General features: G+C 43.8%; 2 protein-coding genes across 4 annotated transcripts; one reads left to right on the plus strand and one right to left on the minus strand.

Annotated features, from left to right (window-relative positions):
• Window positions 1-205: 205 nt before the first annotated feature.
• Window positions 206-22,483, plus strand: FAM234B (family with sequence similarity 234 member B). Of its 2 annotated transcripts, XM_066183534.1 has the most exons (13): window positions 206-242; window positions 6,389-6,781; window positions 7,732-7,830; window positions 10,105-10,293; window positions 12,166-12,296; window positions 12,963-13,110; window positions 13,451-13,592; window positions 14,217-14,360; window positions 17,709-17,790; window positions 18,011-18,166; window positions 18,744-18,861; window positions 20,007-20,233; window positions 20,659-22,483. In XM_066183534.1, the coding sequence occupies exons 1-13, from the start codon at window positions 206-208 to the stop codon at window positions 20,662-20,664; spliced, it is 1,872 nt and encodes a 623-aa protein (XP_066039631.1). In that variant the 3' UTR covers window positions 20,665-22,483. The 2 variants fall into 2 exon arrangements, with proteins under 2 accessions (XP_066039631.1, XP_066039630.1); XM_066183533.1 differs by lacking the exon at window positions 20,659-22,483 and having other exon boundaries at window positions 20,007-20,257.
• An 83-nt stretch (window positions 22,484-22,566) lies between these two features.
• Window positions 22,567-57,924, minus strand: GSG1 (germ cell associated 1). 2 transcript variants are annotated; one of them, XM_066183535.1, is made up of 7 exons: window positions 36,612-36,916; window positions 34,705-34,771; window positions 30,051-30,369; window positions 27,361-27,408; window positions 25,169-25,321; window positions 24,938-25,049; window positions 22,567-23,730 (listed from the first exon to the last, which is right to left on the minus strand). In XM_066183535.1, the coding sequence occupies exons 3-7, from the start codon at window positions 30,367-30,369 to the stop codon at window positions 23,418-23,420; spliced, it is 945 nt and encodes a 314-aa protein (XP_066039632.1). In that variant the 5' UTR covers window positions 34,705-34,771; window positions 36,612-36,916; the 3' UTR covers window positions 22,567-23,417. The 2 variants fall into 2 exon arrangements, with proteins under 2 accessions (XP_066039632.1, XP_066039634.1); XM_066183537.1 differs by lacking the exons at window positions 34,705-34,771; window positions 36,612-36,916 and adding an exon at window positions 57,862-57,924.
• Between the last annotated feature and the right edge of the window lie 2,269 nt (window positions 57,925-60,193).

Here is a 60,193-nt window from a genome sequence, read left to right on the forward strand (position 1 = left end):
GGTCGTGCAGGTTGCCAAGATCTGGGCTGCCCTCGGTCACGGCTCGCTGCCACCGGCCCGCGGCTCCCTGCGGGTCTTTGCCCCTCGAGATCCTCAGGGACACGAAGGGCCTCGACTCCTCTCACGCCCGGGAACTACAATTCCCAGCAGGCCGCGGGGAGGCGCGGGGCGGGGGGCGGTGCGCGAGCGCGCTGTCGTGTCCAGCATGGCTACGGTGCTGTCCCGGGCGCTGAAGCTGCCGGGTAAGGGCTGCGCGCCCGCGGGACGAGCCGAGCGCCGGCCGGGCCGGGCCGGGCCGGGCCGGGCAGGGGCGGCTGCGCCCAGGGCAGCTCTGATCGCGGGAGACGCGAGTGCCGCTGCCTGAGGGCTGCGGGGCGCGTTGCCATAGTGATGTGGTTCTGTGGGCTGAGGCCCGGAGGTGCGGGCGGTGGGGGGCCCGCGGCCGTGGGAGGGACGCGGGGGCCGGGGCAGCGTCTCGGGGCCCGGAGGGCGTCGTGTGTGGCCGAGAGGGGCCTGGGCCGCGGCCCTGTGAGGGGATTGCGCGGGAGAAAAGGAGGCGCAGACCTCTCAGATCCGCTCCTGCCGGGTTTTACCCACAGAAGCCAGGCAAGGAGTTTGGTAAGTGCCAATGCAATTACCCAGGTAAATGTTTAAAACCTGCCTGCCGCCTCTGCATCTTCCAGCAGGAGACCTTCAGCGAGATGAAAGGATATTCGAGCATAAAGGGCTATTGTGTGCAGTGAGCAGCGGTCCAACAGCCGTTCTCTTCAGTAAGGAGATTAAAAGGGAATTAAAATACTTTGCCAAACCAGATCTCGGGAGCATCCTAGTTGCTGTTGGTTGTACTATAGACAGTGCCAATGCACCTGGCTGCATTAATTTCAATGGGAAAGTGCCTCATTTCTCTTCTTAACCGTGTCTTGCCTTTGGGACAGCCCTGGGACTGAGACAGGGCCCAGCTGTGTGCCGCTGGAGAGGGCTCCTCCTTGGCACTACACACCACAGTGGTCCTGCGTGGCCCCAGCCTGTGAGGCTGCACTCAGTGGACTGATCATACTTTCTTCCTCCATCAGTCCATGAAGGTCACAGTAATGTCTTCAAGGTCCTTCCTGCCATCTTTTCATAACCCTTACCAGGAGTCATTACTTTTAGTTTATGTGGTGCCTGTTGAGTCTCATTCAAAGAAATTTCGTTTGCAAGTTGGTATGTTCCTGGTTTTATATATGTTTATATGCATACACACATATACACACACACACATATATATATATGTACACACACACATATTTACACATGTCTGTTGAAATGGGAAGGAATACATTACAATGAAGTCTGTTTAGGAAGAGTGCAAACTGGTAGGTGTAGTTATGTGCATTAGGGTATGACCCCTGGAGAACTGTGCAGTAAGAAGTACAGATCTCTTCTGGGACCTCTGGAACCAGCATGATCTATTTAATATCCGCTGTTGGAAAACACCTATTTGGAAAAGATCATAACAGGCCTTGCAGCTGCACTTAAGAGAACAGTTCTTGCATGAAACCTTAGGTTAAATTGCAGAAATCACACCTTTCTTGTGTGTTTGATTATTGAAACATGCAGCTTCCAACAGTAATGAGAAAGCAGAAAGCTTACTGCTATATCTGTTTTTATTTTAAATAAAATTTAATTAATTCAAAATCAGTATGTGGCAACTTATCTTCTCATGGGCTTAGAGATATGTCTGCAGTACCCAGTACCAGACTGGTGCCTGCCAACTGCCAGAAAAATAACAGAACATGAAATTAGTACAACAGGTACTGGAACCAGCGTGCCATCAACTAATAATGCACTGAAAACTGCACTCTTTTAAAGTCCAAAATCTGCTCTTTTCACTCCAAAGTGACTGCAAAGAAGAAGCTTCCCAGTCAGTCAAAATCAGGAAAAATAAGATTACTATTAATATCTTTGATGCTATCAGCACAAGAAATGAAAATTTTATTATGACTGGGACCTCATTTCAACACATATCGACTAATGGGTGCCTTCTTTCCAGATCGTGATCACACGATGATCATCTGTTCTTCACTGAGAGGTCACATTCTTCTACTGCAATAATTGCCTGTGGAGAAATAGCATTTGGCAAAAAAATGGGGGATTTTCAAAGTCATAAAGGGTGATTTAGAGACCTGCTGCCCTTGAAAGCCAATAAGTTGGGGCATTTTCCCTCTGTTCTGTCTTTGAAAGCCTCCATGATCAGGATTTGCTTTTTCTTCCAGTGGCTGCAAAAAAAAGAATATCTAGGGTGATGTGAGCAGTAACTTGCTCTGATTGTAACCACAGGTTGAATGAGAACCTCTGTTTTATCACTGATGCCATGGAAAGAATGTAATACGATTTAGAGCAGGTCAGAACAGAAGATGCTTTTTTGACTCTACCTGTAGGAGGGAGGGAGCACAGAGCAGTAGGGAAACTGACTTTGCTGATACTAACTCCATACCTGTGAAGTGCATGCAAGTTTTATATTCACTTAGAGTCTCTTTGGAAGACAGATAACAAAGTGTGACTTACACAGACCTGGTTCCTACATAAGGCCACAGAACTGCAGCTTGCTTTAGCACAGAGACTAATTTCTCATGAAGGCTACACAGTGGTTATCATTTCACAACATACGGTGAGAGTTTGACCAAGAGGCCAGCTCAGACCTTAACATTTCTACTTCCACGATGGAAAACTGAAAACTATTCCCTGACAGCTGATTGCTTGCAACAGAGGCAATTTTAGCTTTCTATTGATGAACAAACTGTTTTCCTCCAGCCTGAGCCTTGTTGTTGACCTGAAAAGAAAGAATTTGACTTCTGGAGCACTTAAAAATAAATCACCATTCTCTAAATGGCCTGAGACTGCCACTGTTTTCACACTTTCTTTACTGGTTTGTTATGTTTTTCTGCTTTTCTGCTGAAAAATCATCTGGGAGTGATTAGTGAAAGCCAGATATATTATCTCTCCTTCCCACAGCAAGTGACCTAAAACTTGGATGAAGAGTCATGTTCCTTCTGCTCTCTCTCCATCCTGGTGAATTATGAGTTACATGTTCTCTGCACCACAGAACAGCCTTGGGAGGCTGAGCTGAGCAGATGCTTGCCAGCATTCCAAATGCATTCCCAAAACACCTGCAGATTCGTTAAGGTTCTCTCTGAACAGTGGGAGATAAGTGAATCCTCTGAGATGAGATATACAGTTGGGTTTTACATGTACTAGATGAGTGCTCCAACAGCCCTTCTTAAAGGGCAGTATCTCCCCTCCTTTTGGCTTATAAAACCCCTGCAGGGCACATTATGCCTGAGTTTACTGAGGGGCTGTGCCTTGTGGGTGTGCCAGATAACCTTTTGAGGAAAAAAAGGGTGAAGGAGTGCCAGTTTCTGATTCCTGCTCTGGCTCAGACATGAATTAAGACTGAGCAGCTCTCTGCTTTATAATTCTCCTATAATTCTCCAGATTCTTAACTGTGTAGGTCATCAAAAGCTTCATTGCTGTTGTAGCTGTTTTCTTCCTACTGATGAGTGGTTTTCAGTAGGACAGGTGTTCCTGTTACAGATTGTGGTTGACACCACTGTCAATGTTGCCAGCATCTCAATCGCTGCCAGTTCAAGGAGTGGGTGAGGCGTATTTTCAAGGTCCTTTCTGTCTCCAGAAAGGGATCCAGAACAAAACTGTTCCAGAGAAATTTAACTGATACCAATGCTTTCAGTTACATCAAGGATTAACAGCAGGTTCCAGTTTTTTTGTTGACTGTTTGGAATTAAAATAATAAACAAAACATAGTATGTGTGAAGCATAAGTATGCTTTGAGTTGTTTTACTCAAAGGTCACCAGTTTCCAAAATCTGGAGAAGTCTAATTAACGTAACTGTCTGACTTTGACTTCCCAGGCTTAATACCATTTACACTTGGGGCAGCTACGTTTGTTTTTCATGCCATTCTGACCTGGCTTGAACTGGCACACCTGGATCTGTTGTGAGAAGCTGCAAGTACCATGGCAGCAAGACTTCTCTGGAATGTTTTGTTTCAACTGAGTAGTCTTTCAGTCACTTTTTAGCACAACCTACAGGATTAGACACTTGTGAAATTTACACTGCAGCCTCTGAGCAGAGCTGTGTGCCACCAGGGGTGGTGGCCTTCTGTGCACTTATGGCATGGAGCCAAGGTTATCAGGACTTCTAGAAAAGCCCACACTTTGAGCACATGTTTAGAGCAGACCTATGTGAACCAATGCGGTGTGTCACAGGGATACACCAGACTGACCCATAGGAATGCAGTATCTCTTGGCTGGGCGCTCTGCCTCCACAAGGAACTGCTTTTTGGAGTGTATATGTGTACCTGATTTTTCAGTCTTTTGTAGGAGCCCTTAATTCAAAGACGAAGAGACTGTCTTAGATGTGTGAACGTGTTGGATATTTTTATTTCCTTCTGTTTGATGTAGGTGAGTTGTTCTGGCTGTTCCACCTAGTGTGGGGCATTTGGTTTTTAGTAGGATTGAAAGTTTTTCTTAAATCCTAAAAATGAAGCTGAATACCACTTATAAGTGGTAGACGAAGGGAAAGCGAAGGTCCTTTTGTGGGGTGAGAAATGAGGAAGAAATAAGATACACGTGCTGCAAAATACACTCTAGATGATGCAAAGTAGGTGTTTTACACTGACTACATACTACAGTACATCTGTAACTTGAGTGTCTTTAACAGTGTAGTAGTTTGAAGGCAAAACAAATGAGAGGCTCCAAGTCAGAGATACAATTTAATAGGAAAAAAAAGAAAGAAAGTAAAATAAAATAGATGCAATAATACAAAAGACCACTGACAGAGTCAGAATACAACCTGAGCGTAGTGATGGAAGCAGTCCAGATGAGGTGGTCTTCCTGAAGCAGTGATCCTGTAGAAAGGTCTGGTAGCTCGGGTCCTCTGGGAATCCAGTGGGTAAGCGCCCCTCTGGTGTTCAGAGTCTCAGCTTATATCCAGGCTGGAATGCTTGGTTTCTCCCTCTGGGCGGAGCATCTCACAATGGGATGGTGAGTCATGTGATAAGGCCTGATGGGCCCATTAACAGGAGGTAGTCCAGGAGGGAGTTATCTGTGAGCTGTGTAGCAAAGGTGCTGATGGGCCCATTAACAGAAGATAAGCCAGAGTGGAGGAGGCAGGGAGCACTGCCTCACCTGGTTTCAACAGTTCATGAAGATGGTGATAGAATATACTTCAACCCAGGACAAACAGGAAAGCCAAAAGTAAGGTATACTATCTTGGTCAGGAGGAATAATCATGAAAGCCCTAAAATCTCTGCTTTGTAAAGCCTTCCCATCATCTTAGTGTCTGAGAGGGGTTACAGCTTGCATATTTTTGCTTATTAGTTGTGCCTTTCACGTATCACTTCAGGAATCTTCAGGCACAAGCTAGTTCCTGTTTCAGATCAGCTTTAAACAAAAGGAAATGAGACATATACCTGAGGTAGCAAAGTCCCACCTTGGAACTGGAGAGAGAGAACCAGACTGAGACTCCGCAGTCATCGGAGCACTGGCCATGGCTCCATGCCCAGCCTTGTGGCACAGGGCAGCTCCCTGAGACATGACCCTCCACTCGTAGTTCAGGGCAGTGAGTCTGCGTGATCTTTCCTGTCCCCGTAAACAGATGGCGTTGGGCTTACGCCAGGGTGTGTGAGCGGCCTCTACACCTGCCCTCACCACACTCCCTGCAGCTGTCTAGGGCTTGGGGGAGAAGTTGTCTGTGTGCCGGGCACCTGTGCAGGAGTCAGCTAAAGCTAAGCTACTTTCTTGCACCACCAGCTGAAGGGATCAGTACCAAGTTATCTGGCCTGGCCAGGCTAAGCACAGACTGTTTGCTCTGGTGGGAGCAGGAACAGAGCAGCTGCACTGTGGTTGCCTTGGGCAGGGGTTAAAGTGTTCCCTCTTGCAGAACTGAGCCATGCAGAGAAGGTAATGTCTTGGAGGAACAGCCTGATTCCTCCAGACAGCAGCATGTTACTGGCCCAAAGGGGCAAAATTACTTTCCCCTCATCTTCAGGGAGACTTCATGTTTCATTTTCAATTAAGAAAGTGTTAGAATTAAATCAGCTATGAATTCCATATAGACGTATGCATACACATACATACATTTATACACACATGCACACACATTGCTCTTTATCTGAGGAAAATAAACTTGTCAGCATCTTTTCTCCCACAGATACTACTGTGAAACATGGAGAGAGAGACCCTGTCATTTCTCTCACACTTCTCACTTGGATCAATGCAAAATGCAGACTACTCTGTCATCCCTTCTGTATCACTCTCCACTGCAGCCTTTTCTCCACAGAGATCCTGCAAAAGCTCATGCTTTATTGTCTCTCTCCATCTTTTTTCTCAGGAAAGAAGAGCCCAGACCTTGGGGAATATGATCCCCTTACTCAGGCTGACAGTGATGAAAGTGAAGATGACCTTGTACTCAACATCCAGAAGAATGGAGGGGTCAAGAATGGGAAGAGCCCTCCTGAAGAGATACAGGACCCGGATTCTGATGTGGAGGTTGGGATGACGAAGCAGCACACGTCAGAGAGCGCGCCTGAGGGTTATCCTGCAGAGACGGCTGGCAGTTTGGAGCAGAAGGCTGCTCCCTCCCTCATGCCGTACCTGCGCACTGCCATCTTCTTGCTCACTGTGGTGATCTCGATGATTCTTGTGCTGGTGTGCGCATTTCTAATTCCCTGTCCCCCTAGAGACTTGCATAACACCTGGAACCGCAACCTAGGTCAGGGAGCAGGTGAGAAAGCCCCAGGAACAGCATCTGGCATGGGGGAGGTGATGGCTCCCAAGCTGGGCATTGGTGGGAGAGACCTATCTGGGAGAGCCAGGTCAGAGCAGAGACCCTTCCTCACCACTACAGATGCTCCAAAATAATAGACAGGTGGCTGTGTCCTGCTCACTCTTGAAGCTGAGGCATGTGAAATTTGGCATCTGCAGATAACAGTGCCAGAAAATTTTGTTTCTGCCAACATCAAAAATTATTTTGACTCTTCATCCATCCTGCCTTTTTGTCTGGATGTTGTGCTCTGTTCCAGATGGAGATGGCCCAGCCCACTTTAAAATACAGTGCCTCCCTTTCTGCAGCCTGGACTTTACCAGTACCTCCATGCTGAAGTATGTGGTTCTGTTTGAGAGGAGAGGGATAGAAGTTCTTGTGTCTTCTAACTAGCTTAACTAACCTTATTCCATTGTCTTTTAGTCCTGCTTGAATCCATAAATCAGCATTTGTGATCTTTTGTTACCCTGTATGGGTCACTAGTAACATTTCTAAAGTATCTCCCATTCTGGCTTCTGCAATAAAGTAACACTGTTTTGTGAAATAATTTCTACGAGGTCAAGATATGTCTCTCCCTCCTTGCTTTCTGCCCCTGGCTTCCAAACCTAAGCTTTCCATAAGATACATGGCTCCACATCACTTCAGAAATTGAAGTGGGAAGCATGAATCTTTTTCTGTTAGCTCCTTCATTTTTCCTTTTCCTTTCTCTGACCCATATGCTACATTTCTGCCTTTCCATGCAATGAAAGATCTTACCATGGTGTGAGCTGCCTGCCCTTGGTGGCTCCTTAGCAGACTTTGTGAGGCTTGTCTACCCACAAGTATTATTTCTGGGCCAGCCCTCCTCTCCCAGTGTGAAAAATGAGCTGGGTGGCCTTTTTGACATGAAGTGACTCTCTGTAATGTTGCAGGTGGTGTGTTATCCCCACTGGAACTGTGTGATGTAAACGGTGATGACCTCCCTGACATCCTCATTGTTTTCACTGCCTTGATGAATGCCAGTGTCATGGGTAAGCACTGCAGCTCCTTTCCATTCTTCTTAATGTGTCAGTATGGACCTTTGTATGTTTGTCTTAACACACACAGAGTTCCTGCCACTGCAAATCCACTGTGTTGCTCTTTTCAGAGTTCCTTAAAACTGCTGGTGTACTGCACCTGTGGTTGGTCATGCTTATGCATGCTTTCATTACAAGTGCTCCTTTTCATTAATTTCAGAAAATTATAATTACTGTGCTCCTATATCGTTTGGGCAGCATTCTCTGCCCTTAGCTCATCTTGGGGCCACTCTATCTCTTTGTCCTGCATTTGTGCACACTTCACTTTGTTTTTAGAAACACCCTCACTTGCTGCCTTTTTCTCCAGGTCACTCCATATACTTGCCAGGCTCCAAATCACTGTTAATTCACAAATAATGGACTGATAATGGGGAAGCTACTGTGCCTGGCTGTTTAGCAGATATTACCCTGCTTCCTCCTCCTGGCTGCTTTGCTTTCTTTGTTAGTCCTCACACCCTTCAGGTAACATAGCAGAGCCTGCTGATAGTGGCCACCGTTGCACAGGAGCTGCCAAATCCAGTGGCATCCTATTGGACTGGGCTTCTGAAGTCCTGGAGGTTCCCAGCTGCCTGCTGCACAGCGTCTGCCTACCCTGGCATCGCCTGGTACCAGGTGGATCTGTTCCATCTCAGAGACGTATTCAGGGAGCAAGCATACCTTGCAAAACCTGATTTTGGAGCAAAATGCCTTGACTCTTCAAAGAGGTAATAAAAATACTGTTAGAGGATAGGGAAGATGCCTTTCTCCAAGCAAGGCCCTTGGTATTTCACGGCAAGTCCTGTAAAAAGAAACCTATGAACATAGAGAAGACTGTAAAGTGACTTAAAAAATAAATGAGGGAGGAAGATACGGTTGACATAAAGGCTGTATTCAGTTTATATAAGTTGTTCTTTGCACTCTATATTTTTGCCATTGCATTGCTTTTATTTTTTTATCCCAGATATACATATAGTCAGAATGTTCTGAATGAAACTAGTCATACTTAGTCGCATCCTGGGCTGTAACTGTGCTGGAAGACAAAAGCCAGACACTAAAACAGGTGTAAGCAGATCACAGATAACACTGGATATCAGCCCACCAGTAGCTTGTGCTTGGAGCATTCACACAGTGCCAAGTAGAGATAAGCTTGGAACAGGCACCCAGCTGAGTAATCTGCAACTTGTTAACTGTTTCTCTAGCTTTTACACACAATAGCTGTGAGCTGCATTCAGGAGTTAGTTGTTCTTCGTCCCTATCAATGTAACAAAGATAACTTGATCTGGGGCAGCCCCTTAGGATAAGCCGCATGACTTTTGGTTTAAGAAAGTGAGTTTGATTTAGAGACTGGACTCAGCCTTGTATTTAGTCAATGGCCCATGTATATCCTTTGTGTCATCAGGTCACATGTTGTATGTGTTCCTAGGAAGACAAAAGTTGACTGGGTCTTCTGTTATTTTGAAATGTGTGGGAATTCATGTTAGATTGTGAAATGACCACACTAGGTGGAGATTAATTACAATAACCACACATACATCTGAGGGTAGGCTGGGCTAAAAGTTGATCACATTTGGAATTAGAGCCAGCAGTCAATTGAAACAGAATAGACTCCTTTCTTTTACAATTATTTTGTGCTAACTGGTGAATTGGAAAAAGACCGCTGAGTTCCACCAGTTGGTTGCATTTAGTCTGTTTTTCACAATAATGAAACTCCTTTGGAAAACAAAGGGAAAAGTTCTCAGACCACTAATCACTTTCTGTTGCTCCAGAATTACAAACAAGCCAGCACTTTCATATGAGGTGACATCTCCCTTGGGAGTCACTTAAGGTTTCCCCTTGGTGCTAGCTGTTTTGTTCAGGGAGAGGGGATCAGAAGAATCAGTCTGATTTGACAGCACTAAATTTCACAGGAGGAAGTCACCACAATTGAGCACATTGTCCTCATGAACTTGGTTCTCGCTGCCCAGCTGACCACATTTCTTGCTATGAGCTCAGGTCCAACCTCCATGATTTTCTGGACTGTTAATTTTCGGCCCAACTTGTTTGGAGATCACTGCTAGGCTCTACAGCAGAGAAATTCAGCCATGAGGTGACATTTGACCTTTGCTTTCAGGCAGTGTGGATTTGTCTGTCTTGAGCCACTCAGCTCCAGGAGCTAGAGCTGCATCTCCAGCATAAGGACCCAAGGCAACGTGGTCATAGTAATCCCTCTGACACCAAGGGATTACATTCTCTCTTTCCTGCCTCTTCTAGGTGTCTCTAGACCCTCTGTAACTGTGGTGGCACTTTCTGGAATGAATGGCAGCACCTTGTGGTCCATCCAGCTTCCAGAGGAGACACGAAGTGTGCAGTGCAATGGGCTGTCACTGGGGGCAGCTGCAGGGCCTGTCTGCCTTGTTACAGGAACATCAAAATTCCTCAGCCTTCTCAGTGCCTCCACAGGTAAAGTCAACTACCAGAATATTAGAAATATGCTACTGCTTCTTTGTTTTCATTAAAGGACTGCTAAGCATGAATAATTTGGTTCTGGCACATCACGGTGGCTATTGCTTCGTGACACACAGGAGTCAAAACACAACTGAGTTTCTAGTTACACAGGATAAGAGAATCCAAAACATTTCATCTCTGTGGCAGCATCTTCGCCTTACATCTCAGCATATTTCAAAGTGTTAATCTTATCCTGTAGCATCCCCATGTCATAAAGAATATGTAAAGTCTGTTCTCATTAGCACTGAGCTGCTGGTACAACTCAGGACCTATCTAACAGCACTGCAAAGCTGAACAGCATTCTCAGAAAAGTTACATAAGAATATACACGACCGACATCCAGGAAACATTGCAGAGAAATTAGGCCCATAGTTGAATTGATTAGATGTGAATGAATGTTGCATTTTTAATCACATGATTGTGTGCACCTTCATTCTCTGAATGCTGTTTGTTCTACCACATTAATTCATTGGCAGAAATAGATATAGGTAGGTATAGGGTTTTTGGAATCAACCTAAAGGTACCTTGAAGGCAGGTAACTTTGGGATGGAGGTGCGTGTTAATATTACAGTTAGGTTTTAATGAACCCAGTTCATCCAGGGACAATGATTTCACCACAGTTGCTGGCTCAGCAACAAGACACCTTCTCCTGTCTACCCTGGCTGATAGGTGCTATGCCATTCATCAGCTGCAAAGTACCATCAAGTTCCCCTCTCTGCAAGGATTTCTACAGTCTGGCGTTGGTATTCCCACTCCACTCCACCCTTTGTTCCATCCCCCTTAGCAGGTGCTGTGGTTGCAGATTGTGGGTGTGGGGAGTCATGGTGAAATAGGTTTCAGGCATGCCAATCACATTAAATCCAGGGACCAGTGACTGTATTTTACCCTATAATTTCCATACTGTTAGAACTTTTGTTAGGATGTGAATATAACATCTCAAGTTTCCTCTAATTTTACCCCTAGGTATCTTCCCACAGTTTTCAAATGCTTTTAGGGACTAGGTTACTTGCACAATGTTTGTATGGTCAGGACCATGATCTGCCTCCTTTACCAGCAGTAGTAATGTACAAGTTTGGCCCTTGGTTTACTTTGTCATTCAGGGGCAAAACTTACTCTACAGAGCAGCAGCAGCAGAAAAACATTTTTAAAGATTGAAAAGGCAGAAGTGTTGGCAAGAGAATGACGAAAAAGTAAAAGCATCAAATTTAATTGTTGCCTTTGTTTTTCACGTTTATTTGCAATTTTGCAAGTCTGGTTTTACTGTGTTTCCAGCTGGGTCCATGCTGGACTGCTGAACCATTTGACATCATGTCTGTTGACATGCTTTCACCCTGAGGTGGAGTGAGCATGTCATGCTGGAGTGGTAATTTGCTGCTGGGAATTTAACTGAGACACAGATTTGCACTCTGAATATCAGAACTATCCATCTGTTTCCTTTCCTCACATCTACCTAGCCTTTACTGCTGGCTGAGGCAAACAACTGCTGTCCCGTGGAGCAGCACTCATTTAGGTTCTCCTTCATAAAATGAACCTTAAAAATTCTCTGCTATTTCAGAAATTGTTTAGGACTCAGGTCTTTTAAAGAGATGCTAAGAAGGAAGCACAGCAGGGCTTTAGGCCTGACTCAAGCAGTCTGAAGAAATGCTGAGAGAATTTTGCTTCCCACTGCGGTTTGTCTCAGTTTGTAGATGTCTTTCCCCTTCACACAGAATGGGAGAAATAATCTCCCTTGCTCCCTTTTCATAAGGTTTTGTGGAACCCTCTAGGGATGCCCTCTCATTCCCCAAATACAGGTCTCTTTTATCCTGTTTCTTTATCTTTCCACAGGCAAGACCATATGGACACTGAACTCTATTCACCTTTCAAGTGGGATCCTGGCTGCACCAGCTGCAACTCTTCCAGATGTAGATGGAGATGGGATTAGGGATATTGTTGTTCTGGCTCTCAAAGAGACACAGGTACAGCATATCCCTACTCAGGCTTTGGAAGGACCTGTACCATTTGTGTAAAGGAAAAATAGACTGATGTGGAAGGATTGTAACTGGAGCTGCAGGAGCCCCTAATTTTCATTCCCTTGGATTTTACTGAAAAGCACTCCTTTTCTTCCAGTAGGTCAGAGCAGTGAGATCAAACAATAATGACACTACCTGCATTCTTGACAACGGGAATGAACAGAAGAGTCATTATTTGCACCTGACTGAGACTTGAGAATTATCTGTTTCTGTTCAGTGAATGTGTGGTTTGAAGTGAGTGTTTAGCAGAAGTGTAGGGATGGATCTCTGGCGAAAGGAGCATTTAATTTGTCCAAAAGAAATACTTGTGTGATTAATTCAGATGCAGATTTCCTTTATGTTCATCCCTCCCCACAATTCAAAACATCTATGTTGTTAGAAAAGCTCAGATTTTTGAAGTCCCTTTCATACTTGATGCATTTGTGTCAAGAGAAAAACATGAATGCAAGCTGCCCAGGAAGCCAGACTGAGCAAGGAGAAAGCAAACACTATCTAGACCTTGCTGAGGGGGAAATGATCAATGCAGCTTCATGCTATGGGGCTGGGAGAAGATTCTGAGTGCAGAGGTGCTTGAAAGCACTGATAAAAATCTCTACATCTCTCTCCTTGCAGCCTGATGTGTTTTTCGTCTTGGTATCAGGAAAGACCGGAACTGCTTTGGGTGGCCCTGTCAAGTACAGCACCAATGGAGAAGGGAAAGTGATTGGCCCCCAAGTCCACATCACCAGCCGGGGAGCCATCTACATCCTCTTTGGTTTTGGTAAGATGCACCTTGCCTCTGCAGCACTTCACCTTCCTGAGAAAACATTTGTTTTACCTTAAACAGTCCAGAGTGTCCCTGGGATACTTCTGCCATGCCTTCTGCTGTAAAAGCTAGGAGGGCAAAAGCACAACTCTCACTGCCATAGTGTGGAAAAGTACAGGAGCACCAATACCTGCTAGTCTCAAATACTTTGGAGTTTCCCAAAGGCGTATCATGCCAGGGAAGTTCCAGCTTTGAGCATTTCATTGCCTTTTACCACAACTGCAGGGGTCCCAATCACCCTCTTTTCCACTGGGTTTTTGCAGTCAGAATTCTTCATCTTTACTTTTCCTGGCAGGTAATGTTCAAGCAGTTGCCCTGAGGGATATCTTTACCCAAGCCAGAAACCGGGACAACTTTCCTGCAATGCTGCAACAGGAGGAGCCAGAGTGGGAAAAGCGCAGATCTGTCAACCTGTCAGAGCTCATTGACATTTACAGGTAGAAGATGGACTTGTCATCTTTCTCCTTCCAGGAGAGGAAGGGAAGGGTAGGCACTTATTAGTGCTCCTGGAGGTGGTTGCTTCTCCTTCAATACTGTCCTTCTCTTCATTGTCCAGTTGATAACTGGGGAATACTGTGGGGAACCCATCATTTCCTCTCTGTTCACTGGTTGTCCTAGCCAAAGAAGTGCAGAGTATGATAAAAGGGAGTCCTTAGCTTCTTCTGCTCCTTGTGCCTTTCTTGAGCCCCTTATGCACTGCTGAAGGGAAATAAAGAGGTGTTTCCAGATAATGTAGTCTCTTTGGGAAGCTCAGTCTGTGTGGGCCTGGATTTCTCAGCTCATTCTTTACTACCAAACCTAGGGGCAGGCCTTGATAGGAATAAAGGGAGGGAGCAAATGTGAACTCGCAAACTTCATGCTTTTTATAGTAACTCGTGATATTCAGAAGACCCCACGTCTGAATTTAGCTCACTTATCCGAGGAACCCACATCACTGGGGAAAAGATGGACTTCACCAAGCATAGTTTACATCTTTTGTAGGAATTGCCATGTGGACAGTCAGCTAGTGCTGAGATGTGCAAATACAGGCCTTGATCTCCTCTGTTTTCCATTTGTCCCAGTGGGGGTGTTGACTTTCTGCAGACAGTGAAGACACCTGACACAAACTGCAGCAACCTGCTCATCACAACCAAAGAGAGCTTGATTCTGCTGAGGGGACAGGACCTGGAGCGCCGCTGGACCCTGGAGCTGCAGAATATCAGCAGGTTACTTGCTGGGAACATTTTTCTGTCCTATTTCTTCCTGTACCATTTCCCAACTTTCAGGTCTAAGCACATGTGTTCTTAGAATGCAACTGACAGTAATTCTCCAAGTCTGAAGAGGAATCTAAGAACTGGAGGTCTGTCTTGTTGAGCCAGGTGAGGAGGGCAGAGGGAGCCAGGAACAGAAGACTGAAAACTCAAGCTGTGTGCTTGTGAGTGATCACAAATAAGTGGCTTGATTCAGGTACCCAACACTGAAGTCATGGGAATGATGTGGCATTGGTGTTTAGTGGATTACTGATGTGTGATTCAACCCACCTGACATCCAGGGCTTCAGTGGGGAGGATCAGTTACATTAATGATGTTAAGAATTTAGATCAGGTGAATGAGTATGGCCCAGAGATCTTAATGTTCCTTGAAAGTTGAAAATGATCATTCTGATGACAGTCAGTACATCATCTATACTAAATGTAAACCTTAAAATAATACTGCTCATTCTCTAATTTCACACATGGAAATTAAGTAATTTTCCAGATCTTGTGGGTTGGTAATAACCAGCAATTTCAGCTTGCCCAATATTAAATATTTGCAAAGGGAAGTTGGGCACAATTGAGGGAAATTACATGGGAAACAATTGCTTACTCTAGTATTGAGAATAAAGAAAACAGTTCTCAGGTCTGTGTTACCAAACTGTCAAGAGCATAAAGGGGAAGAAGGCACTGGAAAAAAAACCAAAACCAAAAACAACAACAAAAAAAAACAGTGTTCAACTGTCTTTGATATTCAGGTAATGTCCACATTCTTGAGGGCTGATGGGTGACCTAAGCCACAACTTTAGGAATGGGTTAGGGCTAGTTGATCATGCTATGGGGAAAGGAAATGGACTAGAAGTATTTTGGGCCCAGAATCTGCAGACTTCTGAATGTGCCTGGCATTGAGTTTAAAGGGTAAGTATGCACTGACTAAGCAAAGCCACTTCACAGGTGCTGTAGAATCAGTTATACACAAGAAATTTCTAAATGGATGTAGTAATAAATTGGAATATACAAATCAAGAAGGGTTGAAAACTTCTTTACCAGTATGGCTGAGGTTGGAAGGCACCTCTGGAGATTTCCTAATCCCACCTGCCTGCTCAAGCAAACTCTAGACAAGCTAGAGCAAATTACTCAGGGCTGTGTGCTGTCAGGTTTTAAATATCTCCGAGGATGGAGACTTCACAACATCTCTGGGCAGCTAGTATTCAAGGTTGCTGCTTTTTCCTGTTCCCTGACCTCCCAAGGGACAAAGTACAATGCATGTAGAAGAGCTCTCAAATAATCATTGAAAAGTAATGAAAGCAATTCTTCTTCTAGGCCACTGTGCTAAAGTCCTGGATTACCTATTTTCTCAGAATTAAGAAAGGAAAAATTTACTACACTGAATATATTGTGGGCAAACATTTAATTAAGCGGTTTGTTTGGATTTTTTTAGAACTTAAGTTCTACTTAAGCATCACAGGGTGAGGGACAAATTCAGGTCAGGGATGTTACTAGAGTCAAACAGACTGAATTCCTTGTTAGACAAACTTCACAAAGCCAGCTGTGAGCACCTCTTTTCCTGAGTAAACCTGCCCCAAGCACACCACTTCATCCAGGCAGACTGAGCCCAGACCTGTGGGAATCATTTCTGAGAAAACCAGCATGGCTACTGCAGATGTGCTGCATTTCCAGATAGCTTTTTACAAGATCCCTGGAAAACCATAAAGGAGAATCAGTAGTCATAAAACAAGGGCGAAGTTCAGAGACCATGAAATTGAGTAAGCAGTTGCAAATTGTGTTGTAAATGGATGTTTCAGATGAGAGAGGATTAATAGCAGGTTGCTGGGGGGATTACTGTTGGGAAGAATAATTACTAGCCTTCTGGTTCATTTGAGGAAGTGCCCTGGGGATTTTTCACTTGATTGGTAGCATCCGATGTACTTACATTTGTGTGCATTCAGTTTGTGACTGTAACCCATAAGGGACATGAGGAGAGCCACCTTAGGAGATGTTTTGAGTTTGTGGTCATAGGATAGAATTGCCTGCTACTTCCTTTTGCTACTGGAGAGCTTTCAAGCTGTAGAAATGTCTCATGATAATGCTTTGAAAGCAATACCTGGCTGTCAAATCTGTCTAAAGCAAATGACATTATTTGATGTTGTAAATATAAAGTCAAGCCACTGTGGTACTGTGGTATTACTGTTCAGGAACCATTCTGTCATGCATCTTTTAAAAGGGAAGATGGAAAAAAACTGGGAAAAGGTCTGGAAGAAATGCTTTAGCATGGAAGATTTAAATTACTGAGTTTATAGGATCAAAGAGATGCCTGAGAGGTGAGTTCATGAGCGTGTGTAAGAAGTAGAAGCTAACTGGCATAGCAAGAACAAGTGCCTTGAAGCAAAAGCCATTCATGTTCAAGAAAATGAAGATGCACAAATGTTTGTTTGGGTGAAATTAATCATTAGAACTGACTGTCATGAGAAGTGATGAATTCATCTCATCAAAGATGAGGCAAAGCCAGCCTACTGATACTTGGTTGATTGGGTGAAATACAGAAATCTGTCATAAATTAGAGGAGAGAGGATGTACTCTGATGATCTTGCCTTGCTATAAAATCTCTAGTTCTGTGAATTTTGTGGACTCAGCTGTGCTTATTTAGAATTGTGCATCTAGCTTTGGTGAATGGCAAGGCTCAGAAAGCCAAAAGCAAGCAAGATGGTTAAAAAACAGCTATAATGAAAGAAATTAATGTGTTATGTCACCCAGAAGTGAGAGGATGAGAAGGGACTTCCTATAACCTTCTTAAGGTCATAAAAAGGCTTGTAAACCTGCTAGCAGTAAGAATACAAGGAATCATGGGTTGACATTAATGTTGAATTTATTAAGATCCATTTCACACAGCTAAGGCAGCCTGGGAAATCCACTTTCTGCAGGTGACCAAATGTGCCAATGCATTTTGGAGGGGCTGGGTAATTTTATATAATTATAGCAACAACAGTACAGGTTCTCATGCAAAGGAAAGAATGATAGAATAGTGTACAGGGACATAAACAGATGTCTACACAGCCCATCAAGGGATGCCCCCCACACAGACAACTCTGAAGAGTGGCTGACAAGCACCATGAGCTGCTTCACCATTTTTCACTTTTCTGATCCAGCAACAAATGATTCCTGACAATCAAAATAGTTCTGAGTAGATGAAAGAGCTTATCTAGCATGACAAATCCTGCCATTTTAAGAGGCAGAATGGAGGATGAAGGCAACTATTCTGCCTCCATCTGATATTACTTTTTTTCTACCATGGGGCTGAGTGTTTCTTTTTCCAAATTTACAGCCAGCCTGTACCAGGTTACTTTGGTGCTGACCAAACTCTGGACTTCATGCTGCAAGCACAGACTGGAGATGGGAACAAAAAGGTAAAACAGGTGAAGGCAAGGAGGCCAGTGACAGCACAGGAGTGGGGGAGGTTGGGTAAAAAGAGACATTCTGTGGCCCTTGCTTTTCCCATTTCTTTGACTGGCACTCATTACTCTGTGGCCACAGGCATGAAAGGGAACAGCACAGGCCATGCCTCTGCAAGGGGGTTTTGCATACCCATGCCTTGACACCCATTAATGCTTCTCTCCCTGCCTTGAGGTAATGGTGATAGATGGCAAATCTGGCCTCCCTGTTTGGAACCAGGAATTTCCATGGCAGAGGCAACAACTCGATGCACTTTCAGTCATGACTTTGGACAAGAAGTCTGTTTTTCTCTTCTGGGCTGATGAAACACAGCCTGTGTTACAAAGTTTGGTGAGCACGCATCCTTTCTTCACTTTGAGGTTTCTCTGTGGAGTACATGCAGTCTCTGTCTTTTATTACTATTGTCATTCAATTTGAACCTGACATATAAGAAGGCTATCAGGGACATCTCTTACTTTGACATTCTGACTTCTCTGAGCCTGAACATAGGAGTGTTCAAATTTTTGTGTGCAAATCCTTCATCGCAAAGCTTAGTTGACAGAAATTTTGCATCCACAAACCCCAAAATTTGTGAATTTCATTTTTTCATGCAGCACTGAGGAGCTGTAACTGCAGATTTGTTCCTAGCCCAGAGTGCTCCTTCTGTCCATGCGGGCACACAGTTTGGCATGGAGACTCAAACTTCCAGACTGTAGCTTTGCTCGTCAAGCTGCAAATGACAGAGCTAGATTTCAAATTCTGTTTTAGGGAAAAAACGGTTTCAGGATTTAGTCTTCATAAAACCATAGTTTTTCATTCTCTGATCTATGTAAAAACAGCACAGTGTCAGAAAACTTTATTTTTTTGACAAAGCTAGACTCCCCTTTGCTAGCTAGTTGTTATGTTTTTGTCTCTTGCATTCCAACAGCAACCTGGTCCCAGACCTGAGCGCCCAGGGCTGCACCACCTCTATCTCCTCCATCCTATTTTTCCTACAGTCCTTTTGGACCTCACCAATGCAACAGACAAAGTCATTGCTTCAGCAGGTGAGTACAAGTGGAGGAGAAACTACCTAGTCTAGAAATAACTGAGAGAGAAGTAGCTGTGAGAAACAATGGACTGTAGTTGTATCTTTAAAGGTAGCACCTAAACTCCACCACACATGGGACAACAATGGGAAATAAGATTCATCTTCCTTCTGAAGGAGTATCCTGTCCACCCCTGACTTTGCCAATAGAAGACCCACAAAGTTTCTTACACGTTTAACCAGTGAAAGGTTTAAGTTTGATTTAATGCATGTTTTACATCAGAGAAGTTGTATTGCTTTTCATGAAGTTATTTTTAATTTAATGCAGTGCATAAAAAAATCACTATAAAACTTTTCTCTGTCACCTCAGATACAGTTCTGCTTTTGTTGGCCATCTCCTGCTCTTTGGGATGGGAGCTGTTCTGCTTCTTCCTCTTTCTTTTTCTAATGGGGAATCCAAAATATATAAGTGTGTTTTCAGGGAAAAGTAGATCTGGTTTAACATTATACAAGATCGTACAGTCCCTGTTCAATTTTCTTGCTCTTTCTAGAGCAGATCAGCAAATAAGCAGCCTCTTGTGCATGGGAGTGTGGGATAAAAGATTAGTTCATGCAGAACTGAGAGAAGTAGGCCAAGAAGCATAGAAAAACTGCTGCATAGTAATAACATCTAATTGGACTAGTATCAAAAACACAGTTCATTTACGAACAATAGAATACTATTTTTACAGGGTTTTTTTAGAAACTAGGATTTCTGAGGTCTGTACAGATCATTCTGCACTAACTGGAGTAACCTGACTTGCCAGTGCTTTACGAATTTCCCATTTTATAGAGGTAAAGAATAGCTACTAACAGGTGTGCAAGGAAAGTTGAGAGTGAACTGTGTTCTTGACATATGCTCATATCCTGTGCCAAGCCTAAAGGCATAACCTGGAACCAAGCCCTTCAATTTCTGATCTATATTTCAGTTTCTTTCTGTGGAAAAATGTTAAAATAATTTTTACTAATTAGCTAAGGTACATGGAATTGTAAAGTCAGACTGAATATACTATCAGTCTAGTAGATGTTTCGACTGTAAGGGCTGTAAGATTTTTTTTTTTTTTCGGAAGACACGTAATCATTTACTCTTCACCACTATTTTCTTGCCCTTTTCTGATGGACCAGTTGGAATTAATGATCTCCAAAAGGATGCATTTCACATCACTGTGACAACAACTGCAACCTCTGAAAAACAGCCAGGATTTCTCTCAGTCAGCAAGCTGGGCCTGAAGTGGGCCTTGATGAGTCAAGGTCGAATGGTGTGGTTAAAGGACAGCAGCACTCCAAAAATCAGCCGTGGAGAAGTCAGGCGATTTCTTGCCCGGATGAAATTTGCTGACTTTCCTCAGAAGGTGAGATTGTGCAGGAATCCCTAATGAATTCCAGGCTTTTGAAAACATCTGATCTCTTCCCTACACACACAGTTAAGGTGTTCTTTGGGATGGAAAGAGTCTGGTGGGATGCAAAGTGACTGTTTGCAAGATGACTGGCTGCCCCTTTGGGCATAAGCTGGACAGATTGTGAAGCAAAGATGTACTTAGGCAGTTGAACACAGCACAGGATCTCAGAAAGAAAAAGGGATGATGATCATAAGAGACTGAGAGACTTGCAGAGGGATCAGAGAGGTGGGACTGAGATCACTTGTTTTGACATGGGCAAAGAAGGGTCCTCCGTATAGTGGTACCGAGGTTCTCTTGCTGGCTTGTAAATTGCTACTTTACTGGACTGGACAATAATAGATTTTGGCTTTAATGTTTGTTTGCCTTTCCTTCTTCAGCTCTAGTCTGGTGGTTCCTCAGATGTTGGTTGGACCTGTGGCCTGTATGGGGAATATAGGAAGCTGCTCTGTGTATCTTCAGGAACCAGCTATATAGATGGAATGGGGGCTAAAAGCACTTCCCCTTTCTTCAGCTATCCGGGGAATGCTGCTGAAGGCAGGTTTGTCCTAGGCAGACCTGTTCTGTACCAGAGAAATCTTGTTCAGCAACTCCCCCTCCATATGCTGTTCTTGCATGCTTCCTTCCAGGTAACACAGAAATGTGAATTTAGAGTTTATATACACAGATATAAAAAATCAGGCTTTATATATATAGGTGTTAATTTATACAATATATGTATATTTTTTGTATGTTTAATTTATGAATGAGATGTAGGACACACCTTTTTATGTCCAAACAGTGTTCCCAAGCAATCTAACAAGCTCCATGCCTAGGGTGGGCCATGATGAGTCAAGGCAAGTGGTGTGCTAAAGGACACCTTTAATCTTTTTATTTTTGGAGAGAACCCTCTTGACTCCTGCAGGGTTAGTCTTGCCTACAACTTCTCTTGTGCTCTCAGCTCTTCATGCTGTTGCCAGACTCACAAACGAACTAGTTCTCTGGTTGAATTACCTAATCTAGAGAAAGATGGTCTCTACAACATTTTCCAGCCCCTTGCACTTGTGTCTTTCTTTCCCAGTTCCAAGTTAAGGACACCAAGTTCAGGCATATGTGGGTGATGTAGAAGTGAAAGGTTCACAGCTTATTTCTCTCCATCCTTAAGATTTGTATGAACTCAAATTGTCATTGTAACATGAACATCATGTCACTGTATGAACCTGACTGTCACAGTAAAGGTCGCTCAATCTTGTCACAGAAAAGCTGATTCTTACACTGCTGCTCCAGGGTTTAGAGGTTCAGACAGAGACAGAACTGGAAAGCTTTCCTATGAATTTTAACCCCATTCTAAGTTCAGTATTGCCATTCCTTGGCCAGCCCAGCCCTGTGTCCAGCTCCAGGAGGAACAAGCTACCCCCTGGGACACATCTTCTCACAGTGTGTTAGGTGTTTTGAGCTGTGTCCCGAAGTGTGCCATCATTCTCTGTTGCATTTGAGGAGCATCTGTATGAATTTTCTTGTAGTAGAAAAGACCATATAAAAGGGAACCCCTTTGGTGCCCCAGTTGTTCCCCACAGTTTAGGGCAACAATATAGGAACTGCTTTCCTAGTGTGCCATTCTAAGTCTGGCCTTTGACATTAAACAGAGCCAGGCTGCGATGAGGATTGCAAAGGACTCTTTGGTCCAGCATGCGCCCTTCCAGCCTCCCCACATTTCCCCATGAGTTGTGAGGTGACAGCAGACTTCAACGCTCTTTCCAGATGGGCACATTAGACATGGATTTGCTCTCCTGGGCCCTTGACACCTCTCTTTGCTGGATCACCCTTTCCATCATCCCACATCTCTATATAAAGCTTCCAGGATAGCCCTTCAGGTTTAGCTGCAAGCCCCAAGGCTGGTCCTTGTGCCCTGATCTCATAATGTCAGAGCCTGTGAACAGTTTGTATATGTTTAATGGTATTTTGGTGTAAATAGCTTTGTATATATTAGCACAACTGTAGCAATGGCTCTAGGCCTCGCATTTTCCTCCAGACAGGGTTTAGTGTTCATAATACGTAGTCAGTTAATAGGACTGAAAGGGTGAGGACCAGTAACGTATGAGGGATTAAACAGGAGTGCCTCTTCCTCCTGTCCAGCCCCCACCTTGCTGGAAAAGGTGAATCGGCTTTTACCTAAGTAGTTACTCTTCTGATATTCTTCCTGAGAGAACTGATATTCAAGAGCAGTGATGTTATCTCCTCCTTAATGTGAATTCACCCTGCCCACACTCCCCCCAGCCCCCACTGTGAATGAAGAGTCTGTCTGTATATTGTTGGAAAAAATGTATTTGAACTACAGTGAAGCAAAATAAATACTGTGGACAGCATTATGTGTCATGTGAACCAGTGTTTCACCTTTGAGAGATTATGAGTTTGCCTGGGGTTTTGATTCAGGGGTTGTTTGCAATATTTTTACAATGGGCAAAAAGGAACAGATGAATAGAAGTAATGTAAAAAGTAAAAGTCCTGCCAAATTCTTAAAGGTCGCGAAGAAACAGTAAAAACACACAGACAGCAAAGTACCTCAGAATAGGAGATTTTTGGGCAAAAAGCAGGAAGGGAACATGTGGGAGTCATTACAGATAGGAAAGAGGAGGAGAGAGATGTCTGAAAGCTACCCCCTATTCCTACTGCACCAGCACTTTAAATCTGGGGGCAGGGAGGAGAGTTTGGGCCTGGAAATTAAGAATAAAGAGTGTTCAGAGAGGATGACAGCTGATTAGTATGAACACTGATGGCCTTCAACACTGGAGATGTTGAGGGATGGTCAATGTGTCACCACCCAGCAGTGCAATTTGCCATCTGGATGGTGCTGACTATCTGTTCCCAACTGCAATACTGGGATTAGGACATCTGACTCAAATCTGAAAGTGCTTGGAGACTGCTGGCACCGGCATGTACCTCCAGTTTCACCCTTGTCAGATGAGGGTACCCATCACACTGTATATGACCAGGGAGGACCCCCAAACTTCTACTCTAGTTGCCATGACCCAGTGCCCGCCTCCTCGCTCCCTGTAGAGACAGGAAGAGCTCCCCAAAACCTGCTAACAGTGGTGCCAGTGCTTGGTTCAGAGCTCTTGTGCCTCCCAAACTGCACTGCTCTGTCCGTGTACACTTATCCCTAACAGCGATCCTCTCCGATTGTCTGGCCCAAGACTTCATCTAGGTCCAGCTCTGGTTCCCGCTGTAATATTTTCTGCTGCAGATCAGTGTAGAAGTCAACTCCCTCAGAGACTGAATGGAAGGCCTTGCCTTTGGGCTCATAGTAGCTGCTTATTTGCTGTATGAAGCACTGGTGGTGCTGAGGGTGATCCTTGAGGCTCCCATCATATCCCTTGATGTGGTTCCTTTTGAACTCCAGTATCGTCTTGGTGTAGGTATTGAGAGTGGTGACAGCAGAGGCCATGCAGCAGGTGAAGGAGGCCCAGGCCATGCTGCCAGAGACACAGAAGCACATGCTGTGAAAAGCCATATAGGGTACGGAACGCTGTGACACACTCCAATTCTCCCTGATTTGACAGGCAGAACCTACTGGGCACAGATAAGAACTAGAGTGACTAAGGCTCATAACATTACAGTTCTTAGGGGTTATCCCACCTCGAGATTCTTCTTAGATCAGTGGGATAAAAGTTGTTCATCCCCATGACAGGAAAAGGAGTGATACAGGGAAAAGAGCAGCAGGAACATCTGTAGCTGGTCAGAGCAGAAGAGCACAGCTTGCACTGCAGGGCTGCCCAATGTCTTACTGCACACGAGGCTTGTCTACCTGAGCATAACCAAATTGCCATCCTGGCATTTGATGTCCACGGGTGACACACAGCACTGAAGTGTTTAAGAATCAATATGGTCATCAATCAATACAGCATTGCAAATTCAACCTGCACTTTCCATGGGCACCTGCAAGGCACCTCCAACTGTTTTTCAAGTCAGGTATGTCATGTCAGCTGTGCTTGGCTGCTTTATCCTTTAGAGAAAGGCACACGGAGCCACTTGCTTTTCACAGCTCCTCTTCCTGGCTCACAAGTGACACTGTGGTCTCTTGCCTGCTTTCCCTCCTTCCTGCCGGTAGTACCATCTTAAGATGACCTTGGCCTCCAGTGCAGGTGCCATTATATGGCTGGGCTAGCTCTGGAGAAGATGGTGTGACTGCTGGCTGGGAGCTGAACTGTGCCCACATCTTTAGGCACACATCTAGGCTTGGTGTTGCAGGAATAGGCCCTTTGGACCAACACTGGTTAGTGCAGATGCCAAATCAGCATGCAACTTATTAAAATTGGAGAAAAACAAGGTGTGTTTGAGAGCATCATTACAAGTGTGACACTGACCTCTGCACACAGGGAAGTGTTTGAGACCAAATGGGGCAAACCAGCAGCAGGGCAAGCCTAATTAGTCAGCAGGGCTGAAGGCAATTGTTTAGGTGTGATCCCATTGTTTTCCCAGTCCTTTGGTAGCTATTCATTTAAGTAGCTCAGCCACCATTTATTAAAACAGGGTGAGGCAAAGACAGGAGATTAGTAGTAGGAGAACCATGGTACGCCTGTCTTTGGAACACACAGAAGGTCAAGAAAGGAGCAGGAAGTGAGTGGCACGGCTGAAGCTCTAAAGGCTGGGGGGGTGAGGATGACTTCAGAGCTCACATACTAGAATGCCCAGCCATAGTCCCATGTGTGCGGTCTCCAGTCCTCCGGTCCCAGATTAACAGTTGCCTGGAAGACTTGAGTGTACATCATGTGTGCCACCATCCCAAGGAGACCTGGACATAAAGGACAAAGCAAAGAAGTTACAGCAGGAGCCACAGAAGCATACTTCAGCCTTGAGTGGAAAAGCAGGCTCTCCAGTGCTGAGATTCCAAGACTACAGTAATACACTTACCTGACAGCACTGAGGAGACAGCAGCAAAGGCATTTAGCTTCATCCCACAGACAGGATTGCCAGTATGCAGAATTTCCACCATTAGGAGAATGAAGCTGATGAGCAGCAAGCTGATGTACAGCATCTCTGATCCCAGTGACAGCCAAAGGATTCCTGCCAGGAATACAGGATGAAACCATGTTCAAGGAAGAGTATTCCCCTCTCTCAACCCAATCCTGAAAGGATGTCTTTTGGACAGAAGAGAACGAAGGAAAACAGCAAACACCCATAAGCAATCTCCCCAGACTGTAAACAAGGGATCAATGGATGCTGTAGGGGACAGAGTGCCTGTCACAGAGGATGGCTTGGCTCCTCTAGCATGGCAGAGCTGAGAGGAACTATAATGCCCTCTGTAAACACGCCAGCATTATTCATAAACAGCAAGGAGGAAAGCAAAGAGGAAAAGACGGGGGAAAGAGACTATTAGCATAAAATCTAATGGTCATAGATTGGCCACAAACACATCTGAGCTCTAATCACAACAGTGAAAGCAAACAACTTTTAACCTGGGACTCAACTTGTTAAGAACTATATGGTGCATCCATGATTGTCTGGGACATGGCCTCTGGAATTCAGGAAGCCTCATGGAAGCCTGTATTTCTCACTGAAACCCCAAATAAAATGAAAGTACATTCCTTGGGGTTGATCTAGCCAGGGCAGCAGCACTGACCACTCATCCTGCTGCTTGAGCAGAGTGCAGGTACTTTCATGCTGGGATTTCGAGTGGGATTTAAGTGATACCAGAGTCCACAGCTGAGCTGAGTTCTACAGCTGTGCAGTGAGAATTGAAGGAGAATGAAGAAAAGCACTCTAATGCTGGGCTGTGGAAAAGCATAGGATTCACTGAGGAAGAAACATTAATCTGACAAATGAAGCAATACTGTGAAGACTACTGTTAGCAACTATTAATGGCTGTAGAGGAGACATTCAGCTGGGGAAAAGGAGTGTGAAGAAAACCCTCATTAATGTGGCACTGACTTGAATACTCAACATCATTAGTGCCATAGAGTCACTCAGCTCTTTAGCAGAAATAGATGAGCTGCATTCCCTGTTTAAAAGAGCTGGCTGCTTGCTGCAGCACCATCAAGGAGAATATTTCATTAAAGGTCAGACTGTCAAAAGTATTCTGGAGGTTGCAGGCACCACACATAGAGAGAGACCTCTGCATCATTTTCCTTGCGAGTCCAGGCTTCCCACTCATGATGTGTAATTTGGTCTTGCAATGTTGCCTTTGTATTGTGGAGCTGCTCTGCCCACACCCAGCTCAGCCAGCCCATCCCACAATCGGCAGTCACTCCACCTTGTCCAGTGCTAACCCAGCTATACAATAGCACCTGCACCAGCCATGTTAAGATGATACTTTGTGCAGGAAGAAGTGAAAATGGTGCTTGCAAATCCCCAGCATTTATTATGCCCTTGCTCTCAGGGTTTGAATGCTGACACAGGCTCTTCACCCCAGGCCTTTCCCTTCACATATGAACATCTTCTGAAATGACTTGCTGCCAGCCTCCATCTCAGGGAACAGTTAGCAAGCCCACACCAATTGAAAAGCCTTCATTAAACAGAATCTCTGTAGCTTATTTACACTTACATCAAAGTATACTGAAGCTATCCACAGGGTGATTTGAAACGAGTCAATGACAGGAGGGGTGATCTCTCCTACAAAAATGTAGTTTTGTATTTAATGAGGCAGGGACTACACCTTGAATGCATAGCTTTCAGATGTCCTGTTCACTTGCCACAATGAGGTGATTCAGCTTCAAGATTCTTCGTATTAGACCCCCCAAACTGAAGCACTGAGTTAACATGTAGCCCGTGTGGAAGGGACTGCCCTGAGGCTACGTCCATCCTCCTCCCCTTTATTTCAGCAAGATCATAACCCCAGACCAGGCAACTTACTACATGAGACAAACCCCACTTCATACTGGAGGGAATCTGAGGTTTCTAGCACTACTTCACAAATGGCAGTGGTTTATGCAAACATCTGGAAGGAAATTTTTGCTCTTTTAGCAACCACAAGGACAGGATTTCATGCCTGGCTCTTTGGGGGCTCACCCTGCTGTCCCCACACAGGCAAAATGTTTCAGGTCCCCTGTCCCAAGGAGGCACACTGTACAGCTACAGTGAAATACAGTGAAATATAGTGCTCTTACCTCTTTCTGCTGGTGGTGAAAGCTCAATAAAACTGCGGCATTTCTCTTCTGAAACACAAAACCAAAGCTTTTAGTTTATAAAACAATGCAGGGAACATAGGGGAAAAGAAAATCTCTTCATCTTACTCTCTTTTCAGTGCATACATCCAGTCATCCCTGAATCTACCCATCAGACCTTCTCACCTCCGGTCTTTTTCTGATTATCTTTCCAGCCCTTCATTGAGGCAAAGGACGACAAGGCAACATTTGCCTGCAAAATTAAAGTGGCCTTTTCAGAAAAATAAAGCTTCAGCAGTTCATAAATCTTACTAGCCTCTGCTGAATATAAAAATCTGTTGCTACTCATTAGAACATTACTGATGATCAGGTCTATTAAGGGTGTATCTTGTAACAGACTGCAGATCCACCACCTCTGCTGAATTCCCACACACCCTAATCTCAGAAGAGCATTTCTAGCACTGCTTCTCAAAGAAGAAAGCAAAAAAAAAAAAAAAAAAAAAAAAAACCAAAAAAAAATTTTCCCAAGTGAAATACTTCGTGACAAAGATTAAAGTCCCCCTTCTGTGGCAGAGGCTCATACAGAAACACGGTCCTCAGCCCTCACATTTTAGGCATGCTATTTCAACAAATTGTGTTATTATTTGCTTTGGCTTTTTATGTTGGCCAGGTGGAAACTACTGTCTCAGCTGAGGGTCCATCATTCTTAACTCCAAGTCTCTGTCCCTGCATACTGCATTCCTGCATTACTGCATTTAAGGGTCCTCTCCTTCACTTGGCACAGTATTTTCTCCCAGACATTTCTGCTTCATGTAAGAATCTCATTTTCTTAATTTCTATCCCCAGTTCTAATCTTTCCAAATCTCCTGTGTTACTTCTGTCATCCACAGCTCTCAGGATGTTACCTAGTTTAGTGCCATCTGCGGTTCTCATTAACTTGCAATTTGCTACTTCACCTAGAACTTTAATGAGGATATTCAGTAATGGCTCATCTAAACTGATCCTGAGATTAGCCTAAATAATGAAATCCTTTCTCCAGCTTGACACAAACTCCTTTTGTTCAGAGTAGTCCCTTTTTTGTTGTTTTTGTTATCTATGCAGTTGCTTCAGTTGCTTCAAAGATGCACAGTAGTGTGTGGGTTGTGCTTGATTTACAGGAAGCAGGAGACTGAGACTGACTGTCCTTCTACCCCGTGCTCTATCCCGTGTTCTGCTGTGATCCAGATGTTACATACTTTCTGTGTTCCTTCAGGCACTGGGGTTATTCCAGGACTGCCCAGTGGACAGAAGAATTGCTTAGAGAAATCAGTTGAGGGATGTAGTTTCATTCCCACAAGCATCATGGAAACACAACCCAACCTAAACCAGTCCTAAATAAACACATCTCCTTCCACAGCCTGTCTGGAAATGCTTATAACAAAAAGCAGCCCACTTGTTAGGACATGAGAGTTTCAAGCATTCTCTTCTGCTCCAACCCCTCCTTCTGTCTGCTTTTCTTCACCAGTTATTTATTTTCAAATTCTGACAGCAACAGAGATGAAAATACTATACTGGAAGGATGGCTTGGTTAAAGAATGTGAGATGTTTGTACTTGGGCAGAGCTGAAGAGAGGGTGGTGGGCTCAGTGGAATAGCTGTGATGAAAGTGACTTTCATCACTCTATCTTTAGATACAAATCTCTGTGTTGAGCACCTTCTGGATTAGTTCTGATCCTTGATGTGTGTGCCAGGCAGTAAAGGGCATCTGAGCACTGCAGAGCACCCACCTGTGCAGGTGTGGCACAGGTTCCAGCCGAAGGACTTGAGCAGGTCTGGGCAGGAACAAGGATGAAGAAAAGCACCAAAGGGTTCTAGTACAGGGTGCACAACCAATCCCTGGCACTTCAGGATTTACAGTGCCAGTCTCACATAGTCAAAAATCACAAAGGAAATCTTTCACAATATCATCAAAACTAAGAACATTTACAATATTGCAGCTCTAATCCTCAGGCCAATTTGTCTCCTAGCTTTAGTTCCTTTGGGTTCAGATCCTCCAGGTTTTCTCTATGTCTATAAGGTAGTAATTCTCTTTCTCTGTGTTTTTTTTTCTTGTTTGTTTTTGTTTTTGTTTGGTTTTTTTTGTTGTTTTTTTTTTTTTTTTTTTTTTGTTTTTTTGTTTTTTTGTTTTTTTTTTAACTAAAAGCCCAGTCTGTTAAATAACACAAAACGGCTCAGTTTGGTGATTTAGAGCACCAACTATTGTAGTCATCACAGTGATAGCTAAAAATTAACATCTGCATAAAATCACTGCACTTAAATTTCTGGGAGGACATGTACAAATTTACCCTAAAGAGCATGAAGTAAGCTGTGTATAGAAACGGAGATATGGGGAAAGGAAAAGGAGGGTCATGGAAGTTCCCATCAGGATGAACAGTGTCATCATAAAGTCACTGCCATCAGCACCATCACTTGCACTTCACAGCCCCTATTTCCAGACCAAAGGCCACACCAGAGACAACCATTCTCCATTTCCCTGCTGGGTGAACATTCCAGTGAAGGACAGAAATATATTGACTGCACCAGTGCACAGGCCTGATACCATCTAGGAAAAGGAAGAAGACTTTCCAACTGCTCTCAGCCTCCCACCTTTCAGTTTCAAACTTCTGTGGAGTAAATACAAGGCAATAAGTTGTGGCTGCCTGAGCAACACACTACCTGGCCCTTCCATGCTCTCTTCACAGGAAAGCCACATCCCTGTGTGGAAGTATCTGAAGGCAAAACGGTCATCTCCAGTCTCCCAGCTGTAGTGCACTGTGTCCTCAGACGAAACATTGCCTGCATCCGCATCAGATGGCATGGGGACACCCACACACTGGGAGGCTTTGCTCTTCCCACACAAAGGCTTGGGCACTTTCTGGGTTCCAGTGCACCAGTAGCTGCCCAGCAAGGCTGTGGTGGAGAGGGTGAGAGCCAACAGGTTCAGGATGACAGCCAGGAAAGTACGGTGCAGTGGCAGTACCTTCAGCAGCTCCATCTACAGCACACAAATAGGAGAGAACATCACACTGGCCACTTGTTCCACACAGCCTTATGAATCCCACCTTTTCCCAGCACGCATCTGTGGTGAAGGCTTATGAGCACTCTGCCTTCCTCACAACATCCCAACAGCTCACCCAGCATGGAAGAACCATTTCTTGAAAGCCAGGGCAGTGGACCAATAGGTCAGCTTCAACCATTTCTAAGTATGCTGAATATCTGTACTGGGGAAGAGAGTGTGACATAATAGGGCTGAGTGCATTGAGATATCTGAGCACATGAGCAAAATGAAAGGAACATCACATTCATCCGTCTCAGAGATGACAGGGAGGAACTGTTAGCCAATTTCCCTGAATACCATGTGTTGCCTTTACATGAAATATAATGAATACTCTCTCCAACTAAATGAGAAATCTTGCTGCCAAGTGTCCCAAAACACTTTTTCAAGCAGTTCATTACTGTACCTAGGGAAATAGAGAGTCTAGTGATTTCTCAGTGGGAAATGGCAGGAAAATGTTCCCGTATCACTGAAGGTCACATATCAGAGCAGCGACCAGCTCAGAGAGGACACCTAGCTATCCAGACCTGGCATCTTAAGTACAAGCCACAGAGCATCACCTTCCACCTGAACTCTCATCTGCACATCAGAAGTTTGGTAGGGTGGTGGGATGACAACATCTCTGCTTTCACACAAAGTGCCAAAGGTTCTTTTCCTGTAAGAGTGAACGTTGCCACAAACATTCTTACTGATTCCATCTCATCATTAAAAGTAATTCAGAAAACAGCTTGTGAACTAGGAACTTTCTCACTCAGAGAGAAGATGAAGACTTTAGGGTTCCTGCAAAACCTTGCATTGACTCCTGAGAACCCCAAAATATCACTCCATAGATTGATTAGATGCCATCTACCCACACATCAACTTTCATGTAATCAATGCATATCTCTTCCCACGTGGCACTCCCTTATGTTTGGTACAACTTCATCAAGATACTCCCACCCTTTCCTATTTATGACTCTGAAAATCTATTTACCCACAAATAGATTCAGTTTGTACAGAGGCTGATGCTGCTGGTCCTCTTCACTTAACTTCGGCTGACTCATGCAACACTGAACGTGTGAGAAAGAACCCAGCATTCTACATTCTGGACATCATTATAAATAAACAATACAAGACCCAGTTTTGCATTGTTTGTGACTGCACCACAGACAAAAGTGGTGCAGTTAGAGTAATTTTTTCTGCTAACCAGCAAGCTTGGAAACATGGTCAACAAAGAAGGTGCTGATGCTCTTCTCGAAAAGCAGGACGTTATTAGCATCTCATCACACTGAGAAAGCAGTGCCTGACCCCAAAAACCCTCACTGAAAGCAAGAAAATACTCAGCTCCTGAAATTTTTCTGTATTTTTTCATACTCTGGCATCTTCTTTCTCTTCACCAGGATATTTCTTTCTGCACCCTAGAGACGGTAAGGTCTAAGAAAAGCCATAACTACTGGCTTTCATAATTTGAAGGCATGTTAAATATCACCATTTTTGCAGAGCAGACACCTACTAAGAAGAGTTTAAGATTAGTGGCAAAGTTCTCACTGTAAGGTTTTTTTGGTGTAAAATTTGGCTTATGACTGAAAAGGAAATAACAGACAAAAATTTTTCACCTGAAAATTGAAATCTTCAGCACACAAAGTTTTTCAGTTTTTCATCAATGCTTAATTAAAAGATTTTTCTGTCATCAGATTTTGGGTTGCTAATGCTTTTATTTAACAAAAAAAAAAAAAATTCCACTCACAATATTTACAAAAATCATCTTTCTAATTTAAACCTTCAATAGTGGGAAAAATATTCTCTCCAGTTGATTTATGACAGTAGTTGAAAGGCCATATAATTTCAGGAAGAGTGCTAAGGAAAAGACATAGAAAACACAAGAAACAAATGAGTCAGAAGTAGGAAGTGGATCAAGGATGCAGAAGACGTATGGAACTGAATCTGAACTACTTCCTGAAAACATTGTTAGAAAAGCTTCCCTCCACAAAAGCCAAGCTCTTACTGTTAATAACCAACCATAATATCTAGATAGCCCCAAAGGAATGATAGTTGAATTTACCTTAGCAGCAAGTCTTTGAAGTCCTGTTAATTTGGATGAACAGCACAGAAGTGGGACTCATGCTTTGTCTGCTGTTTTGTTCATCTCTATATCCTCCAAGAAACCTAATTGCTGCAAAATCCCTTCCTCCTTTGTCTGGTCCCCTCCTCCTTTGCCTCACCAGTGATTATTAAATGCTATCCTTCTGAACAGCAGCTGTTTTGTGGAAAATGGTCATTTTGTAATCCACAATGAAATCACAGCACAGCTGTTCTGGGAGATTATACGGGAAGCAATTGATGCTGCGGGTTGGGATTAAGTGCAGAAGAGTGACCTGTATTAACTGAGTAGAAAGTTTCTTTAAAACACTGAAAGATTCCAGCCATTTCCATGTAGCAGATATTTGGGAGCTTGTATGGAGGAAAATGGCAGCTTTGGCCAATGCTGCAGGGGAGGAGAAACCTTAGCTTGGAAACTGCCAGCACTCTTGGCATCAGGTCACCCCTTGCACTGTGCACTGTCTGTCTGTGCACTTTGAAGAACGGCAAAGACCAAAAGCATCCCAGCCCTAGGATATCTTCCTGCTCACACCTAATAGTTGCAGAAAGGGCAGAATAAAAAAAATGCAGATAGGACTTTTATGTAACTGCATCTGCTCTGAGGACTGAGGATTTCAGTCCCTGAAGAGATACAAATACTGCCCTCCTCACGGGCACTGGAAATTTTGATGCCGAAAGGAGCAGAAGAGCTGCTGAGTGGCAGACTGACACCATGGCATCACTACCACGATGGAGGTATTTGAAACGCAACAAGTCAAGCCAATAGTCAAAGCACAGGAGAATGAGGTAGATAGTCAGTGTCACCTGTAGTGTCAGATTTTACCAAAATGTGAAGGTCACTGGGAATCCCAGTTGGTTCACACTGGATGAATTTGGAACCTAGTAAGAAGAGACAGAGATTCACATTCACAGAGAGTCCACTCTGAACTCTTTGCCCTGAAAGTTTAAAGGCTCTCAAAATACCTGTGTGGTATCAAGCCCGTGCAAAAAATACAAAGGACATCACCTCTCATGAGAATGTACCAGATGCCGTGGAGCAGAGCAGCACTGAATCAAACTGCAAGGGAGGGGAGCATCCCAAATGAAGACACATCCTGTCTTCCCCACAAGCACATTGCCCAATGCCGAGCGGGTGAAGCTTGCACCATCACTGGGAGGGAACGAGGCAGATTCCCTGCATGCTGCTCTGCCAAGACAGAGGAAACCAGTGGTGCATCCATTCTCATCCTCCATGTCCAACACCAGAGCCCAGAGGCTGGGGGCAGGTACAGAAATAGCTCTGGCTGACAGCACAGCCTGTGACAGCCCCACACTGCATGGGCAGCAGGCAGAGAAGTTCAGGGTCCAGTATATGGGCTGTGCTACCCCAGGCTCCTGACCTTTCCTGCCCTGAGCAGAATGGGAAGTATCTCTGTGGTTATTTTAATCCCAGTCACTGCATAAACTCCTCCAATATAGATAAGCATTTCTAAGACGGACTAAGTGAAAGCAATGCTAAATGTTCCTGTGCTCCATGGACTGCCTGCAGGTTTCTGATTAATAAAAAAGTTTTGCTTGAAACAGATATAATTAATTTACTGAAGTAGGTAGAAAAACAGCTGATACCGTTTAAAAGGAGAGTGATTTATTTTTCTTTTTTTCATTCTGTCCACATCTGGACACATTAAATTTAACTTCTAAATGATCAGTTAAAAAAGGAAAAAAAAAAAAGGAAAAAAAAAAAAAAAAAGAAAAAAAAACCAAAACCAAGAAAAAGCCTGGTTTACAAGCTCAAGAATAGATAAAGTCAGTCTTTACAGACAATCCTTAACACCTTCCTAATTTTAAGTTTGGTTAGAGTATCATTAAAACCCAAGATTCTCTGTCAGTTTCTAAAGCTGGGTTCACGGCATATACATTGATGAAATTAAATTGAATTAGTTTCGTATGGATAAGAATTCATGTTGGGAAATAAATTAATCAGAAATATCCTATGGTTTAAAAAATATGCTTATAGCAGATTTCGTATTCTGAATAATGGCAGATATTTATCCTTCCAGAAGATGGCAATCTTTCTCTAGTCGTCTTTTCGGGAGTCTCTCCTGCTCAAGTGTATGCTGGGGGAAAACAACATCTAAGTTTAGACTTATATTCCTTTCCTTGAAATTCCTTCCTCCCCTCTTTTTTTAAACATTTTTATGAACACAAACTCTATACCTTAACTCTGAAATGGGGTGTGGGTCTGTCTCTTGGAGTTATCTGAGGCTGGGAACACTTGAAATCCCTGGGAAAAGACAAAAAAAGAGGAATGATTGCAGGAGCTTAGGTTTTGCTCACCTGCCCCGCATGAGACTATTCTTTCTAACATTTCTCACAATGCTTTGTCAAATATCGCATTATATTTCCCCAGATTATTGCACACAACTGATAGATCACCAACACCAGAGAATGTTTCCTGATGTTCAACAAACTCCCTTTTGCAAAATTATGGGGATTTTATCTGGTTTTGGTTTGGATTTTGGTTGGTTGGCTGGTTTTTTTAATTTTCTATATTAACCTCACCTCAATCTCACCTATTATAGGCAGGAAAATCAAACTGTATCTGTCTTTCACCCTGCTGTGCCTCCAGTTTTCTCCTCTTTGTGTCTGATATTTCCCACCATAATTTGGCTTGGCTAGAGTTTTTGGATCTCTCTCTCTCTTTGAACTCAGCAGCAGCCAGTCCCTGGTGACTCGTTTAAAATTCGCCCATTGAAGTAAATGCCAATAGCAGTTGATGTCCTGTGCAAACAGCCAAATGCTTGACTTATAGAAACAAAACAAGGAAACAGTATGCAAAACCCCCCAAAATCTTTGCACAGCACCACTATGGAGATAACCAACTCTAAAAAAGCCTGAGCATTGACAAGTGATGCATTTTTATCCTGGCTCTATCACCATCTACACCCTGGCTTGGGTGTATCCTGTCCCAAAGTGACAAATTCAACTCCCAGGGATGTTGGTGGAAAAGAAGGTCAAGGAGATCTTGCTAGATAGGTCCCAAAACTCGCAATATTTAACTGGTGCGTCTCAAGAGGCACACAATTCCCCATAGCCCCCCATGCAGAGATCCTCCAGGAATACCAGGGACCATTTGATGTCTTGACATTGGCTCTTCAGCTGACCTGAAGAGGAAAGGAGAGGAGGAAGGGTGGCTATTTACACCCATAGAGTCACTCTGTGAAAACTGGACAAAGACAGGCTCATACTCACCCCTCATTCCACACATTCCTTGCACATGGCACTTCCCACAGCTCCTGTTCTTGCTGTTTTTACAGGAAGATCATTCAGAGCCGCAGTCCCCTCCCTTACCGTCACACAGAAAGGAGGATGTCTCCCAAGTGACAGTGACATGGAGAGAGCCAGACTTCTCAAACTCAGTGACAGACTGCAAATGCCAGATTTCTCCCTGAGCTCTGAATAATTCCACTCAGATTGTAACCTTTATTTAGCTGTTTGCATGATGCATTAACTCTTGCTCTGAAAATGACCTCACCAGGCACATTTTTTCTAGTCTAAGCACATTTAAAGGTGAATTCTGTTTTCAAAGATGATCAGCTTACATTGCTAGACACTGAGAGGGTGGCAGAAATAAAGATTAAACTGGACTAAATAAATGCATCTTAAAGATGGACAAACCAGTCAGTTTGGACCTAATTACTTTTTTTTCTCCTTCTAATTTTTTTTTTCCCAAAATAAGTCTTAGTCGGCTGGATTTTTTTTCTAATCTTTACGGTTGTCAGCCACTCAAAAACCACACAGAAAGCAGACATAAAAAGGAAAAAAAATCAGATGCAGCAACAAAGACTTTGAGGACTCACTAGAGATTCTAGGTGTCTCAATTTCTGAATAGAAAATATAAGACTATATATTATGTATAAGGCTAGGATGTTTCTTTTCACAGACTACATAAACTCTAGGATGTGTTCACCTGAGCACACAGAAAAGAAATAGTATTTATGCAATTTAGCTAACCATAAAATGTAAACAGATAGGAAAACCATAAATTTATACATATAAGGATATTAAAGAGGTGCCAGTCCAGAAAAGGGTCTGTATAAAACTGCAAGTAGATAAACACTTACCTTATCCACTGCTCACTATTCCCATCTGCTCTTCTGAGGTGTCCAGTGAAATACTACAAGGTGATCATGGATTTGCCCCCGTGTCTTTCGGTCTGACCGAACATGTCGTGGCCAAGAAATTCCATGAGATCTAACCGTACTCTTTGAAATGTACCAAGTCTGTAATTTTATTGATGGTTTAATTCTTTCTGAGCTCTCTAAATCATCACAGCACATTATATCAGCCGCTACATTGGCAGGGCATCCACTTCTGCAGAATGAGCTTTTGTAATTTGGTAGTCCTCTCTATGAAAATTGTTGCTACTTTTAAATCTACCACTGACGAGATCTCAGTCTGTTACTACTCAGAATCACAAACACCCAGACTCAATGACTACCACAGGCTCATGGGGTTTTTTATCATCAAGAGGAACCACTGCAACAACATAGTCTCCTCTCAGACGTAACAGAACTCAAAGAACTTGGGATAATCATTTCTAGTGATACACAGAACTTTTACCAGAGCTATAGCACATATTTTATACAACTAACTGATATTGACTGTGCAGCAGAATATGATGGAGAACTGATCATATCCTTAGAAATTTTATTCCAATGATTAATTAACCTCATTTTAAAATTTTGCTCGTGCTCTGTAAAGCAGTGTCTGCTTTAGTTTTCCAACCTGACCAGGTTGCTCCAACACACAAATAAATACCCAGTGAAGCGATTTCCTAAGAATGTTATTGTAAGAGTCACAAATCAATGTGTTTCATTAGAGGCACACAGTGTGATCTAACAAGCTGGCTGGTGGCCCAAATTCCTAGTTCTGTACCTAGCTCTGACACATAATTTTCCCCTCCCATCGGCCAAGTCATGAGTCGTGCGTTTACACTGCAGTCAAAGCAGTGGCAATGATGGGGATCAAACATTCAGTGCTTGTTTTAATGGGGTGTTGCTAGGAATTTCACTCCAGCAATACGCAGCACAATGCAGGGTACAAACCCAAGTCCAGAAACAGAGTAAACTATGCTAAGCTCCACATTGCCATGGCTGGATTGATAGCTTAAAATAGCCCTTGTTTCCATACACTATAAATTTGGGTCTTTGGAGTCATTCCCATAGATGCCAAGCTACAGCACAGGGGATCCTTGTGGATACTGGAATCAGCACAAAGACAGCAGGAGACATTCTGTTTTGGTAATGACAACATTTGAGGAGACCTAAAAGTAATCTGTGCAAAGAGTACTTCACATATATGCAGGTGATCTTGGAGTCAAGGACATGTTTAATATGTTTTAAAGTAAAACAACAAAAAAAATTGAAACTAAACAGTTAAACCACATTGTGCTTTGTTTACACTCATGGAAACGAGAAAGCCAAAGCAATTGTTCTTTGCTTTAATTTATCTTTCCCTCTATTTCACTAAGGTGAATCAGAATAAGCAGAGTTAGAGGAAGCGTATAAAGATTATCTAATCAATCTATCTACATCACTATGACCTTAGCACCCTGAAGAACTTCAAGCCTACCGTTAAATTTTTTTGCAAGGGAGATACCACTCCATCCTGGAATAAAGTCCCTTGTAATATATATTTTTTTCCAATCAAATCACAACATAAACCAGAAAACTTTTCCATCTCTGCTAAATGCCATGGTATCTATTCCACATCTGATTTATTTATTCACATGGATTGTTCTCTCAAGGTCATTGGAGCTACATAGTTTATTAAAGTTCTACTCACATGCTAGTATTTGAGGAACCAGTGCCTCAAAGGAAACATCTAAGCTAGCAGGAAAGGTTTGGAAATCTAAAAGAGTGAGTAAGACAGAGAGTTAGCTTTTTTAAGGCAAGGCGTGGGAGGGGTTTTCATTCTTTAGCTATTAAAAACTCCTTGCCTTGACAAGAAAAAAAAAAGGGGGGGGAAGAGAAAACTGGGAGGGGAATGATTAATGAAGAAAGAGGCAGCATGGCAAGAGATGCAGCAAGCATGGTGGCCAGAAGGCACGAGCGAGTTTCTCAGGCTGGGTTCCCTGACAGAGCAGAGGTGGTAGCAAGCACATATCAGAGGATTCAAGGTCTAATATGCTGTCTGAAGAGAGTAATGAGGCCAGCTTTCCTTACAGTGCTGAGCAGAGGGGTTTTGCTACAGTGGCTGCTTTGAAAACAATCATGCTGGATATTACAATTGCACCTTTTATCTTTCTTGATATCCTGATAATTATCCAGGATTGAGGGCATCTCCTTTTTTCCTCAGATTTTCTGCAGATTTGGGATTCCTTTCCATTTCTTTATGGCATTTTGGAGCTGTGGCTTCACAGATAATCCTTCTGCCAAGTCCAATCTCCATGGTTCATGCCTCCCATGACCTCACATGTTGTGGTGGGCAGCACACTGAAGCTGCCTGTGCACCAGGGAGGAGACAGGTCAGGACAGGGCAGTGGTGACACGAACCCGGGGCCCTGGCCCCGTGCCTTGGAGGCCCAGTGGGAGGTGGGACTGCCGGGAGCAGATGGTGTCACTGCTATGGGCATGGGGTGGATGCAGCACATGTATGCTGTGCCAGGGGAGTTTCAGGGCACCCAGGCTTCCCTACAAGTCCTGAGGGAAAGGAGCGGCCCAGTTGTTGAAAACACAAACACAAAATATTTTGGAGACAGCCAGCAGAAAAATTGGGCGTCTGCCTCTCTTCTGCTGTACTTTTTTTTGTTGTTGTTGGCTTTCTTTTGTTTTGTTTTTTTTTTTATTTTCTCTCTCCTCCTCTCTCCACACCTCCCCGTTTCCTCATAGCCAGGTTTCCGCATGCCCAGGCAACCCCAGTTCCATGCATCGGGCAAAGACATCAGTCCCTGAGGGTGACCCAGCCATGGAAAGGAGGGGGCCAGGTGGAGTGACAGCATCCTGGCCCAAGGGAGGCCAGAACGAGATGACCCTGCAGTCACAGCCAGGGGCCTTTGTGCAAGTACATTATAATCTGGGTCTTGTATCAAGTGCCATTTTTTCCATCAGGCTCACAGTTTAAAAAAAAAAACAAACAGATGAACAACTATCTTTCCTAGCCCCCATTATTTTTTTCTGAGCAGGCTCAAAACCTCATTATTTAGCTAACTTTGTGGGGGCCTTTGTCATAGGTGACAAAAGATCTGTTTCCAACAGAAAAAGTGTGATTTATTTTAATACAAGACATTGCTCAAAATGTGGTTTGTTGCGTTTATTTAAAGAAAAATAATTAGGATTTTTTGTAATGTGGATAAAGCAGAATATTCCCCTGCCATCCTTGTTCTCAAGAAATAGCTATGTGGTCTTGACTGAAACTAAAAACCAAAAAGAACCCTATAAAAGTACTGAAACAGACATGAGTTAGATGATGTTGGTTGGAAGTTTGGCAAAGGCAAAAGCAACCAAAGCCAGACCACGTGATGGAATGTGTCAAGTGACTGTTATAATAAAGAGGCAACACTACCAGCAATGTCTGCTGTGTTCTGTGTACCCATTAACATGCTAATCTCAACGTTAGAATTTCCCAGGTAGCCAAGGATTATTATTGCTGAGCTTTACAACTAAGCATTAAGCATTGTGGCTAAACAACTTAATTGCACAAGAATTATTTGCCATCACCTAACAAGGTAAGCACGAAGGCAGGAGAGCCCAGCCAATTAACATGCTACCACAGGCAGAACTTAAAGAAATTAGGTCAGGAAGAATGGAAAGAAAACTTCAGAAACCTCTTCCAAACAGTGAAAAGCAGTCCTCTGTGGTACAGTTTCTTATGGGAAGCAAAGGATGCAGATTGGATAATGCACTGGAAAATGCATTGCAGGCGAGAATCTTGCAGGAATTGGGCTAGACTAGAATTTAAAATAATGGACTGGATGAGCTAGTAAGATTTTCCAATCTCTAATTTCCATGGTTAAAAAAAAATTGCCACAGTTTGCATTGCTTGAAGTTCCTTCACACGAGTTACAGAATCTCTGAGTGAAGCAGAATATAAGGCTGGAGCAAGAGAGGTGGATGCGTTTCCTGGATGACACAAAGAAGAAAGAAAAGAAGTCTTCAGCCTGGAAGAGGTTGTGAAACTAGAGGATTGGCTGGAGAGAAAAGGAGGGAACACAGTTCAGAGGGACTGCTCCCACTAGGCTGAAACATGGATGAGATACACTGAGGACACCATGGTGAAGATTTAGGGGCCAGCTCAGTGGTAAAGAGGGTGGCTTTGAGAGAGCAGTGACACTGCCTAAGTATGCTGGTGTCACTCATGGTCAGTCTTCAGCTCTGGGTAAGAAGTGGGAAGGCTCAGCTCTTGCTCTCTGCATGACTCTCCAATATTAGTTTTCACCAACAGATTTTTCAATTATCAGAATATTTTGATTAGGGGCTTCTCTCCTACTCTCCTTGTCTTTAAAACAAGAATTTTCTGTATTGCTTTGGTTTGAACTCAGATTTCAGAGGGTTGGATTTAAACAAGGGATTGAAGAGCTGGTCTTTCACACCCATCCAGTGCTGGAAAATAAATATCCTCAATTACTCCCATCAGTCATGAAGCCTCGCACACAGCTTTACCAATGCACTGCAATCCTGACTTTCAACATCCCTAGCATTTCAGTTCATGACTGGATGCAGTTGCAGGTCAGCCACACCCCTTTCAAAGCAGGTCACTGGCCTGTGCTAGGGCCCTTGACCACTTCTAGTAAATTTGTCTGTGTTGCAATCCTAAGGATACCCTTGGGCTCTGCTAAGGGACACCTGAAGTCCAACCTTATTGAGCAATTCCCAATCAGCCCAAGAAGAGTTCAGTCAATTCTACTGTACCATATTTATTATTCCAGCCTTGGAACACCTCTAGAGCTAACACAGCAGACCAGGAAAACAGCTCCCTCTGCAATCATCATGCTCCAGATTTGGTACAAAGGTGATGTGGGAAGTACAATATTGCTAAGATTCCAAATGAAACCATTCTTGAGCCTACTGGTGTTTCTTTCCACCTACAGTCTGTTACAGACCTTCAATATGTGTTTCATGGCATTGTTGGAGCAGATCTGATGTTCTCCTCTCTTCATTAATTAAAATGTATTCTTTAATTATTATATGAAAATTAATATCTATAATGAACTTCTCCACAGACCTTCTTAGTCATTTTTACAGCTGGCTTAAACTCTGCACTGAAGATCCAGAGACTGTTGTTTCAAAAGCTCTCCTGAGGTCCTCAAGAAGCTTTGAGATCCTCTAGAATGGAAGAGCTACTGATGTCATTTCATTGTTGCTAAAGAAAAAACCTGTGGGTCACAGATCAAATCTGCGAAGGTACAGGTTGTCCCAGCACCAGTTGCTGTCTTGGGGATGTATTCAGGAAAGTTTAGGCAGGGGTGTCAGAGGAGCCATACATCCAGTCTGGCTTTGTCTACTGTATTTCCTAATGGGAAGATCCCTGTACTATTCCTTCTCCACCTTCCCAGGCATTCACTGGTGTCCTGACTCAGACACCCATCTCACTAGCCCATAACCAAAATGTACAGGCAGGGAAAGTGACCTGATGTCTGCAGGATATTAGTCAGCTTATTCCACCACTGACTGGAAAATAGCCATGGCTTGGGATGCCTATGTCCACCCCCAAAAAGCTTCTCTCTCTTTTTCTGAGCCCAGAGCTTCTCTCAGCTACTAGGTTATGTTTAGGCGCTAAGACTTCCCACAGAAGAGAGCAGCAGGGAAGGCAGGGAGTGCCACTTCAATCTTCTATCCCAGAGGCAGATTTAATCAAATGCTTTCCACAGAGCTTAGGGCTCCTAGCAGTGATGATGGAGAATTATTCTCCTTACAGTTGTTTGGAGGTTCTTACAGAGGCTTTCCCTGTAGTAGTCACACCTTTCAGAGACACAGATGCATCAAATGAACACAGCAGATACCTGCTCTGACCCATGCACAGCATCCACCTTGGGGTTTCTCTTGCCCACATTGTGGCCATGGTTTCTCTTAAATCTCTGTCTTTTTAGGGTGACATCCACACTGGACTGAAAAACTTCAAATGTCAAGGAATTTACTATCCCTAACTGTCCCACTAGCTAACCAACCTCACAGTTCAGAGTGCACAACATATTTCTAGATGGTCTTCACCACCAGCCTGTGAGGTGACTTCTCTATTAGCAACCTAAGCAGTTCAAGACATGCACAAGCCCTAACAGGCAATTCTCCATGTTGTTTGCATGCTTAGTGGCAAGTTTTGACTTGTGGCAGCCAGTGTTCTCTGAACAACAGGAGGGTGCTCTCCTAACAGCAGGGCTGAATCTGACTACATGGGTCAGGCCATCGTTCCTAACAGATTATTTGGGCAAGGCTACCTTCTTTGGGGGAGAAAAAGTTTTATTTAGACGGATGCTGTGCCACTTGCCCTCAGGTTCAGAGAACTAACCCTGGATCACTTTATTTACCAGTGTAGGTGTAACCTAGATTTTGATAAGACTTTTCCTGCCAGCACTGTTTACTATTAGAAATCTATCTCTCAAGTGAAATATTTGTGGACTTTGATTAAATCAGTTCCTAACTTTCTTTTACATAAACTACATTTTGAGTCCTTTCCAGTTTTTAGCATCCTTTGAGATCTTCATACAGGGAAATAGAAGGCAGTACTCCAGTATGATCTCACCAGCCAGGCCTGTACTGCAGGCCCTTCCGAGCTTGCCGCCTTCTTTGGAGCATAGCAGAAGGCCCAAGTCCTCCTGTCCTCACCTATGTACCTTATTTCCAGGGTCAGGAATCCTACAGATTTGTGCCAACTGGAGAATACACTGATCTTGTCCCTGATACGAGCTCTCGAGGGGGATCAAGACTTTAGAGGGTGCCATACTTCCACTGCTCAGCTTGGACACAGAAGTTAGTGGGAAAAAATGAAAATGTTGTCCCACTTGCTATACCCTTCATACATTTCAGAGTGATGTCTTTCCTAATCTGTTGAGGTTTTTAGCCTGGAGACTATTTATTTTGATTCTCATATCCTCTATAGTGGCGCTGTGAGACAGGATACTGTCTCCAATCTCCCTGTCGCATCACAATACACACTTTACTATAAGAAGGTACCCATACCATTTTGTTGTTCAAATGCACTTAAGAGATCCATTTGTGCAGTTTGAGCTGACCTTACAGTTGTTGTCCTCCTCCCCTCCATTTATGTCATATGCAAATATGGCAGAAATTAAATTTTCCTGATAAATGAATTCAGGAGATGATAAAAGATGATATCCATAGGAACACCACTAGAAGCACTTGCTAATAAGAGGATTTCCCCTGGCAGGTGCTTTCTGAGATCTACCCATCAACATGCCTTCCAGCTGTGCAGCAGGGGTGTTGTTGGTTATTTGCCTCTAACCCCTCTGCCCACAAGAAGGTTTCTGCATCACAGCCCATGGACTCTAACACGCCATGGTCTTGCTCATTCCATCACTACACAAAAATAGCTTCCACTCAGTCTCTTTGCGTCTATGACTGCAGCAAGGCTCCATCATTTCTGTTCTCAGGGCTGCTGGTAACGCCAAGCCAGGGAACCACCCGCAGGGCACTTAGTGCTACAAGTTGGGTGAGCGCGTAGAATGTGTCACCCTGTCACTACACCAGCCCTCATTGACTTAAAGATACACTGATGCAAGCTTTGCTCTGTTGCAAAACAAATACTACCGAGTTTCAGCCTCATCAGCCCGCAGGTGTGACACAGCTGTCACTGTGCCTCAGCACAAGTGTCACTACTTTGCTAGGCAACCATCACAACGTGGAAATGGCCTGTCAATATACCACGGAAAGGTCACAAGGCCGAGTCTTGAATCTTCAGCAGCAAACTCCGGGATTTCTTTTGTTGAGCTCTCCGTGGTCACGTAGCCCAGGAGACAGAGATGCTGTCCAGAAACCAATATTTGTATGAGTACTAACTAACTAACTAAAAAAAAAAAAAAAAGGGGGGGGGGGGGGGGCTCAGCCTGCTTTGCAAGCACAACTACAATTTGCAGCTATGAACTTAATTTCCCAGCTACCAGAAAGTATTTTTATCCATATCTGTCCCTTTTCTCCCCAAGGCAAATACTTCACTATCCATACCATGGGCAAAGTTTTAGGGGCTATGTTCAGCCCGCTTGGAAAATACCATACTTAGTATACTGGAAGCTTACTGTCTTTATTGTCAGTGCAATGACTTCCCCCAGAAGTCCTGCCCCTGATTGGAGACCTCTAATGGGGCACTAAAAGGAACAACTTTAGCTTCAGCAGAGAGCAAGGTGGATTAAGTGCTGAGCACTAGATAAAGTCAAAAAATCGGGAGTCCCATTGTGCTAACCCTTATCTCCAGAAACACCTTTGACATGCAGAATGTTTGTTTGAGGTGATTACCTGGGTGGAGAGGTTGTTGTTGCATAAATTATTTACTTTTAAAACCACAGTTATTTGCCTCCACCCTTCTCACTAGTGCCCTGTGTACCCCAGTACTAGCACCTTAGCATTTGGGAGCACTGGGAAGAACTGCAAAGAGCTCTAGAGGATAGCTGCACCGGGATGCACCTGGCAAGAGACAGATGTCCACTGGGGCCAGTCATTAGCACAAAAGAGCAAAAATAGACTCCTACCTCTGCTGTAAGGTTTACCAGGCAGCTTAGCCCCAAGAGAGCAGGGGGCACAAGTGAAGTGAAGAAAGACCAAGCCTGGGAAAAAGGCATCAATTCCTTTGCTTTTCCCTGTCTCTGCCACATTAGAGGTCAGGGTGAGTTTAGGTTAATCAGCAGCACTTGAGGACATGGTTTAGTGGTGAACATGGTCGTGGTGCTGGCTGGACAGTTGGACTTGATGATCTTAGAGGTCTTTTCCAACTTGAATCATTCTGTGATTCTGTGAAATAAACACAGTCTAGCAAGCCTCATGCACAACAGGGATGTGCTGCCTCCCACCCTGCAGGTGAGAAGTATATCTGGTTCTCTTCTAATGCTCTGTGCATCTGAAACTCTCAGGACCAATCCTTAATAGCTGCCTGAAGGGAGCAAGCAGTAGAATTGAATGGAAGGTCATGGATTTGGATATACCAGTGACACAGCTGCAGTGACAAGAAACACCTTAGAGTGTAGAGGAGAGATGGAAAATCAGCACTGGATTACTGGTTAGAAGGAGCCTGTGTTCCCTGAGGTCACTGGCAACACTCACATTGGGTTTTTGTGGTGCAGGGTCACACCCATAGTCTTCATCCCAGACAAAGCAAGTTCATTTCCTGGTCTACAGTATGTCCTGCTGTGTCCAGTCCAGCATTGGAGACCAGAACCAATAGGCTTCCATTACTGGGTTTCCCTTGGGAAGCTACTCCACACACCAACAACAGTCCTGATATTCAACTAAAAATTTCCTTTCTTTCCATTACACCACATACTTTCTTCTGGATCTTCTCCCTTAAGCAGCATATTCCATTTGCCTCTGTCCTTCCAAGACAAAGTTTCATCACTGCGTATGCAAGCCCAGTTCTTCAGCTGAACTGCCTGGCCCAGCCCTGCCCTGCTTTGGTTCACCACCCTGTCAAAAGGAAGCACAGCACTTGCAATGCTGGGAGCAAGACTCAGATTTTCAGAATTATTAAGAAACCACAATCCCAGAGCAGTCTGTGGGAGCTGCAGCTGTGACCATGCCCAGCTGCCACAGCAGGCAAAGAGGCTACAATCCCAGTGGGACTGGTTACCTCCAGAGGAAGGTCTTGCTGCTCCTGATGACAGCATTGAGATCACCAGAAACAGAATAACTGAGGTGCAAAGTCAGTGTCACATGTATAGATATACTCCTCAAAGTATGAGAACTGAAGAGTATTATGAAAATTATTTTCTTTCAGGCTAATCATTGCACTCTGAAACAGGGACACAGATCTCTGTGATAGCCATGCTAGCAATGACTGCTGCCTCTTAACACCACATGAATTTCCAAGGGCAGTGGTGGCGGATTATATTTCTCACCAGCATCTGGCACGCTGGGGCCTGGCTTCTCAGCATTGCCATAGAGCAGATAACAGTAGCAATCATTATTAATAATAGGTTTGGTTTGTTTCCTCAGACTGTTAGAATAAGTTGTCAGTAAGAGTAATGAGCATTGTGCTTGCTTTTTATGCCTGTGCAAATTTAATTCCAGTGCTACAAAGGTATTCATTTGGCTCTATGAGGCTATAGAGACACTAGCTCTAGGCGCAAGTAGCCATATTACCCAAAATACATGTCTATCCCAGATGTTCTGTCTCCCTAATAGAACAATTCAAGATGGAGAAAAGAAAAAGAGAGAGTTACTTATTCCCCAAAACTATTAACCCCTTGTTCCTTCAGCAGGCTTACCAAGGAAACAGTCACAATATGTGAGTCAAACTGAGGTAGCACATTGGCTGAATCAGCCCAGATATGTGCAGACCATTAAATTACACTACATTTGTGGGGCAACCTGGAAAGCTAAATTGAGTCAGACAAGTAAGTACCTATAAAATCTGTCATGGTTAAGTCAGTCTTGTTCAGTGGTTTATTCCTATCCTCTGAGCTATGACATATAAGCTGAACAGTGTCTGTAGTGGTATGACGTGAAACAGAATAGCATAAATCCTGCAACAGTTAACTTATCAAAAGGTGAATGGATGCCTTTAGTCTCTCTGGGATTGACTACAAAATTGAGATAGATCTCTTATAACATATTCTTCCAGCTCTTGAGTGCATGTACATACACAATACATCTATTCTTTTCAGAATAGGGCTCACTTACTTTAAGAATAAAAATTCAACAACCAGACACAAATGGTTCCCAAATTATACTAACATAGAAGAATACAGCCTCTCTAGTCTATTCAGATTTGCAATACAAGAAGGAACATCAAGGCAGACTTTCCAGGCAAGGAAGAAAACAGTACCTTGGTGTGATGCCAGAAGTTAAGGTAGTTGGACCCATTCATATCCCAGAGATCCAATGCAGAGTGAAACACCTGAACCTATTGGTAAAAACCAGCGAACTCCCACAGGAAAGGCACAGGGAGCTGCTGGCAATTCTCAGGACATAAAAGCAGACAGACTCCCATTGGGGAACAAACAGGACACCCCCTCACCTTTTTTTTTTTTTTTCTTCTTCTTTTTTGTGGGGTTTTTTGTGGGTTTTTTTGGTTTGGTTTTTTTTTTTTTTAATTAGTTTAGGGAAAAGACACACAGACACACCTATGTCCTCTGTGCCAGGCCTTAAATTCCAGACCACCAGTTCAATGATCTTTGTCCTATTAGTCATGACAGGGGCATTTACGACAATGATGAGTGTGGTTGTAAGCATTGTAAAGCACTCTGTGATGCAGTCATAGAAGAAAGCCTACAAAGGCTAAGCAAACCCAGCTGTAACAAGTAAGTCTCTGTTTTGAGGTATTTAAAATTGAATTACAAATTATCCAACTTCCTAGGAAGCAGGGGTCAGATTGCAGCAATTTAAGTGGGGCAAAGAGGATGCAAGAAACATGAAGTTTTATTCTTCGGTGGTGGAAGTCACTAGAAGCCTGGGTGAACTGTTCTACAGACAAAATGCAGCCTACAGGCCACTGGCTGGACCATTTGGACTGTCAGTTGTGGATGTTGGAACCTACACAATGCTTCAGACAACTCATTTTAACTGTTGCTGGGTACATTAACACTTCAGAAGAATAAAGCTCCCTTTTCTAATTGCTTCCAAAGTGTGTATTTGTAGACCTCAAAACAAGGAAACCCCTATACCCAAATAAAAATTCCCTTGCAGCAAAGGAAGTCTCAAAGTTTCACACTTGTACAAGGATGTCAGGGTCACTGATTTCTTCACAGACTCCCCTCACAAAGCCTCCTTCTGCCATGTCTGCAACAGAGTATTTAGACAGAAGGTTACACGGATTGGATTTCAAAGCAAGAAAGGTCAGAAGAGATCTTCCAGCTATGAATGGCCTCCAGATGTGGGCTTTTCTTCTCCAGTCTTGGGGGGGGGGGGGGGGGGATGAAAATGCCTTTCATTAGTCTCATAAAATTAAATGGAAAAACATTGTCTACTGAGGAGGCCAGGCAGCAGAGAAGGTGGAGTCAGAAACTGGGCAGAACAGAAGAGGAAAGATAAGCAGGACCACAGCTGAAATAGTTCAGGATATGTATCATCCTAAAAGCTGCAGTCTCTGAGGAGGGATTGATCATTAAATAATATGGCAGGCATCAGCAACAGAGGCATTTGAAATGGAAAAGGCCAAATAAACCAAAACATAGCTTTGTTTGCAGAGAGACAATATTCTCTCCTTCCCCAGAGCTGTGACAGGATCTTAAACTGTGTAACACCTCCAGGGAGGTTGTGTGATGGCTTCTGGGTGAAACTGTGCTAAGCCGCAAACAACATGCTTCTCTTACCAGCATCCCTGGTAAGATGATACAGTCCTGGACTTGTATCTAGTTATCCTTTCTTCTGCAAAGATTGTCTATGGACAGCTTATACCTCCTCTCAGCTTATTCATGCAGAATTATTCTCCTTAACTGAAATTTGTCTCCAAGCAATGAATCTGTGGAAGCTGGAAAGACCAACATCCCTGGGGACAAATTTTACTCTCAATTATTTCTGCAAATGTACTACTCACAATTGCAAATACACAGAATTCAAATTTCATTGCTAATACAAAATTTGGTATTTCCTGCTTGGACAGGTGTAACTGTTTGGATCAGACAGACAGAGCACATTTACTGCAAGGGAAGACTATGTCTCTTCTCTATCCTAAATGTCTAAGGAAATCTACTGCCCTGGCAAAACTAATAGGGAAAACAGTGTTTTCCTCATTTTAAGAAAATTACTACAATCTTTGCTCACTTTCACTCAAAAGTCCCTGTTTCTGGATTATGGCATATCCTAGCACACCAGTGCAAAGAACATTAGGAATGTCCTTAAGAGATGTCAGCTCTTCATCTGGAAGTTGGTTTTCTTTTCCAGCTCATCAGTTCACTTTCTACTTCTCCTGCAATATGTCACCAATGGTCAGATAATGTAGGAAATTACTGTAGAACAAAAACCCAAAAAAACAGCTTTACTAGAAATGTAAGATGACCTGTGCTAGCCCAGACTGAAGAGGCAGTATCTCTTCTCTTGCAGTCACCTCACTTAGGAAAGAAGTATAATAAACAGTGGAAATACAAATACTGTATCCCAGTCTGCCTTCTCAGCTCCCGTCACCCTGCTGTTTAGGACACTTCTGATACAGAAGCAACATCTGTGCTGCTGCATTTGACAATCTCCAAAGGAAATACTCTGCATAGATGTGCCCAATCCCTTCATGGATTGTCTTCCACCAACGGTCTGTGGCAGAGTTCCATTATTCCTTGATGCCTACGTGGAAAAATCCATAGCTTGTTTATTTTAAACCTGTTGCCTAACCAGTTTATCGGGTGCCATTAGTTTTTGTGATATGGAACTGCATGAATGTTAGTTCTTTGTTGACATTCTCCATACCATTTGTGATCCCCTTTCAGGCATCTCTTCTTCAAGATTAGCAATCTGTGTTTACCCAGAAACTATCTCCTACTTCTGATCATTGTTGATGTCCTCTCTTCTCTTACTAGTGTTTCTTTATGCTCTTCAATGGAGTAACCAGAAGCACTCACAACTTTCAGACTTTCAGCAGACCATGAAGAACACAGAAGCATAATCTTGTTTTTTTGTTTCTTCTTTACTCATTCCTAACATTTCTTTTTTGCTTTTTGACCTCAACAGAGCCTTGAGAGATTGTTTTCAGCAGCCTATCTGCAGTGAATCCAAGAATTTCTTTCTCTGCTGGTAGAAGCTGACTTTGGGACATTCAATATATCTGTACAGCCAGACTGTTTTCTTCCTAGTGGAATTCCCTTGCATTTGCCACCACTGAATTTCATCTACCAGGGAGAGCCCAGGCACTGCCATGAGATTTTCTGCTGGGAGATTTTCTTTGCAGTCAGCTTTATGTTGCCACTCTGGAATAACTGTGGGACTCAAGTAAACTCGCTGCTCATGTTCCTGTCCAGACCATTACAAGTGTGTTGAGTAACACTAGTGCTACCACAGAGCCTTGTGAGGCTTTTCTGATGAGCTCTTTGTCGAGACTGACCATTTGAAGTGCTCAGGTTGATGCCTGTTTTCTTACTTATGATCCCATTTACAGAGCTCTCCACAGCCCGGGCTTGCCTCTGAGACTGGTCCAGTGCAAACGAGTGCCAGGCACCAGCCCTTACCGATGCAATGTGTTCAGACAACAGGTATGTGAGGCCACTCTTTGTGATAACTAGACCTAGTTGCTTTAATGACCTGGACCTTAAATCAAGAAAATCCAGGGATGCAAGAAACTGAACCCAGATGCTCACTGATGTCTGTGTTACTGCGTTTCAGGGCATCTAAGGGCTGCATAGGAAAACCAGGGTTACTGCACAATAAACAGGGTTATTCACATCAGTGGAGGACAGGGTGCAGACCTGCACCATTCCACTGCAACTCCTCACCTCCATCTGCCAAGAGTAGGATAGCTTAGAAACAGATCAGTGGGCCAAGTGTGAGCACAGCACACCCTTCACTCCTCTCTGCCAAACCACAGGCTCAGCCAGGATGTCGCCCTGATATCCTCTTCTGAAATACCCCAGCTCCTCTACATTCAGCCCCTCAGAATCCCCCAGTCGGGATTCTGAACTGCAAAATACGCCTTCTGCTCCTGACTTTGCAGCTGCCAATAACCTCATAGTCATGTGCCCCATGGTTTCAGGTGCCACACTGTCTCCAAGGTGAGAGGGGCCACCTTCGGGGTAAAGCAAATAGGAAAGTATCCCAGGCATGAAAATGCCTCTGTGGTTCTCAAGACAGGAATTTCTCTCACACCCATCCCCTCCCTCTATTCCTCCACACTGCTTGGTGCAGTTACTGAACCAGCAGCAGCAACAGCAGGCAAGTTTAGTCACTCCAGCACCTGGGTATCGATTACACCTGAAGGTGGAAAACAAGCAATCAAAAATAAGGTGTCAGCTTTGCCAGAGGATTCTCCTCAACTCCCAGTTTGGGCCTGCTGCCAGTTCTCACTCTGCTGTACTTCAGCATCTCAGCTCTTCCCATGACAGGTGTTTATTCAGGCAGAGGCATTAGACTTCACATGTCTTCAGTCTTCATGGAAGGCAGAGAATTTCCAGAGCTGATTTTCTGAGCAGCACTGAGCAACCTAACACCACTTACAATCAGGACTGGCAGAAAACAGAAGCTTCTTTGTGTCTGGGTCAAGCCCTCCCATTACTTGTTTTCTGCCTGCTGACATTTCCCTAGATGGCAGAAAGATTTTTAAATTACAGGGACAAGCTGGCTTTTCTTGTATTAAGAACTCAGCTTGAATGGTACCCAGCAAGTCACAGGCTGAGCAACAGCCTGCCTTCAGAGACTCCTCTCCTGGGAAGCAAAACCTCTACACATCTCTGACTCAGACCCTCCCAGCTTGGCAACCCCCTCCAGGCATTTTGGGAGGGACACTGCATACCCAGTGATCCACACTGGCGAGCAGCATCAGCTGCTGCTGGGACAGAGTGCAGTGGAGAATTATCAGTGGCCACTTGTATGACTATTGGGCAGGATCAGTTTCCAGCAAAAATAAAGGCTGGAATTCATGTCCCTAACGCAGCCACATATCCTGATCCCCCAGAAGGGGACAGCAGATAATAAAACCCCTCTGAAAGGCGAAGATGCACATCAGCTACCAAAGACCTTGCAGCTTCCATTTGTTATTGCTTTTTCCATCCTGCTTTCACTCTGCAATCACTTATTTTGGTGGCTGTAGCATGCAGAGATCTCTCTTAACTTACAGAGCTTCACTATGTCCACTCTTTGTCCCATGGCATGGATATCACCTGTGCATGGAGCCATGAAGCTGATAGCACTGCACTAGAACAAAAGGATAGGAGGCAGTTCAAGGAACCTCCATAAGCCATGCAGCCCATAAACATTAGTTGCCTGATCAGAGCTGGTCTGCCCTGCCACACTACTGTTCCTGACACATGATGAGTCCATCCTCACTGTAACATTTGGAGACTTCAAAGGACATCAATACCTCCCTTCTCCTCCACCCTGACCACTTCTCTTGTAGACAAAAGGATTCCACAGCCAGCCAGGTGGAGTTGGTGGTGATCTGGCTGGGATAGCTGTCCTGCAAGTGTTTCATGAGTCAGAAGGGCCTCTTTCCCCACCACTGTAGAAAACATTGTCATTTTAAGGAGTATAACCAGCTATAAGAGATGTAACAAAAGTACCACACAAAAGTTCCTAACACATCTTGCTGCCTCTTTAGCTACAATAACAGAAATAGGACATTGGAATGCCCTATCAGCTGCCTGCAAACTGCCTGCCCCAACACCCTCACAGCAGCACTGTGGGGAGGAGCAGACCCTGCACTCAGAAGATTTTGGCCCTATTCTTCTGGAAGTGATGAAGAGGATGGTGTCTCTTGTTCCTCTGTGCTTCACTTGACCCAAAACCCTCATAACTCATACTAAACCTGGCCACCACAAAACTGTTGTTGAAGGTTTTTTTCAGCCTGTGCCACATTTATCTCAGTTTGACCCTCTAGTCCAATTTTGATGAGTATTCTAGAGTAGATTCATTCTCTTGCATAAAACAGGAGATGTAATATTTTTTCTCATCAAGGCAGTACCTATAGCTCTAGGGCAACACTTAAGTTTCAGTCCAAGGTTCAAAAAATGCATTTTTTCAGTTCACCTCCAAAAGTCTTTATTCTTTACCTGTATCATGTCCTTTGCTTCAATTCACTAGTTCTCACTTTTTGTCATATAACTCACAGGGATGGAGGTGTTCAGGCACACCTATCAAATCCAAGCAATCATTTGGTGACCTTGAGATGTTTTGCTGAATTTTGTTCACATTCTCAAAACATCATCCTTAATAAGCAACAAGCACACCTGAAATCCAAAAGTTTCAGTACTTTGTGCTTTCTAATCACCCTCAGAGTCTGGCAATGTGGTGAGTGCTTCTTTTCTCCTTCCTCTTGCTAGCTCATTTCCTCCCCCATATTCCCAGTATGGAGCTGCACAGGGACATGACACCTATGACTATGACTGGTATGAAAGTATCACAGACTATCCAGGAAATTCCAGGAAAGTTCCACAGCACCGTTTGTGACTACACTAGAGAGAGATCACTTGTCATAGGATTTAAGTGAAATTCTCTCAGAAATGAATACCTTTAGCTTTCACTGTAATTACCACTGGTAGGGCATAGCTGAGGGAGAAATATGGCTGTGAGATCTGTGAATGTCAGAGGGACATTAACATCTGAAGAGCTCTAAATGACATGATCTGTATTCTTCTGCGCTATCATGTTGAAAGCTCTTCTGCAGCTCTCTCTCTTCTGTCCCTGTTAAGTGGCTTCCAACTTTATTTCTTTTGCAAGTTCCAAAGGCTCACACCCTCTGAATAGCTAACTTTGAATTTATTTTCCCCCAGATAACAGGTTTGCATTTTTCCAGTTTGAATCTTACACTATTATTTCCTGCCCATATCCTGCTTCAAGCACAAGGGAGCCACACAAACAGTGACTGTACATTACAAAAGCAGAAGGAATGGAGTAATGAAAATTTTTGTGTTTGTGAATGCACAAAGCACAGACAAGGAGTGGGTATGCACAAAGGGAAGCAAAATGTAATTTATGTTTCCTCTCAAAAGCCCAATCAAAAGCTGGCAAGAAGCAAGGGGAGCAGGGAGCAAGGAAGGAGAGATTAGTTAAATGTTCGGTCTTTGTGCTGTGGTGAGAGGTTTTCTCCTCCACAAATTCTCTCTTTACCACCAGTTTCTTGACATGGTGGCACTGATTCAACCCCTGATTCATTAATCAGAAAAACTGCCATGAAGTTGATTCAAGTTGTTCTGGTTGTGTCCTGCTGCAAATGAACTCAGAAGCTGGCCGGTAGTGTGACTCAAGTAGATGTTTCCTCTTTCAGAAGGGAACCATTGCTCTGCAGCCACGGGAATCATTTCCCTCTCAGTCAGAGAATGAAAAAGCCTACCTAGAGATTTTCTCCTCCCTCCTCCATGCAATGGCAACAGAAGGGAGAGGACTTCCCAGCCTCCTGTCAGCTGTCTGCACTTTGCTCAAGAACTTGGAGCTCAGAGGTATTATCTTCATTGGCTACATTACCCACAGTGCTCAGCCCTCTCTGTCCTGCCCTGACCTTGTCAATGTCTAGCTGTCTTTCCATCCCAGAGACACTTTCCTTTTTCTCTTCTTCTTCTTCTTACTGTGCATTGAGCTTGGTGCTTTTCCCTCCCATCAACCCTCCTCCTCAATGGGAGACCAGTATAGGTAACCACTAGAAAGCCTTCCCTGGGGTTTTCTTTCCATTTAGTTGTGAAAGCGATCTGCCTGCTTGGTTTGTTAATATGCCAGGTCCCTTTCAGTCTCTGCCATCTATATTCCCAGGCTAGCACCCTTCCTGCATATCTGTAGAGCCTGTGACACTATAACATTACTTAAAAAAAAAATGCATGCTGAGATTCAAAAAAGCAAGATACTGTGGAGAGTGAGAAGCAAGTACAGAAACCTTCATGTGCCTTCAAAACCTTACCTCTGACTGCAAAAGGAGATTCTACAACTTTCTCAGAACACCAACATCTGCTCTAAGAAGGCCAGCAAACTTTGAGTAGAATTAACGCATGCATATAGCACGTGGGAACAGCAGATAAATAGAAATATGTTCCATTATCAAACCTCAACCACAGTGCAAATTGCCCCTTGCCCTTGCCTCGGCCTCTTAGCCAAGGTCCATTTCTATGGACAATCAACACAGTTGCAGGACAGTCAAGCAGCTAATTCACTTTGCTGTCACTGAATGAAAGTTAAGAACAGTATGGCACAGTCAACTTATGCCATTTCTTGGTGCTTGTAGGATTTTTTTCCTCTACTAATTTAGCAAAACCTGTTGGTGAAGCAACCAGTCCTGTGCAGTGCATAGTGCAACAGTCACAGAAGATAGAGTAGCAGGATGAACCAGAAGCAGGAGAGAGCAATAAAGAAAACCTCTTTCGTTGCCAGAATGCCAGAAAGGCCTTCATGTGCAGGTGGAGAACACCACCAACCACTAACCCTTTGATGCGGAGTGGGAGAGGTTCTTGTGGAAAGTGACAGCTCAGATGGGTCTGCCAGAGCAGAGGTACCATTTGCACATTATAAGTAAATAACTTCAGCTGGGCTGTTTCCAATGGAAAAAAGGAAGAGACTAAGATGGAGGTTAAAGTAAGGGAAAATGAGATGGGGGCTGCAGTTCTCATGCTCTTATAAAAGTGAGGGAAGACCAGCACATTTCAGGTGGCTCTCACCACACCTTCTTTTACACCAGAGCACAGAAAAAAAGTTCATTTTTCCAGGTTTGGGTCTCTGTTCCTAGCTCCAGCCAGCTCATGCTGCTTCCTCCATGTGCTCAGAACCTCAGCCTGAGGGTCATGTGCATCCCAGCCAACAGCACCTAGGAAGTCAAGGCACTTTTGGGCTACCCATCCCCTGAGAACAAGTTCAAACCCCTCTAACAGTTACAAATGGATTGTCATGAACCCAAGCCCACAGAATCTTCTGCAGCAACCACAATGTAATTGTCAGGCAGTCTGAGATGCAAGTCTACCCACTGCACAGCAGAATCATACCCCCCTTTCTGACAGAAGAACAAAGTTATGGTCCTTTCCAAATGGAAGGACAAAACAAAATTCCAATCACTATGAAACTATGGTAGGAATGATCTCTTTATCTCACATCCATATCCATTCTTTTACTCCTGTTAAGAAACAAGGGAACTTTTGGGTCTTCCCAGATGTGGTAAGTGAGGTGTGAGGAATGTATTCTGTCACAGATCCCACTCATACTGCTAAAGTCCTGGAGGGAATTATTCCAATTTTTACCTGTTAAAGCTTTTTGACAAACCAGGCCTATACAAATGCTATAAACCCAGTGCATTTTCTACTCAATACTTATCTTGCACTTTCGAAAGATCAGTCAGTCTGGCAACTCCCAGTGATTTTGAAAAAATCATTTGTAGATGTTTCTGTGGGTTTTGTTCACCATACAGTTACCAGAGTACTTAGGAGAGAGATCATCCCTGACATAAAAAAGGCAAAACAAACAAAACCAAAAACCAGCCAAACAAAAAACCACAAAAACCCAAACAACCCCCCAACAAAAAACAAAACAAACAAACAAACAAAAAACAACCCCCAAAAACCCCCAAAAATACAACAACCAAAAAAAGCCCAAACAAAACCCAACCACTACAAAACCCAAAACAACAACCCAACCCAAAAACTAAACTGTGCACAGGAAGGGTTACAACTGTTCAGTGTTGACTGTAATCCACCCTTTTCTTGTACCATTGAGTTTGCAAAGTCAGCCACCCTAAGTATTGGACATCTAGCAGTTGTTGGAGGGACAGGAACATTACAAGACATGTTGGAGAAATTACCAAAACCACAGAGGTGGGACTTCCAGTATCTGCTTCCTCAAAACTGAGCGAAGCTATAAATAAGGGAACCACCACCCTTTCCTCTCCAGTGGATGACTGCTCATATTTGAAGCCCTGCACAGTCAGGCATGACAAATGAAGTTTATCATACAGCTCTGAGATTTATCCTATGTCTCTGCAAATTATTGTATCACATGGATAACCCCACAACACACACACAAACACATCAGTTACACCACTACAAAGCAATATGAAACTTGCTGGTTTCTATTTCTTTAAACCCACACACCAACTGAGGCTCAACCATGCCTTTTCCATGTCATGACAAGTGTAGAAGCAGTGAACATCATATCACTTCCATTTGTTCTGCAACCAGCCAGCAAGGTGATGTACAGAGTAAATAGCACATATAGGAGAGAAGAAATCTTTAGGTAGAAAGACATGCTATTTTGACTGAGGGGGGCTTAATACGCAATATGTGTTTGCAGATAGTAAGCCAGAAAAGCACATCCAAATGGCATGTAGTTAAATTCCTGTTGAGAGAGCATGGGAACTCAGTTACAGAACTTTCCCGAGCACAGATTCTTGCATCTGCAAAAAGTGCAGAGACATCACGTATGGTCTATTTCTCCTGGTACCCCTAGTCTCTAAAAACAATCTGTTCTAGATGTTTCCAGCCAAGCCTGACTATGCCTCCCCCACTCCCAACTCCACAACGCATTTCCCAGTCATATCCTCCATTTCTCCTTTGATCTGGGCTTGCAGAGGCTTAATGCTTTCTTATCTAATGTCACTGTGGACACTCACCTTTAATGCCAAGAGTTACGGTCCACAGACAGTAGTAATGCCTGCGAATGTGTGGGACATGGCAAAACAAGCAGAGTCACAGCAGCTGCAAGCTGCATGTTTGGGAAGAACTTCAGCAAAGGCATGGCACGCATGGGAAAGCTTCAGTCTCTCATTGCCCATGGAAATGCTAATCCAGATTCTCACATCTTAAATTCTCATGGCTTTGACCTGACCACCTCCAATTAACAAACAGCAGGTGTTCAAAAAAGCCTGTGAAATGAGTGATGATAAGTCAAGGGACACCATGAATTACCTAAGATCACCATGGCATGGGGATCTTAGGTAATTCAACCTTAGTGTGTCAAACCTGCAGAATGCTTAAGACTTTTGACCTCATGTTGAGACTTTTCATGTCAAGGGTTCTCTATTGCAACCCACCTTGTGGAAACTATGCAACATAAAGGAAGAAATTGCTGCAGACACACAGAAAGACCAGCCTCTTCTCTGGATGAGCAGACAGAGATGGTTCTCCATCACACATGGACAAAGACTTACTAGGCTAACCCTTCATCCACAGCAACAGATACAGAAAACATGATAAATCTTATCAACTCAAAACTTTCTCCTTCCTTAAGCTACTGGTAGGAATTTCACTTCTTCCCTTTCTCTGTATCAAGATGAAGGTGGAAGTATCTCAACAAGCTACCAATCTGCTCAATGGAAGCTGAACTCTTCCCTGACCTCATTGTACCTTGGCATGAGAGGGATACCCTCTCTTCCTTAAACCATGACCTTGCTGACGTGCAGCATTGCAGCTCCCAAACAGGAGTATCTATCTGCACTCTTGTTCACTTGACACATGCTGTTACCCCCTTTCATACCCAGATTGGCAGGTCTAGCAGCAGGGATGAAGGCAATGGTTGGCAGGGTACCAATGCTCCTCCAGGGCCACGGTCACAGCCTGTGTGGTCTGTCTGATTACTCTTCTTCTCTCTGCTGGCTGGGCACCAACACTTCCAGATGGAGAGCTAGGAAGCAACGCTCCTGTGGGGAAGCTGATGCTGATGCTGCAGAACACCTCCACCTCCCTGTGAAGCCTCTGATATTGGCTACTGCCTGTCACAGCCTCCCAGGTCAGAGAGCAGTTTGCACAAAACAAGTTTGCTCTCTCTGGACAAATAATGCTTTGCCAGTCATGGCTCACTTCACACCCGGCCTCTTAGGGGGCTCCACTGTTCTTGTCCCATGTGAGTCTTTCTGATAAAGGTGTTCTGTCTGCTGGGTCCCAGTAAGCAGTTCTGTGATTGCAGGCAGCTGCTCCCTAGCAGGTGGGCAGTCACTTGTGAACAGGTCTGGGGCAGAGGATACTTCACCACAGTTGAACTCTGGTCAAAAGAGCTTGCTTTGAGATCCTGCACTCTAGTACTTTGTATGGAGCTGAGCATCGCTCACTCCAATAAACTCTGCCAGGGAAACAGTGCAGGGGAAATGGATGGTGCAGCTCAATGCAAATGCCAGCTTTTACTGCAGGGTCAGCAAATAAACTTTCCTTTCCCTGAATACTGTATCCATATACATCAACAAGAAGCACATTCTAATTCACAGGAATTAAACACAGTTAGGCTTATTTTATCTTGGAAGAAAAAAAGACTGCCTTTACTTTCCATCAGTGGAAAAACTCCCATGGGGTTGTCTTTGCCTACCATATGTGTCATCTTTGCTGTTGTTTTATCCATAGCTCATTTTTTAAGCAGGTTGCTGTAGTCTAAAATTAGACCAGACACCTATCAATAACACCAGACAGAAGGAATAATCTGGAAACCAGCAAGATCTTTTAATCTGTGTAGATTTCAAAGAGAATCAGCTTTGTTTTTCAAATAAAGGCAAACCAATGTCATCCTCATTAAAGTGGGAAAGGCCTTTGCCAGGTATTTTGTCAGTATCTTCTTATCTCTTGCTGGGCCTTGCAAAGGCAGGGTTGATTCCTTGCAGTAGCAGACTGCCAACTCTATTGCAGTATAGATCAAACTTTAACACGGATGCTTTCTGACAAACTTCTTCCCCTTTCACCCACATCTCAAGCACATGCCTATTCAGTCTTGCCTGTAGCATCTACAAGACAACTCAACCAGAAAATGTAAAGGATCTATTTTTAGAAGTCTTTAAGATGGCAAGAAATGCTGACCTCAGAAAACTGTGAATAACAACCTCCTTATTTCTTCTTCCCTGCCTGCTCTCTCTGTGGAAGCAAACCACCACTATCTGCCCAAATTGCTCCATAGTCACCACCAGGCCAGAGCTGCATTTTGAGCATCTCTACTCCTTGATATATTCCCAAAGGTCTTGTCCA

The sequence above is a fragment of the Chamaea fasciata genome, unplaced genomic scaffold (assembly GCF_029207755.1).
Source record: "Chamaea fasciata isolate MVZ Bird 193981 ecotype frontalis unplaced genomic scaffold, bChaFas1.0.hap1 SCAF_5, whole genome shotgun sequence".
Taxonomy (NCBI): domain Eukaryota; kingdom Metazoa; phylum Chordata; class Aves; order Passeriformes; family Sylviidae; genus Chamaea; species Chamaea fasciata.

What these genes read in the sequence shown, in the direction of transcription:
- FAM234B (XM_066183533.1), top strand. Translation starts at nt 206, where the DNA reads ATGGCTACGGTGCTGTCCCGGGCGCTGAAGCTGCCGG. An exon ending in CTGGAGATGGGAACAAAAAG is followed by an intron (nt 17,791 to 18,010) that starts GTAAAACAGGTG and finishes CCCTGCCTTGAG; the next exon opens with GTAATGGTGATAGATGGCAA. An exon ending in CAAAGTCATTGCTTCAGCAG is followed by an intron (nt 18,862 to 20,006) that starts GTGAGTACAAGT and finishes CTGATGGACCAG; the next exon opens with TTGGAATTAATGATCTCCAA.
- GSG1 (XM_066183537.1), bottom strand. Translation starts at nt 30,369, where the DNA reads ATGGAGCTGCTGAAGGTACTGCCACTGCACCGTACTTTCCTGGCTGTC. An exon ending in TGTCTCCTCAGTGCTGTCAG is followed by an intron (nt 25,050 to 25,168) that starts GTAAGTGTATTA and finishes CTTTATGTCCAG; the next exon opens with GTCTCCTTGGGATGGTGGCA. An exon ending in GACTATGGCTGGGCATTCTA is followed by an intron (nt 23,731 to 24,937) that starts GTATGTGAGCTC and finishes TGTCTCTGGCAG; the next exon opens with CATGGCCTGGGCCTCCTTCA.